This window comes from Martes martes (genome assembly GCF_963455335.1).
Source record: "Martes martes genome assembly, chromosome: 3".
Lineage (NCBI taxonomy): Eukaryota > Metazoa > Chordata > Mammalia > Carnivora > Mustelidae > Martes > Martes martes.
Genome location: NC_137890.1, coordinates 94561393 through 94633297, shown reverse-complemented (window position 1 = coordinate 94633297; position 71905 = coordinate 94561393). Strand labels below are relative to the sequence as shown.

Genomic DNA, 71905 nt, shown 5'->3' with positions numbered 1-71905 from the left:
CCATCACATCCTCTCCCAATAATATCCAGGGGGTCAGAGGAGAGAATCTCTCTTCTTGAGAAAGAACATAACCTCTCTAGAAGTTCCCTTCCTTCCTCCAGTGAAGTTTCCTATGAGCCACCTTAGCCAGAACTGGGACACATGTCTACTGAACTGTCAAGGGGACAGGACTCAACAGTGATCTGTTAGGCTAAGCACACTCTGTCCCTGAGGCTGGACGTGAGGCCCATCCTCCCCTGAAGCAGGAGGCCACCCAGTAAGTAGTGCTAGAAAGGTGATCCTGGAACCCGTGTCTATAGCAGTCTTCCTCTACAGGAGTTAGGAGAAAGGACTGATGGTGCTTAATCCCGACACTTGCTGGATAAGCACACAGAAATTCAGAACTTCCTCTGACCCACCAGGAAATTCCCAGATGGGAAGAGCTGTGCCTTTTGTACACTCCTCCCTGTCAGAAGCAGTGCCATGGAGACAATTCAGCAGCACAGAGGACCCGAGGCCCCTCTCCAGGCAGAGTGGTATTAATCTTGTTCACATGTACAGATGCCGACAGTGAGACCCCTCCTGAGGTCGTCACCTCCCAGGTTCTCAGCCAGTGAGTGGTGCAAAGGCCCCAGACCCAGGACTTCTGCTTCTCGGTGCAATATCCATCTTTCCACAGCTCTCGTTTGCACAGCAGCACTTGCTGATGGATTCATTAAAGTCTTGTTTACTACTCTCACTTTGGGAAATAAACTGACAGCTGAAATTATAACTAGATTTAAGACAAGGATGACAGACCCAGATTGGAACATATTAAGGGGAACTGAATGTTTGGGGACATCAGGAACACTCAGAATCTGATATCAGGAAAAACATCCCTATCATTGCATTAACCATTTCTCGGAGATCTGCAGCAGAGACAGTATTTGGGCCTGTGCCCCTCCCCAAGAGGCCGACCTGGTGTGGCCATTCTGACCTCCTGAATCATCAGCATATAGGCCAGGGAGTTTCTAATCTGAGAATTACTTTCCCTGAAACATTAAATACTTCTAAAGAGAGGGAAAGATGTCTTTTTGTGGGAGTAACCATGTATGTGTGTGTATTGTGTATATGTGTGTGTATGTGTGTATATTGCATGTGTGTGTGTGCATGTGTGAGCCATTTCCTTGCTGGGGTTGGGCATGAGGAGCAAGGGTCATGTGACCTTACCAGTTATCTTTCTAATATTGCAAACTCTACCCCTTATACAAGGTGAGGGTTTCCACTTCCTCCCCCTCGGAATTCCCCAAACATTCTTGATTTCGGGGACACTCTTCTAACTATGTTCCTGTGAAACAAGCCAGCACAGGGAAGACCCAGGCAGACTCCTGGGAGGACTGCTGCTTGGTATTGCCCCAGCGGCTGCCCCTTAGTCGTTGCTGGACTGCCCTGTTGGCTGCAAGGAGGCCAGGCCTTGCTTCCTCCAACCAGTGGTGGGGAAAACCTGGGGAAACAGAACTCACCTGTGGTCGGAAGGTTGAGGCTTGCTCTGGACAGAATTGGGGTGATGGCCAGAAGTGGAGGCATTCCCTCGAGGGTGGGCTGTCTTGTGCTGTCCCCTTTGAACTGAGTTGGAGCATCACTATCTCGTGGCTATGACACTTGTAGTTTGTACGGGGCCATCATGGCATCTCTGGGCCAGAGTCCTGCGGAGGCCTGGCGGTCCAATGTTGTGGCAGAGGTGAACAGAAGCATTCATTTATCTTTTTATTTATTTACTCAGCACAGCTACTGAGCATTATTCCATGCTGGGCATTGAGTAAACCACAAGTGTCATAGCCACGAGGTCAGGCTGTACCACTCCTCAACCAATAATGCCCCAGACATTTCAGAGACCAGATACCCTATTCCTCCCCACTGAGAGCCTGTGCCTAAATCCTCTTAGGATGGCATGATAAAATTTTCTTTGGCTCTCACCCTAATATCTTTGGAAGGGTATATCATCCAAGATGATTTCAGTCACAAATAAAAAAATTCCCCAGTCAACAGGGTCTTAAACTATTAGACTATCATTACTTCAATAACAATCATTCCTCAGGTAGAGTTGTTAAATCAGCGGCTCGGTGATGATGAGGCTATAGGTCTGTTTCTCTGGGATGTTCTTGATTTGTCCTCATGGTCACAAGATGGCTGTTAACGCTTGAAGTACAGCATCCATCCATCCATTCATTCATTCAGTGAATATTTATTAAGTGCTCCTATGTGGGGCACATTTCTGAGGATTGAGGACACAACAATGAATATAAGTGACATAAATTCCTCTTCTCAAGGAGCTTCCATTCTTGTGGGTAAAAGGGAAATGAAGAATAAAATAAATAAGAAAACTACAAAGCAACATAGTATGTGCTATGGAGAGCAATAAAAAAAAGAGAGTAAGGATAAAGAGGAAAGAAGAAAAAGATAAGGGTAATTTTTTAAATGGTGACAAGGAAAGAGCTTACTGAGAAGCTGATATTTGCGAACAGACCTAAAGGAGTTGAAAGAAGGAGCCAGAGTGAGGATCTAGAGGAATAGTATTCTAGATAGAGGGAACAGCCAGTGCAAAGGCCCTGAGGCAGGAGCATGCTGGGCATGTTCTAGGAAAAGCAAGGAGGCCGGTGTAGCTGGAAAGGTGTGATGGAGGAGGAACCTCATAGAACGTGAGGTCAGAACAAGAACGGAGGCCTCAGATGCTTGAAAGGCCACGCCAGCCTGCAAAATCACCATGGAAAGAAAGATTTCTTCGAATGCAACTTTTTTGTTCATCCGAGAGGAAAATAGTTCCCTGCATTCAGCCCCACCCCAAAGACTTTTCCTTGAACTGGGTTGGTCAGAACTAGGTCTCATGGTCACCCCTAAACCCGTCCCTGACATGATTCATTCCCAAGGTCTGGGCCCACCTCCCCCAAACATGGTGCTGAACACAGTGGCCTTCTATCGGCAAGGGCAAAAGGGGGAATGACTGCTAGGGAGGCAGGCAAAATTGTCAGCCACCCAGAAACTTCCCATTCAAGCAGTTTGCCCCGTGACATCAGCAGTCGAGTCTAGGTCCAGACACCTGGCTCTTTCAGCAGGTTAGTGATCCACAAGGCAGAGCATCAGGAAACAGTGGGGTCTGCCTGGATTTTGGGGGCTTCTCTAAGTATGAACTTTCAAGGTCTCACCTCTTCTGCTTCTCTCTCAGGTCTCTGGCCTACAAAATTCTCTTCCGTTAAAACAAAACTCTGACTTTTGGAAATTTCAAGCATATTCTAAGTAAAGAGAATGGTCTAATAGCCCCCCGATATTCATCCCCCAGAGCCCCAACATGATCAATACCCTGATCCAAACAAACTAGTCCCGTTTCATCTAGAGCAGGACCCACTCCCCCTGCCCAGCATCCATCCCATTCAAGAGCACCACCCAATCCCTTGGAAGGTCTGCTGTGTTCGGAAACCCACTGCGGGGCGAGGGTCATGGAGGATGGTGACAGCCACTCAACCCAGGCAGGGCTCTGCCAAGCCTATGGGAGCTATGTGTTCCTCCGGGTCACCTGCCCACCACCAGCTAAAGGACACCGAGCCTTCTCCTGAATCATCTTTGTTTCAGCTCTCAGAAGCTACGGAGTTTCACAGAATCAGCTGTAATTGGAGCACTTGGCCCATTAGGAATTTGGATGGAGCCAAGCATAAGTCCTCAGCACTGCTCAGAAAAAGCAAACACGGGCAAGGCGAGATTTGACTTCTGCGCAGTTAATTTAAACTTCTCTCTGAATATAAATCAGCTGCTTTAGTTCCGATCCACTCAGTCCTACCCAAGCCTTGTGCTGAATGATAAACACTGGGCTGCTGCTGGGAAGGATAAATCATGACAGGCAAAACGAATTGTTTCCTTCAGCTCAAGCGAAGTTCCTAGACAAGGGAAGGACACTGCCGTTTATGAAGAAACTCCTGTTCAGCCGCAACCAGAGGACCTTCCTCTGGGTATCAGGGTCTGCTTATTGGAGAGTGGAAATTTGACTGGCCTGAAGTGTTTGAGGACCTGGAGTGCCTAGAGGTGGAAGGAAAGTCTAACCCTGAAACCCGTATGGAAGTTTCTGGGGAACAGCACCATTCTAAGCCTTGTCTTTCTGAAGGACAGGGCTTTTGGTACAAAGGCTATAATTAGAGCAGGTAGGAGAGGGACCCAGTAGATTGTTCTGGCTCCTGGCTGCCTCATGGAGGGTTTCACCGAAAACCAGGGATGGCCAGCTAAGCTGATGGGACATAGCAGGGAAGGAAGACTGAGTGGAATTGTAGACTGACTCTCCCTCCTAACTTAGGGGAAAACATACATGTCACTGCTGGTTCTGTCTGAGGGGGACCGGGGGAATATGTCTATCCCAGCTTCTGCTGAGCTAGGAGGTGTGGCCCTGAGAGCAAGAGGAAGGAAGTGCCTTGTTTCTGTGTGAAGATGGAGGGAGTGCTTCTGAGGCTGGTCAATGGGAAGAGACAGAGGAGAAAATTTGGGCCTAGGAATCAGGAGGCCTGGTACCAGTCCTATCACCTAGGTGTTGTATGACCTTGGCCAAGTTGCATCACCTCCTAAGCTCTTGATTCCCTCTGTTCAATGAACAGGTTGAACTGGGTAGGCTCTGGGATCCCTTTTGGGCCTGATGTTTCTTGAATCACAGTAGATTATGAAGCAAAGTGGTCAGGTAAGTCTTACCCTTGTCTATAGTGGCAGACCGAGGGGGAAACGCTATGGTAGATCTTAGGATAACTGAGGGGAGTGGGGATGGATGGGGGGAGGACAGGAAGAGGGTGCACAAGAGCATTGAATATAAGGACAGAGCTCTTAAAGACTAAAGGATTTCCAGCCTCTCCCTTCTCCCAGCCTCTACTCCCCATCAGGACTCTGAAATATTTCAGAGTCAAGAGGCCAGGTCATGCTCCAGCAACAAATTGATAATGAAATTTCATTGGCTTAACCCAAGCAAAATTTGTTTCCTGCTCATAGAATACTTGTGCGCAGCTCCCATCCACGTGATGACTGAGCCGTTCAGACTTTTCTATCCTAGAGCTCTACCATCTTCACATGTGGCCTTCCTGAGTCACTGTGGTGGAGAAAGAGAGAACATGAAACACTCGCATTAGCTTTAAACTACATATAACTTGTACTCATAGACTAATGGCTAGTTTGGTGGCTCCAACAAAATCAAAGGGGCTGAGTGCTAAACACCCCACAGACCCAGGAAGAAGACAAGAGTGGATATTAGCGCACCCTGACTTGGAAAAGATCTAGCGCCTATTGAATGTGAGGGCTTTTGAAGCATTCCAAGGTACCCCGCCCACTGTCTCTTCTTCTAAAACATCGGCTGGAATAAGGAAAAGTTTGGCCAGATAGTTGGATACTCTGCCCATCAATAACTCAACATCTGAGGGTTTGTAGAAGCCTCCAAGCCTGGTCTCCAGGTTCAAGGAGAGGAATTTTGATTCACTTGAGTCATTAGATCAGTGTGGATGGGCGCTCTGGGGGTTGGGCAGCGGTCTCCAGGAAGCCAAAGCAGCATCCTCAATCCCCCAGTGGTACCTTGTGTGAGGTTCTGGCTCCACCATTGCCAACTATGTTTGGGAGTAAAGAAAGTTCTTCTCAAAAGATAATAGCTTTTATCTGCTCCTGCGTTGTCCAATATGCTGTGGGAAACAAAGGCAGAAGGAAATGAAGTTAAATTAAATGTCCTTATAAACTGCAGCCCATTGACAAATAACTTGAAGTAGACAGATTATAACCTTCCCCCAGGAAACTCGCAACTCTCTTGAAGTTAATGCTTTGCTAGAGGGAAAAACAACCTTAGCTGGACAATAGGCAGGCCTCCAGGATCCCTCTAGTCTTCTTGAGCATATGAAAGTCCTTTTGGAACTTCCCTTATCTTTACTTCCCCTACTCGCAAAGTATATGATCAGTTGCTCCTCCCAATCCTGGGGACAGCCAACCGCTCTTTCTTCCCACAGGTCCTGTCCCCAGGCTTTAACCAAACCACCTTTTTTGAACCAAAGACATCTCTCAGGAATTCTTTCTTGGCCATTGGCCCTGGACAGCATCACCACCATCAACTGCTCCAAAAAACACATCACCTTATACATCACTTTGACTTTTTCAGAGCCTAGGTTCTTGTCTAACAAGTTGACAGGTGCCTTGGGTTGGGGAATGATGTTAGTTTTTCTGTGCCTAGCATTCTAGATGGAGCAAATGGTTAAGGATGCTGGTGGGTTTGGGCTCATGCATGCAAGACCAGAGCACTGGAGGATACTGATCAGTAATCAGAGCTCTTCCATCATGGATGCCCGTCAGAAGTGTGAGGAGGAGGCTTATGACAAGAGGCAGATCCAAGATGGACCCTTCCCCCAACTACCTGGCTCCCTATCTATTTCTCTTTCTGTGGCTTTCTCAACTTGTTCCAAACATTGAGTCTTCACAGAGATACACAGATAATTTAAAAATTAATAAGACGAGGAAATCTGACCATCATTCTGGAAGGAACCCTGGTCAACAGAACCTCAGGGAAGGAGCCTCATTCCTGGTGCTGCTGACAGTCTCCCTCTGCTCTGGGTGCCAAGCGAGGATGTTTGAGAACTGCTTTGTGGTGCTTCCGTGGACGTAGCAGCCCATGTGGGCAGGACACATGCCGGATAAACTGCCACCAGGTACCCAGGCATGAGAACTGCTGCAGTTCCTGTGTCTTTCTGGATGGAAATAGATTTAAAAGGTAACAGTGGAGGGGCGCCTGGGTGGCTCAGTGGGTTGAAGCCTCTGCCTTCAGCTCAGGTCATGATCCCAGGGTCCTGGGATCGAGCCCCGCATCGGGCTCTCTGCTCAGCGAGGAGCCTGCTTCCTCCTCTCTCTCTGCCTGCCTCTCTGCCTACTTGTGATCTCTATCAAATAAATAAAAATCTTAAAAAAAAAATTAAAGGTAACAGTGGACCCCCTAATTCTGTCGCTGAATCGCATTATCCACTGATGTAGGAAAGACGTTAGGGTTTGAAGCCGTCTTTGAATTCTCAGGACATCTTTGGCGCAAAAGGTGGTTTTATGAAAGCATGGGGACAGGACCCCTGGGCAGAAAGAGCCGTAAGGGGACCAGGAGAAGCGGCCCATTATATACTTTCAAGTTGGGAGGGTGTTAGGGATAGCGGAAGTCCCTAAGGAATTCTGAAAGCAAGGTTTCCAGGAGGGGCTTAGCCATCTTGGGAGAAGGTCATTTATTACCACCTAATAAAACCTTAGTCTGGAGACCCTTCAGATGCATATCAGTGGGCCATATGCCTGGGGGGTGATTGCCAATATGTATCTTGGGGGGTTTAGAGATAAAGGAAGTTTCTAGAGGAACTTTTATATGTTAAAGTAGATTTACATAATCCTGGGGGGAGGGGGCGTCAGGCTAGGATTGCCTTTTGCCCTAAGCAAAGTATTGATATCAAGGTGGTTGAGTCCCTAGAGGAATGTCACTCTGCCAGTTTCAAGGACTTGTCAATGGGCTGTAGGTAGTAAGGAAATTTAAATTTTTCTTCTACTTTTGTTTCCAACATCATCTGGCACATCATCATGAGGTTCGGAATTTGAATACTAGACATGACAGTCCCTGTACAACCTTGCCAAGTTACATCACCTCTCTGAATCTCAGCTTTTTTCGTCTGTAAAATGGGGATAAAGACAGTTACCTTGCAGAGTTTTGTACAGAATTTATGTCAGTCTCTTGGTGATGTGCCTGACTAATTTCTCTCATCAATCTGGGAGCTAGGAAAGAGTGAAGCTCTGCATTTCCCCTCAGACCAGGCTCTTCCAGGGAGGAAAGGCAAAGTCACTTCCCCAACTTGGTCTAGGAACTCCTGAAGGGGGGTGCTTCCCTTTTGAGACTACCACACAATGGATAGCTATTGCTATTTTTTAATTGTTGTTGTAATTACCATGTTTCCATCTGAGGGAAAAGCCTGGAGAACACGGACTAGGATTTCGGGAGCTATGGTAACACTGGATGAGCACAGGACAGAATCCCATTCTGTGGTGTTACTTCTCTGCCTGCCTCCCCACCTCCTCCTGGGCTGGACTAGATGCCCCCTGAGGCCAGGGACCTCGTGGGATAACCCCGCTACCCCTCGTGCCGTAGATGATGGGTGAGTGCTTGTTGAACCAGAGTGGAGGCATCAGGGAGACCAAAGGGAGGACAGCCTTGACTCTCCCTTCCAGAAGTTTCGGGGGATGCTGAGCAAATTATTTGGAAGAGATGACCACATAATTACTCATCGAAACCAGGACACTTTTAAGAGTACAGAAGGATTATACAATAATCCCACTGGAGCAATGGGCATAAACCAGCTCTCCTCTCTACAAGGCTTGTGAGGCTCACCTGTGAACCCACCTCTTCAGCCATCATTCAGTCCTCATCTGGCCATGACTTACCATCACCTTCAGACTAAGTTTGCTAAGGTCTGAGAGGGGGTGACTAGTGGCCAGAGGGGTAGGACTTGGGGACATCATCACAAAGGTCTTGACCGACACAGTTAGGAAGCCCTCAGACCCAGAAGCTGCTGAGGAAGGCATATTTCTTGCCTCCATAGAGCCCCAGCCTGCTAGGGGAGATGATGACCTTGAGCTTAATGAGTCCCTAGTCTAATGGGGAGCAACACTGACCCTTGCCTTGGGGAGTTCACATCTGCCCTGAGTCTGCATAGACCCTGACAGACCTTCAATGCTGTAAGCTCCTCCCCCAGGTATAACTACTGGAATCTTTTTTAGGCCTCTTTCTGTTGGTAGGCATTGCAAGTACAAGGTTACCCAGTTCTGTTGTTGTTGTTGTTGTTGTTCTTCTTCTTCTTCTTCTTTTTGGTAGAATCTCCTGCAGTGTGATCAGCTCCTGGCCCTGAACAACCCCACTGGTGTCCATGGAGACTGGCTGGCCCCACAAAGTGCTATCACCCTCTGTCACCGTGCTCAGGGATTGCCAATGCCTTCAGAATCAAGATCTCACCCTCTGGCTTTTTGTCTTAAGCCCAAGCATTTCTCAGTGTCCAGATCTGGTCCACTGGTGCCCCCATAGCTCCTTGGGGTCTCCTGGGTGCTTTCTCCACATCACACTGGAATCTGGGGGTCTGAGGACTGCTGTCATGCTTAACTACTCTTTCACATTGGGCCCCTACGCACTCCCAAGTCAAGGGGGACATGACATTATGCTAAAGGCTTATCATCTCTGTAGGACTATTCTGGAAAAGAAGATCAAAAGCCCCAAGATGGTCTAATTGCCGTATCTTATCTTCATGCTCCCTAGAAGGGGAGCCAGACTTGCCCCTCTGAATACTCACCCTACCCAGCTGCTCCCCTCCCCTCCCCAGCATCTCCTTGCTGACTACTTCTTGCAAAGGCAGGTGACACCCCACAGTCACTCCTTATATGTCATTTTATTGTCATTTACTCTGTGACCTCTCCCCCAAACTTTGGACCCGGAAATGGAAAAATCTGACTCTGGGAGTTCTGAGAAGTCCCTTTTCTATTTCAGGAGATGGCGAGCCTTCAAGATCATGGCTTCCCTCTGAAACTTATTAAGGTCCCGAAATCAAAGCTGAAAAATGACTTCTGTGCCCTAGGTTGCATCAGCCTTCCCTACCCTGAGGGAGTATGAGCACCTTTCCCAAGCCTGGGCCTCCAGGCCTCACCTTCAGGGCCCCAGCACAGAGGAGGAAAACAGGAAAAGGAAAAAAAAAAAAGTTAGCAAGCAGGAAAATAAATACACTGGGTGCTATTTCAAAATCATTCTTGTGCTACAGCAGGGTCCACTGTATAAATGGATCCTAATTTATTTAACTCGTTCCTTAATGAGGACCGTTCCCATTGTTTTTTGTCTTTTGCTTACACACACTGTTTCTGTGAACACCCTTGTGCAAGAATATCTGTAAAACAAATACTTAGAAGTGGAGTCATTGAGTCAAAACAGAGCTATCTTGACAGATAGTGCCAATTTGCTCCTCAGAAAAGGTGCAATGATTTACACTTCAATTTTGCATGAGAGTGACAATAATGACAATACTTTTGACAGTAATGTTTTGTCAGATTTACTTATATTTTCCCACCTGATATTTAAAAAATGGAACTATGACTTGCATTGTCATTCATGACTTGTTTTGCGCCCTACAAAGTGTTTGTTTGTGTGCTTTGTCCATTCGCCCCTTAGTATTTTTTATTTGTTTTGTAGATTCTTTACATATTCAGGAAATTAGCTCTTTGGGAAATGCGTCTTAAATATTTTTCTTGACTTTCATCCTTTTAAAATGATTTTTTTTTTTTACAGTATTGTCTCCCCCCTAAAGCTAATTGTAACTTATAGCCCCTGTGCTTTGGCTTTGCTTGGAAAGTTCTTCTCTGTTCTGAGAATGATAAAATAGACTAAAACAGACCAGTCTTTCTTCTGGGATTGCAAGTTTTTTAAACATTTTTTATACTTACATCTTTGATTTATCAGTATTTGATTTTTTGGTAAGGAACTGCTAACTGGTTGCCTCAACATAACTTATCAAATAGCCCACCTTTTTTCTGATATGAAATATACCCGTTTTTGTATGCTGAATTTCAAGGTCAATATTTGTGGACTCTCTCTTCTCTTCCACGGCTATTGCTTAGTCATAGGGAGACAAGGACAAACTCAATTATTGCACCTTTATGATACTTTGTGATAAAGATGAGTCTTCCCTTGTAACTCTTAATTTTCCTTTTTCTGGCTACTCTTGCCTATTTATTTTCCATGTAAACTTTAGAAAGAACTCGTCTTAATTTCCCACGCTTAAGAAAAATCCTGTTAGTATGTTTATTGAGCTTCCATTAGATTTATAGATTCATTTAGGGACAAGTGGCATTGCTATAACATTGAATCTTCTTATCCAAGACATTTATTCAAGTCTCTCTAAAATGTACATCAATAGAATTTGAAAGTGTTTCTCACAATGAGCCTTCACATTTAAAAAAAAAATATTAATTCCTAGGCTTTTCATCCCTTCGTTTGCTGTATATATGACATATTTTCTTATATTATGTTTGTTATATTTTCTAATTGATAGTAGCTTATATAAGGAAAGCCATAGTTGCATGTTAATTTTGCCATCAGCCACCTACCAGATTTTCTTGATGTATTTATTATTTTGTTTGACTGTTTTGAGTTTCCCAGGCATATAAACACAAATCTGCAAACAATAGTAATTTCTATGGAAAATTTTAATTTTTTCAGATATAGGGCATCACCCAAACTTCCTTGTCCCCTGCCCCCAAGTCCATCTGTAACAGGCACTGAAGCTGTTTTTTCAACATCCATTCCCTCTTCTTCTGAAAGTTACCTCAATTCATACTTCAACATCCCCACCTTACCCTCCTGGTCCATGTGCTACTAGGGAAGTGGTTGTCCCTTGCCTTTGGTGGTGAAGTACACGGCTCACATCTAGAATAATCATGGTAATCCCATCTTCACTGCTGGCTACCACTCCACACTGAGTTACACATGTGGCCAGATTTGGGATGTGATGGGGGCATCCAGACAGCAGTTCCCCTTTCTCGCTGAGCTCTGTGGAGGTGTAGGCAACCTTCCTGTGAGCCAAGAAGGACTCAAATCAGGAAGCAGCTGATAGCAGAGAAACTGACCTTGGTGGCATCACTGAGTTGCTGAACTAAACCAAACCTGTAACACACCCTCACTTTAAACTTGCAGTTGATGAGCCATTGGCTTAAATTGTTTAAGCCAATTTAAGGTGTTATTCTGATACTTGCAACTGAACACATTGTAGCCTACGGGTGACCATCAGGAATCACTCAAGCTCATTGAGCTTAAAGGTTGTCTTGGCTGTGTGGTCAGGATCACTTGAAAAGGCCTTGGGCTTCTCAGTTTCTCCAAATGAATTGCAGACTTTAATTCAAGATCTTAAAGCTATAAAACTTTTAGAAGAAAACATAGGAGAAAATTTTTGTGACCTTCGGCTTGGCAAAAATTTCTTAGACAAGCACTGTCTATAAAAGAAAAAAAATGTATAAATCGGCCTTCGTCAAAACTAAAATTTGTGCTCATCAAAAGACACTCTCAAGAAAATGAGAAGATTAAGTTGTAGGACTAGAAAAAAAAATTGAACATCAAGTATCTGATAAAGTACTTGCATCCAGAGTATAAAAGAACTCTCAAAACTCAATAATAAAATAAGCAAAAGATTTGAACAAGTATTTTGTTAAATTGCAAACCCAACACTGTCTTGATTGCTGTAACTTTTTTAAAAGATTTTTTTATTTATTCGTTTGAGAGAAAGAGGGACAGAGAGAGCACAAGCAGGGGGAGAGGCAGAGGCAGAGGGAGAAGCAGGCTCCCCACTGAGTAGGGAGCCCCATGTTGTGCTTGATCCCAGGATCCTAAGGTCATGACCTGAGCTGAAGGCACATGCTTAACTAACTGAGCCCCCCAGGTACCCCTGTTATAACTTTAAGATTAAGATGAGTTAGGGGCGCCTGGGTGGCTCAGTGGGTTAAGCCTCTGCCTTTGGCTCAGGTCATGATCTCAGGGTCCTGGGATTGAGCCCCACATCGGGCTCTCTGCTCAGCGGGGAGCCTGCTTCCCCCTCTCTCTCTGAATGCCTCTCAGCCTACTTGTGATCTTTCTGTCTGTCAAATAAATAAATAAAATCTTAAAAAAAAAATTAAGATGAGTTAAAGACAGATAGTGTAAATTCTCCAACTCTGTTTTTCTTCTGAAGTATTTTTGGCTCCCCTCCAGCAACCCTCAGTTTCTTTCCCAGAGTCAAGAGTCTGTCATGGTTTGTCTCCCTCTCTGATTTCTTCTCTTCAGTTTTCCCTCCCTTCCTCTGTGGTTCTCTGCACTATTCCTTATATTCCACATATGAGTGAAACATATGATAATTGTCTTTCTTTGATTGACTTATTTCACTTAGCATAATGCCCTCCAGTTCCATCCATGTTGATGTAAATGGTAGATATTCATCCTTTCTAATGTCAGCCTATCATTTTTGATTGAGAATGCACTGAATCTGTTGATCAAACTTAAGAATGTAAGAAATTTATTCAAATTTAAGAAGATATAATATCTTAACTATGAATTTTCTGATGCATGACCATCCTACATCTCTCTACTTACTTAGGTCTTATTTAATTTCTCTCAACAATAATAATAGGTTTTAATCTATAGGTCTTATACATCTGTCAGATATGATGCTATTACTTTTAATTAAATTAATTAAATTTAATTAAATAATTAAATTTACTAAAATTTAAAAAATTTTAGTTACTGATTGTTTATTTCCAGCATACAGAAATTTAATTGAATATTTATCTTATAATCTACACCCTTCCTAAATTTATTTTTTAGTTCTAATAACATTTATGTAGATACTATTGGGTTTTCTATACACATGATCATGTTGTTTGTGAATAAAAAAGGTATTACTATTTCCACTCCAACTGAGATTCCTTTGAATTTTTTTTCTTGCCTTGTTAAATGACTAGACCCTCCAGTATAGAGTTGGATAGAAGCAGTGAGGACAGACACACTTGCCCTGTTCCTGATGTTAGGAGGAAAGCATTCAGTCTTTTGTCATTAAATATTATATTTAATTTAGGATTTTATATTGTTTCCATCAGGTTAAAGAAGTTCCTTTATATTCCAATTTGGTAGGTGGGGGGTGGTTATCAGTAACTGATGTTGGATTGTTTTAAACACTTTTTTCTTTTTTTTCTTTCTTTTTTTCATCTGTGATAACCATGTGGCTTTTCTTTTATAGTTTTCCTTTTTTAACTCTTAAAAGAATGAAAAACAAGCCAAGTCTGGGAGAAAATCTTTGCAAACCAGGTATCTGATAAAGAACTTGTGGTAGTAAAATATAAAGAACTCTCAAAACTCAACAAAAGATAACAAACCACTCTATTTAAAATGATATAAAAGTTCGAGCAGACTTTTTTTTTTAAGATTTTATTTATTTATTTGAGAGGGAGTGTGTGTGTGCAACTGAGAGTGGGAGTGGGGGAAGGGGCAGAGGAAGAAGCAAACTCCTGGCTGAGCAAGGAGCCTGTTGTGGGGTGGGGATTCCAGGATCATGATCTGAGCCAAGGGCAGACACTTAATGGACTGAGCTACCCAGGCACCTCTAAAGGGACTCTTTACAAAAGAATATCTCTGGATAGCAAATAAGAACTTAAAAAGATACTCAATATTATTAATCATTGGGGAAATGCAAATTTCTTTATTTTTATTTATTTATTTTTAAAGATGTTGTTTATTCATTTGAAACAGAGAGACAGCATGACTGGGCTGGTGGTAGGGGCGGGTAGGGGAGAGGCAGAGGCAGAGGGAGAAGCAGGCTCCCCACTGAGTAGGGAGCCCCATGTTGTGCTTGATCCCAGGATCCTGAGGTCATGACCTGAGCTAAAGGCAAATGCTTAACCATCTGAGCCACCCAGGTGCCCCAAGAAATGCAAATTTAAACTACAATGAAATATTCTTATATACCTACTAAAATGACTAAAATTAATGAGTGACCATAACAAGTATGTTGGTGTGTTAGTTAGGGTGAAATATGTGAAGATATTTATTATAGGAATTGGCTCATGCACTTCCAGAAGCTGAAAAGTTCCACAATCTGCCATCTGCAGCTAGAGAAGGCAGGAAGTCTGTGGTCTAATTCAGTCCAAGTCCAAAGGTCTGAGAACTAGGAGCTCCAGTGTCCAAGGGCTCAAGAAGATGCATGTCCCAGCTCAAGAATAAAAGATAGGGAATTTGCCATTCCTTCAACTTTTTGTACCTCTCCACCCTCAGTGGATTCGACGATGCCTGTCGACTTTAGTGAAGAGAGGGCAGATCTTTACTGGGTCTGGAGTCAGATACTACTGTCCTCTGGAAACACCCTCATATACACACCCAGAACTAATGTTCCACAAGCTGTCTGGGCAACTCTTCAACCTGTCAAGCAGACACATCAAACCCACCATCACAGTTGGCAAGGGCAAGGAGAAACTGAAATTCTCATAGATTGCTGATGGGAATATAAATTAGTATGATTATTTTAGTAAATAGTCTGGTGTGTCTTTTTTAAAAAGATTTTATTTATTTATCTGACAGAGAGAGAGAGAGATCACAAGTAGGCAGAGAGGCAGCCAGAGAGAGGGCGGAGGCAGGCTCCCTGCTGAACAGAGAGCCGGATGCGGGGCTCGATTCCAGGACCCTGAGATCATGACCAAAGCTGAAGGCAGAGGCTTTAATCCACTGAGCCATCCAGGCACCCCTAGTCTGGTGTTTTTAAAAAAAAGTTAAATATGCACCTACCCTATGATCCAGACACTCCACTCCTAGATATTTATCCAGAGAAAAGGAAATTGTGTTCATACGAAAACTTGCTTGCAAATGTTTATAACAGCTTTGTTTGTAATAACCCCAAGCTGAAGACAACTTGAATAATGGTCAAAAGGTAAACAGATAAATGAATTGTGGTATATCTGTACAATGGAAAACTACAAAGTAAAAAAAAAAAAAAAAAAGAATAAATTACTGATATATGCAATAACGTGAATGAGTTTCAAAGTAGTTATGCTAAATGAAAGAAGTCAAATAAATAGAGGACATGCTCTATGATTCCATTTATAGAAACTCTAGAAAATACAAACTAATCTATAGTGATAGAAAGTAGATGAGTGGTTGCTTGGGGATGTGGTCTGTGAAGACAGGCAGGATGTCTGCCAAAGGGGCCCAGCGAGACATTCTGGGCTAATGGACATCTTGACTCTGGTAATCATTTCACAAATATATACATATGCCAAATGTCTCAAATTGCACACTTTATATATTACACCTCAATAAAATTAGTTTAAACCCTCACTTAGTATTTTTAATGCAGTAGAAGCACATGATAAAAAAAATTCAAACAGAGAAAATTATTTGATTAAGAACTTTAGGAGAGAGTTCTCTCAGAAAAATGGAATTCATAGAATAGCAAATATATTTGATTGCTTGAGAACTAATAATTATTGTTTTTAAACAAATCTGATAGAACATTTGGAAAATTTAAGAATGGATTCATAGGAAACTTAACCAATGAAAAAAGTAAGCCAACTGTTAAGAAACACCAAAAAAAAAAAAAAAAAAAAAAAAAGACAGGTATAGCTGATTACTTGCCTAACCCATGAACATATGTACGTGGTCATGGAGATTTAAGCGCTGACTGTAGATTTGCTTAAATCTGAGGAAAGCAGGAATGGGGGAAGTAAGGAGTAGCAATAGAAGAGAGCTAAGTCTTTATCTTCCATAACATGAAGTCAATAGATTATTCTAGAATTGGTAAATGAAAAATAGCAGCATGCACTTATAAAAATAGGGAGATAATCAGAAGAAATAGCTAGAAAAATTTGAAAGTTTTGGGCACCCCGGGGGCTCAGTTGATTAAGCGGCTGTCTTCGGCTCAGGTCATGATCCCAGGGTCCTGGGACTGAGTCTTGCTCGATCCCTGCTTCTCCCTCTGCCTCTGCCTCTCCCTCTCTGTGTCTGTCAAAAATAAACAAACAAAATCTTAAAAAAAAAAAAAAAAAGAAAGAAAAGAAAAGAAAAATTTGTAAGTTTTGCCCCTGAAGAGGTCATGTGGGTCAGCGGACCGATCCTTCTTAGATATTAGCCTTTTAGCAATATTTCCTTTGTAATATATGTGCCTGTATTACACTATTCTGGAAGGGGGTGTAGCGCAGTGATTATAAGCCTAAACTCCAGAGCCTGAGGGTCTGAGCTCAAACCCCTACTCTATCAGTTAGCAGCAAGGAGGTTTTGGGCATGTTACTTAACTTCTCTCAACTAGATTTCCCTATGTACAAAGTGGGCCTAATGATACCAATTTCATTGCAATATTATCATGTAGCTCAAGCATATTAAGAGACACGAAAAATGTAGGACAGTGCAAGGATGATATAAACATAACATATATATTAAGAATTTTTATTGTGAAATGATGGTTAACAATGACTTAAAAATCATAGCCCTCCCACTTCCGGTCCCTTATCACAAAGATAGCCACTGCTGAAAGGTCTCTGTGCACTATTCTCCTTCTAAAATCTTTTATAAGTGACCTATCATGTTGGGTACCTATGCGTATGCTTTTTAATTTGTATCCCTGGAATCAAACTGTTCATTTGTTCTGCCCCTCTTTTTTTTCCTCCTTAATAACAACTTTTATACTAAACCGCACAATCAGATCTATCTTGTTCTTGTTGACAGCTGCATAATATTCTCAGTGTCCCCTACTAAAGACCATTCAGATGACTTTGGTTCTTTGCTATGACATTCTGTGAGCGTGTCCTTAGAATAAGTTTCAGCTGAGGACACAGCCTCTTTCACAGGGACAGGCAGGGCCTCAAGCAGGAGTAAGGGCATCCTGCCCTATCTTTCTGTGGGCTCACCCGCTTTCGATTCTTTGTATTGTTTGCAGCGAATGACATCAGCTTCACTGCCTCAGACGAAAGTCCTCTAAAGTATGCCTCATTTAAATAACTCTGTCCCCCTTCAGTGCCCAGGGAGTCCAGGATTCAGGGGATTTGTAGCGGCCACTTTGGGCTTGGGAGTCAGACAGACCTGGTTCTGTGACCTCCGGTACACGCTTTTTCTTGGTCCTGGGCCTCAGTTTCCTCATCGGCAGAAAAAGAAAAATGACATTTCCACTTAAAAAGGATTGTTGTGAAGAATGAGCCTATGTAAACGCCTAGCTGTGCCCAGCCTGGAGTGGGAACTCGAATGTAAACATGATGGGTACATCTTGGGGAAGTGATTCTAAGAAATTGACCACTCTGGAAGTAAATTTACGGAAATGCAATCAGTTCAGCTCCTCTCCACGCAGACCTTGAAACCTCTGCCTCAGGACTTTGCTTCCCTTTCTATTTATATCCAGTTTGTACAATCACCACGAGTTAACTCCTTTCGGTAAAATCAGAAATGACACGAGAGAAATAATAATGGCCTGGGAATTTTGTAGACTAACAGTTTTAGATGGCTTCACCGCACCTAGTATAGCACCTAGGCTCGAAAGTAGCCAGATGGCAGCTTCTTCAAGGGGAAAGGGCAGAGTCAGACCAAATGATGAAGGTGTTAGCATTATGTTGCTTACTACAAATCTTTCCACTGAAAAATGGTTAAAAGAAGGGAGGGGCAGAGTTTGGCTTAAAATGCCCTTATGTGTCCACTTCATTTCCCCGCAAGGACAGGGCAGAGGGGAGGGATGGCCTCAGCCAAAGCCCTCCACTCCCCCCAACCCTCCTCTCTGCAGAAATTTAGCCCATTGATAGTGTAGGATCCTCGTTAAGGCGTCCCATGCTGGGGAAGGCAAATAGCCTGGGTCAGTAGTTAACATCTAGGGGCTGAGATTAAGGACCCTGAAGAGTAAGTCTCAGGTGGGATTGGCCATAAAATTTCTTACAGTCTTTGCCAGATAAACCAAGATAACTTCAGTTCCCCGCCTTTCTCGATCACTGTTCTTTGAAATCTGATCTAACAGAGTCCATGAGAAAAGAAAAGGGACTTTGGCCTGCTCTTTTCTGCTCTTCTCCCACAAAGGCTGCGTGGGGGTTGCCCTTCAGCATCTGGATACTTCTTGATCATCCTTTCACTCCTTTATTCCTGCTTGAACTAAGGTTCAAGCAGTGTGATGTGTGGTTCCTGCTCTTGGGGAACTCGTGGGAAGAAGGATACCAGTGGAAACAACCAGCAGCAGAGCTATGGGTCTTTTGAGGAATCTCTGTGCAGAATATACATTGAAAATGTGGGTTGGGAGTGTGAGGGGTCAGTTCTACTGGGCAGTAGGATTCATAGAAAAGGTGTCCTTAGGATGACTGGTCATCATTCAACAGAAGGGATTTGGGAGTGGGAACGTCCCTTTAAACTGAAGGCACAGCCTTGGTAAACTAGTAATTCAAGATGACCAGAGAAAATGGGTGGGTGGTGGAGAGGGCAGTAAGAGCTTCGAGGGGAGACTCTGGCACAATCACAGTTGTTCTTATTTGCTCAGCAATAAGGTCCTTGGACTTGATTACTCTCCAAAAATCTTCACATTTGCACTTCCTGAAGTTCTGGATTGGCGATGCCAACTTTTATTCCCTGTACTGGTCTGCAATATCCATGGCAAGCAACCAGGGTGAAAATCTAATGGATTTAAGCTGAGAAGGAAATCACTGGAAAGCTATTGGGAGCTCACAGAATACCAGTAAGGAACCGCACCATTGGCTTAGCTCTGTTTGCTTGCCCCCCAAACCCTGAGTTGCTGCAGGTTCCTGCTTATGACTGCAGTGGACTGAATGACAATAGGAAAGAGGTAGTATTGATAAAGGACGTTGAGGTGCCCTAGGAAATTTGCTTGTGTTTTTCCTATGGCTGATTAGTACCCCACTGAATGGTTGTGCCGCCATTTATTTATCTATTTACCCAATGACAGCCACTGGCGTTGGTAAGGCTTTCTTCTTTTTTTTTTTTTTTTAAAGATTTTATTTATTTATCTGACAGAGAGAGAGAGATCACAAGTAGGCAGAGAGTCAGGCAGAGAGAGGGGGAAGCAGACTCCCCGCTGAGCAGAACACCCGATGCAGGGCTCGATCCCAGGACCCTGAGATCATGACCTGAGCCGAAGGCAGAGGCTTTAACCCACTGAACAGAAGTTCTTTATAGATCTTGGATACCACCCCTTTATCTGTAGTGTCATTTGCAAATATCTTCTCCCATTCTGTGGGTTGCCTCTTAGTTTTGTTGACCCTTTCCTTTGCTGTGCAGAAGCTTTTTATCCTGAAGTCCCAAAAGTTTATTTTCGGTTTTGTTTCCCTTCCCTTTGAAAGAAGTTGCTGTGGCCGATGTCAAAGAGGTTACTGCCTATGTTCTCCTCTAGGATTTTGATAGAATCCTGCCTCACGTTGATGTCTTTCATCCATTTAGAGTTTAGCTTTGTGTATGGTGTAAGAGAATGGGTCAAGTTTCATTCTTCTATACATAGCTGTCCAATTTTCCCAGCACCATTTATTGAAGAGACTGTCTTTCTTCCATTGGATATTTTTTCCTGCTTCGTCAAAGATTTGTTGTTATTAAGCTCCTGGGGCTTGCCTGCTTGCTGTGGATTCTGATTGTTTTGAACACTTGGGTTTGTGCTGGTGATTTTTAAATCATGTGTTACCACAGTTGCCCTAGCATTCAGCTAGAATGGCGTTGCTCAAGAATTCCTGATCTGCCCAGTGGCCCATTGACTAAACTAGTTTGGGGTCAACTGATTCATAGAAAGCCCAGCTCTGCTGAGACCATCAGGCTCGGGGTTGCCTCTGCTTGGGACTCTAGCCCCAATCCCCCTGTCTTAAAGAGCACTGTGAGCCACTTGGTTGTCACTCTGGAGAACAATGGAATTTGATGTAACTACATCAGAGCCACTCTGAACACACATTTAAACTCTCCAACCCAATAATATGCACTTCGCTAGAAAAACAAAGCAAAACCCTGCATTTCTTGAACAGCATGGTCCCAAAGGCAAGTCGACCATTTCATCTGGTGCTCAAGAGAAGAAACTGCTAGAACCTTATTCCCCGGAGATAACAGTGTCTGAGTGGAAGGCACTTAGGAAAAGACTGTACAATATTCCCCCAAATTGTGTGTCTTACACTTTATGGGAGATTTAAGGGATTTTTAAGGGTGACATTGACAATGCAGGGGTTTCACGTTATACGCTGTCTTGATGGAAGATGCTATTCTGCTGGTAGTCCTTTCATTTATAAACATGCTTTTTATAGCATAAAACAAAATAAAACATGGTTTTATTTTGTTTGACCCTCATGCCCACCCTACAGGCCAAGTCAACTACTGGTATTCCATTTTGCAAATGGAGACGCTGAAACACAAAATAAAGAGCAGGGCCGAGATGAGGGAGAGCAAGTGACGGGTCATTCCAAGTGCGTTGTGAGATCGCATCTTTTTAAGATTTTGTTCATCACGAGCTTTTGGCATTAACTTTGATTTTTAAAATACTCCATTAAAATGCTACCTACCTTGATACCAAATCTTTTGCACCCCAATCTAGTGCCCTAATTACCTTAATCTAGTCCCAGCCCTGTAGGCTAGATGGATTAGCCTGCATCCTATGAAGTATCCATTTACTGCATGTCAAGAAAGGATAAATATCAGTAATTGCGTATATTTCAACCTCATGGATTATTCCAGAAGGGAGTCCTGAGGGCTCCCATGGGTCCCTGCGCTACATGTGACTACTTCATTTTTCTGTGCAGAGGTCCTCAGCCGGGTTGCACATTTTAACCAGCCTTAGGGTTTTTATGAAAACCAGAATCTCAGGCCAGGGATGGAGAAATGGTAGGTGTGTTTTCAAAAAACTCCTCCAGTGTGAACCTCTGCATTACAGCCTCTGGATCAAACTAGGCTTAAACCAGACTATAGAGGCAGAGTGTCCTGGATTCAAATTCTGGCGGCATCACTTTCTAACCACAAGATCTGAGGCTATTATAGGTTGTTGTGAGTGGTGAGTAATGTATATAAGTGCCCATCACAGTGCTTGATTACCTAATAAATCCTCGATACCGGCTAATGGTTCTAGGAGCTATTACTTTGTGCTGAGGCCCAGAGAAGTGAAGTAAGACACCACAGTTACCCAGCAAGTTCCTAAAAGAGTTGGATTTGTCCCCCAGGTCTGTCTGGGCTGATTAGTTATCAGCCCAGATGTGGAGCCAACGCCACCAAATTTGATGTCCACTAAAAGTTCCGTCCAAGGCCAGCGGCCCTCCATCACTAGCCCACTGCACTTCCAACGAGCCCCGTCCCCACTGTCCTGGATGCGGACTACCTGTGGCCAGAGCCAAGCTGCCCAGGCAGGGAGAGGAGGCGCTGCGGGGAGATTCCCCTCCCACGGGGGTATCCCCCTGCAGCCTCTATTACCTCCAATGGTCCGCACTTCAGTCAAGAACGGCCAGCTGTTTCCATTTCCTCACCTCCAATTCCTTTAACCTTTTCTGTGCTGGTTTCTGCTCCTAGGACCTCAGGCCACGCAAGGACTTCCTGAATGTTGAAACCTCAGGTGCCACGGGGGACCTCTGCCTTGGGGGCACCGCCAATCACTCTTCTTCTTGAGTTTCTTGCCCTTTCTGTTTTCTGCCACACCACAGGCCAAGCAAAGTGAGTGAGTGGGACCCAGCCTCTTCCCTGACCACCTCTCTTCCTCACCTCTCAGGTTCCAAACAGCCCCAAAGTCTTGGGGCTCCCACACCCCAAAGCCGCCCCACCTGGGAGACTGTCCTTGCCTACCTTTCCTGCCTTGAAGGTCCTACAGCCCCATGTTTCTCTCTCACCCTCGGTCCTCCCTTGAACTCAGAGCTGACAAAAAGCTTTCTCGGGGCATTCCCACCCTGGCCCCACTGCCTCCAGGTCACTTCCAGCCTCCAACATGACAGCAAGTTTCTAGAATTCAGCTGTATCCACATCCAGCCTGCATACCACACTGTGAGCTCCTTTAAGGCAAAAGCCATTGCCTTCATCTCGCCAGAAACCAGGAGGCTCACGGCATCTCTAGCAACCACAGGACCTCAGTGCCCTCAGCCCGCCAGGAGCCATCTTAACCACCACCGGATGTGATTTAATTCATTCAACCAACGCAACAAATAATAACCCCTGTCTCCCTTATTTGACGAACGAGGAAATCGAGGCCCCCAGAACTCACGTGATGTTTCTAGGGTGGTACAGCAGCTGTAGGGAGCAGGTAGAATTTGAACCCAAGCCTCTGAGCTTGTAGGGTCTGCGTGTCCACTACCACTCTATGCGTCCCTTCTGGCAGGGAACGCCTGATAAGAAGGAGCTAGGGTGGGGGTTTGTCCCCTCAAGGAGCTCAGGTCTCACTGGGGCCGGAGAGAGCACACATGTGCCACTCCCAGTAGATGGAACATGGGAAGATACACACGGAAGTGTAAGCAGATGCTACAATGTGTGGTCTAGAGCAGTGTTTCTCCATCTCCTACATTCATCACCTGGAAAGTTACTTCAGCTACAGATCCGGATTCACTGGGATGGGACCCGAGACTCTGCATTTCTAACAGGATCCCAGCGAACGCTGCTGTCTAAGGTCCACACTTTGAGGAGAAAAGATGAACTCTAAGGCTGAAGTAGGTCAGAGGAGGGAGATTTCAGTGTGAACTGCAGAGGTCCTGGGACACTGCCCTGGGTCTGGCATGATGGCGGCCCTTGGATGGGCAGAGGGGAGGGAGAGAAACATCCCCCCTGGGGTCACCCAACTCCCTCTTCTCAGGGGCCTGGGAGTGAGGGGTGTTTCCAAGGACCATTGACTTATGCCCCAAAGCATAAGTCACTGCCCTTAACAAGCAGCTGCAGTGAACAGGAATTCCACACGTGAATAGCCTGTTTTTGCGACATGCCCAATTCTGATTGTGTCAGGAAACATTTTGCAAATTCAGAAGTCCCAGCCAAAGGGAAGTGCTGTGTGGTCTCCAGTGAGCTGCAGTAGTTAAATGAGAACAATCTTTCCCCAAATGGTTCCTCTTGAGGACAGCCTTTCTGTTGGCTCCAGAACTTTGGGCCATCTATAAAGCTTCACGATGGAAAATAAGGAAATTCTCAAGGAGGAAGAGTTCCTGGCGAGCACTGGAGAAAGAGCAGCCATCAACCAAACCATGTTCCCTGCAATGGAGGTCTTTGAAATCAATGGTAAAGTACTGCTTCCCAGTAATGACATTGCCTGGTGATGTACTTTTTTTTATTGGCAACATAAGAATAGACAAGGTGATAGGAAGCCTTGGTTTGTACCATAGACTCTCACTAATACATTTCTGGAATGCTTCAATATGGAATTCATGTAATGTTAGGAAGAGACACTATATCTTCAGCATATAGTTGGGGTTTTTTTAGCTTCACAATAAATTGTATTACATTATGTGTCCTTTGGGCCACCTGGGTGGCTCACTGGGTTAAGCCTCTGCCTTCGGCTCGGGTCATAATCTCAGGGTCCTGGGATCAAGCCCTGCATCGGGCTCTCTGCTCAGCAGGGAGCCTGCTTCCCCCTCTCTCTCTCTGCCTGCCTCTCTGCCTACTTGTGATCTCTGTCCGTCAAATAAATAAATAAATCTTTTTTAAAAATATGTGCCCTTCGATTAACACTAATACTTATCCCACGCCCTTCCCTTTTATTAGTGTCTTATTTTGACACACAGGTTGTACGACAAAATGGCAAAGCAGCCCAAGAGGGATGAAAAAGTTCCACAAAACGAAAGCCAAGTGCCACATATTTATTTAACGTAATTCCTTTAAAATTCTTTAAGGTGACTTCCGTCGTAACTGCTGTGTTGATCAGGGAGTGCTTTCTTCATTTCGTGCTGGCTAGGATATGTTCGTAGCTTCATAATTAGTTTGTCTTAGATTCAATTCAGGTTTTAAAAATTCAGGCAACTCTGTCATCTTTATTTTTTTTCCCTCATCCTTCTACAGGTGATGCATTTTTTAAATTTTCTAGAACTTAAAGTCACCGGGGAGTATTTTCCATGGGGGATCTCTGATTTCCCGTGCCAGAATATCCTCTAGGAATTGTCTTCCAAGTTGATGAGTCATTCCCACTTCCATTCTTTTCTGGAAATCATATGTTCAGATCAATTGCAGTTCTGTCCCTCAGCCTGAACAGTCCCTCTCACCCAGTATTTGAGTGGGTCACTGGCTGGAATTTAAGGGGGTACAAAGATACAAGGTTGAGTATTCTGCCCTTAGGGATTTACCGTGTAGTAACAGAGAATGTGTGACTTAAATAATTGTTAGCTATTCGGGGGCTCCAGGGTGGCTCAGTCAGTTGAGCGTCTGCCTTCAGCTCGGGTCTTGATCCCAGGATCTTGGGATCGAGTCCCATGTCGGGTTCCCTGCTCAAAGGAGCCTGCTTCTCCCTCTGCCTGCCGCTCCCCCTGCTTGTGCTCTCTCTCTCTCTCTCTCTGATAAATAAATAAACAAAATCTTTAAAAAGTATATAATAATTGTTAGCTGTTCAGAACTTTGGGGAATGCAGCCTGCTGGATAGGTGATTTTTTAAGTTACTGAAAATGTGCAAGCAAAGTCAGTTGATCAAACATATTCAGCTCCTGCTGGGCATTGCTCTTGGCACCGAGGAAACACACAAGAATACACAGGGAGTCATCAGTCATGTCGGCGGTGGCAGGAGATTGGCAGGATCAGGCCACCTGTAAACTATCCCTATGTAAGCACAGGACAGATAGATCTATGGACAGATGCACCCCGGTCTGACCTGGAGGTAAGAAGTGAGACCTCTTCTAAAGTTTAAAGGATAAAGGGAATTAGTGAAATAAGATGCTGGCTGGGGCAGGAATAGAAGACCATGGGTTTATGATATATTCCTAGGGAATCTTTAGAGAAGTACAAATAGTTCCATGCAGTGGGGCCAACCAACATTGAGTGGGGGAAGTTCAGTGGGGACTGAGACTAGGACCAATTTAATTTAGACTTTGTCCTGAAGACAATGGGAATCTTTGGAAGTTGGATGTTGGGCTAAGAGGCATTGCTTTGCATTTGAGATTACTCACTATTGTAGATGTGGAATGAGCTAGACAGAGTAACTCTGGGGACAGAGAGAAATGTGGCAGCAAGAGGCAGTGGTTATAAGGATGGAAAAGAGAGAATGTTCTGGAAAGATATTAGAAGTCAAGTCAATAGGACTATAATGGTGGGATAAGGCAAGTGAGGGGGAGGCCAGCCTTAAGGGGGAATTCCAGATTTCTGACTTGGGTTATGGATACCATTAACTAAAACACTAACCAAAAAAACAAAACAGCTTGGTTAGAAAGAATATTCTTCTTTCTTTCTTTCTTTCTTTCTTTTTTTTAAGGTTTCATTTATTTATTTGAGAGAGAGAAGGAGAGAGCACGAGCTGGGGGTTGGGGGAAGGGCAGAGGGAGAGGGAGAAGCAGACTCCAGGCTGAGCAGGGATCCTGACATGGGGCTTAATCCCAGGACCCTGAGATCACGACTTGAGCCAAAGGCAGACACTTAACTGACTGAACCACCCAGGTATCCTGGAAGGAACATTTTGCTAAATACATTCACAACTTCTGGTCATCTTATACAAAGATCTTGGAACATATGGAACTTTCTAGAAGAATTCCATTATGGACAGTACTTACTGTGAGGCTCTGTAACATAGTGACCCCCTCAGGGCTTAACTGAAATAAGTAAAACTACTTGCTTCAGCACTAAATGGCTTCAAGCATCTTCCTTTCTTTCTCCCACCCTCCCTCCTTTCTCTTATTTCTGCTGAAGATTGCTTTCATTTTCTGAAGAGGCTGGACATACTGCTCCTTTCGCTGCCCTGAAGGTCCAACTAAACTCCAACTCTTTCCTCATGGGCCAGTATCTGCAACATCTTACTCCCTCCAGTGGAGCATTTGGGCTTGAGTGAGAGGGTCTCCATTTGTCCCCGATGACAGTACCCTTCATCTGTCTGGACCTCTCCCCCTGAGCCTCAACTATTTCAGGCTTCACATCTCGCTTCTTGATATGTCTTCCCACCAATTTTGATCTGAAGAACACGCTTCTTGACACAGAGAACCCCCCAAAATACAGATAGAGAAGTTGTTGCTTGTTAACATTTGAAGTTAACATTAAGCCCTGGTTCCCAGCTGTGGGTCTAGCTGTCTCTTCTTCCAGCTCAAAAGATAATTTTAAACATTCTCCCAACAGACCTTGACCCTGGAATCAATTCATGGTCACCCTTGTTGACGCGCTCAGTGTCACTTCAGGTCCTTGTTCTGACTTTGTTTTTTGTCATGTCACTATTTCTCAGCACCTTTTAGACGTCCTGCTTTACCCTAGCATTATTTTTCCCCCTAACCTTTTGTTACGAAATAATTATAGATTTCCAGAAACTTGCAAAAGAAAAAAAAAATTTAGGGAAGTCTCTGTGACCCCCACCCAGTTTCTCCCAGTGAGAACATCTTGTGTAGCTACAGTTCACTATCACACCAGGATATGGATATTACTACACTTTATGGAGCTTATTTCGATTTCATTCGTTTTATAGGCACTCGTTTGTGTGTGGGAATACAGTTGTCTACAATTTTACCATATGCATATATTTGTGTCACCATCCCCAATATCAGAATACCAAACTGTTCCTTCACCATGCCAGGGTCTCATGCTGCCTTTCTAGCCACACACGTCCCCTCACTCCTCCACCAGCAATCACTGTCCCCGGCCAATCGCCAATCAGTGCCCCATTTCTATAATTTTGTTGTGTAAAGAATGTTATCTAAATGGAAAAAGTACGTAACTTTGTAAAGATTGGCTGGTTTTCACATAACATGATTCCCTTGAGATCCACCCAAGTTGTTGTATGTATCACTACTTATTTTTATTAATGAGTATTTTTCGCGAGTATTATCCCACAATATGAATGTTTCACAGTTTGTTTAAGCAGGCATCCACAGAAAGACGTTTGGGTTGTTGCCTGTTTGGGGCCATTACAAATAAAGCCGCTGTGATCGTTGATGTAAAAGTTTTTTTTGTACAAGCCTAAGTTTTCATTTCTCTAGGATAAATGCCCCAAAGTGCAATTGCTGGATTCTAAGTATATGTTTGGTTTTAGAAGAAGCCCCTGATCTATTTTTTTTCCAGTATGGCTGTGTCATTTACGTTCCTACCAGCGATATACCATAGATTCAGTTTCTCTGACTTCCTGGGAGCAGTTGGTATCATTACTATTTTTATTTTAGCCATTCTGATATGTGTACGATTGTGAGATCTTATTGTAATTTTGATTTGCATTTTCCTAAAGGCTAACAATGTTGGATAACTTCTCACATGCTTTTTTTTCCCATTTGTATATGAAATGCCTCTTCGTGTCTTTTGCCAATGTTTAATGGGATCGTTTGTTTTCCTGACTATTTCGTTTTGAGAGCACTTTATTCAAAATACAAGTCCTCTGCTGGATGGGTGGCTTGCAAATATTCTCTCCCAGTCTGTAATGGGACTTTTCATCCTCTTAACAGAGTTTTTTCAAAGCAAAAGCATTTAATCCTGTGGAGGCCCTACCTAGCAATTTTCCCTTTTATGGATTGTGTTTTTGGTGTCACATCTAAGAACTTCACCTGGCCCTGAGTCTCCCAATTTTTCTCTTATGTTTAATTCTAAAATTTTTATAATTTCTCACTTTATAATTAAGTCCATGGTTCCTATAATATATGTATTATATACATATACTTGTGTGTATATATATACACAACATATGTAATGTATATATAAGTAATATACATATGTAGTTTATAGGTAATGTGTACACGTAATATATGTATATACTTGTATATACAATGTATCATATGTTTATAGTATGTATTATATGAATGTAATACATGTAATGTATATATTTGTATTGTATATGTGTATATAATAGGTATATGATATGTATATGTATTTGTAATATGTATATATAAATATGTATATTTATATTTACATATACAAATAAACAAACAAATCTTGACCTGAATTTCACTTAGGTTAAGATATGTTTGTTTATTTATTGATTTTTTTGCCTATGGGTGTCCAGTTGCTCCAACACCATTTGCTGAAAACGCTATGTTTCCTCCATTAAATTACTTCTGTAACTTGTCAAAAAAAACCCAGTTGGTTATAGTTGTGTAAGGACCATTTCTGTGTCCTTTATTCTGTTGCATAACTCTGTATGTCTATCCCTCCTCCCATCCCACACTGTCTTGATCACTGTGGCTCTATTGTGAGCTTCAGCAAGTCGTTATTCGTCACATTTTATTCATCTTTTTCAGGATGATTTTAGCCATTCTGTGGCTTGTCCCTTTCCAGGTAAATTTTAGCATGAGCTTATCAATACCTACAGAAAACCTTGCTGGGATTTTGGCAGAGCTGTGTTATACCTCCAGATCAGTTTCGGAGAACTGACAGTTTTTAATCAGTATTTTAATCAGTATTTTATAACTTTCAGCACACAGATCCTGTACATATGTTATTACCTTTATACTGAAATATTTCATTTCCTTTGGAGTAACTGTGAATGCCATTATGTTTTAATGGTGATTTCCACTTATTTGCCAGTAGTACATAACATGGGGCTGAATGAGAGAGTGAGAACAGACATCCTTGCCTCGTTCCCAATCTTCAGATGAAATGATTCTGTGTCACCATTATGGATAATGTTAGCTTTAGATATTTCTTAGATGCTCCTTTTTAAAAAAAAATTTATTCATTTATTTATTCAAGAGTAAGAGAGTGAGCAAGTAGGAAGAGGAGCAAAGGAAGAGGAACAAGAAGACTCCGCACTGAGCATGGTGCCCAACACGGGGCTAGATCCCATGACCCTAGCCAAAATTGAAAGAGTCGGGCACTCAACCGACTGAGCCACCCAGGCACCCCCGATGCTCCTTTTTTTTTAAGTTAAGGAAATTCTCTTTTATTTCTAGTGTGCTGAGAGTTTTTATTATGAATTTATTATTTTTTATGAGAGTTAGAATTATGAATTTTAATTATGAGAGCTTTATTATGAATTTGATTTTGTCAAGTGTTTTTCTGCATCAGTTATATGGTTATGTGATTTTTTTCTTCCTTAGCTCATTGATATGGTTGATCATATTGATCAATTTCTGGGTATTGAACCAGCTTGTATACCTAGAAATTCCACTTAGTAATGGTATATAGATTCTTTATATACATTGCTTGATAAGGTTTACCAATATTTTGTTAAGGGTTTTTGTGTCAAATTCCATAAAAGACACTGATCTTCAGTTTTTTTTCTTTTGCACTGTCTTTGGTTTTCATTTCAAGGTAATCCTGACCTCCTAAAATGAGTTAGAAAGTGTTCTCTACTCTTCCATTATCCATAAGAGAGTGGGTAAAATGGCGTTACTTCTCCTGAAGGCTTGATAAAAGACTACATTAAAATTATCTGGGCCTGGATATTTCTTTTTCAGGAGCTTTTTAAGTACACATTCAGTTTATTTAATAGATGTAAGTATTCATATTATTTAATATTGGTTGAGTCTTGGTAGTTTGTAATTTTGGAGAAGTCAATTCATTTCATCTATGTTGTGAGCATAAAGTCAGTGATAGGATTTTATTTTCTTGGAAGGGCAGCAGGATCTGTGGAAATAGCACCCATTTCATTCCTGATATTGGTGATTTGTGTCTTTTTCTCTTCATCAGTCTTGCCAGAACTTTATCAATTTTATTGATTTTATTCAAAGAATCAGCATTTTCCTCTACTAAGCTTCTCTTTTGTTTTCCTATTTTAAATCTCATTGATTTCTGCTCTGACCTCTATTTTTTTTTTTTTAATTTTCATTTATTTTTTCTTGTTGCTAAGGGTTTATTTTGCTCTTCTCTTTCTGTTCCTTGAGCTAGGAACCTAGTTTATCAGCTTGACATCATTTCTGATTTGTAATGTGAGCCTCTAGGGCTGCTATAAATTTCCCTCCCAATACTACTTTAGCTGAATCCAATAATTGGTATGTTCTATTCTCACTTACAATCAGTCCTATTTTTAAAAAATTTTCTTTAAGACTTTATAGCCCATGTATTATTTAATTTTTGAAAAAAAAATTCCAAGTGTTTAGAGGTTTTCCTGCTGTCTGTCTGTTATTGTTTTCTATTTTGATCCCATTGTCTGGAAACATATTCTGTGCAACTTCAATTCATTTCCATTTTGTTGGGGTTTGTTTCATGACCCATGATATGGTCTGTCTTGGTGACTATCCTAAGTGCATAGAAAGAATGTGTATTCCACTGTTGTTGCATAGAGTAGTCTATAATCATTCATTAGATCCTTTTGGTTTATGGTGTTGTTTATTTCTTCTATAGCTTTGCTGATTTCTGAGAATGGGGTGTTAAAGATCCCAATACAATTGTGGATATATTGATTTCTCCTTTCAGTTACATCAGTTTTTGCTGCATATAAATAGAAACTCTGTTGTTGATTTCTTGGATATAGCAGAAAGTGGAGTCATGCTTTTTAATCTACTTTTGCCACACTCTCTGCCTTCTAATTGGTATGTTTAAACCATTTACATTAAAGTAATTATTGATGTGTTAGGGCTTAAATCTTGCCACATTATTATGCATTTTCTCTTTGTCCCTCTGTTTCCCATTACTAGCTTTTCTTTTCTTACTTTCCTATGGGTTACTTGAGCTTGTTTTAGAATTCGATTTTGATTTATTTATAGTTTTTTGTTTGTTTGTTTGTTTAGTTCATCATTTGAAATAGTTTTCTTACTTTTTTCCTGGGCATTACAATATACATGTATAATTTATTACAGTCTATCAACATCAACATTCTACCACTTTGAGTCAAGTTTTGAAAACTAATTTCCACTTATGTCTTTTGAGCCTTTCTATTTTTGAAATGTAATTGTCTTAAACATTTCCTCTACATGCACTAGGCATCACTTAATTATTTTTGTTTCAACCATCAGATGTGATTTTAGGGTCACCATGGTGGCTCAGTCAGTTAAACGTGTCTGCCTTTGGCTCAGGTCATGATCCCAGGGTCCTGGGATGGAGCTCCATGTAGGGCTCCCTGTTCGTGGGGAGTCTGCTTCTCCTTCTGCCCCTCCCCCTGCTCTTTCTTTCTCTCTCACACACACACTCAAATAAATAAATAAAATATTTTTAAAAATGTGGTTTAAAAAAATCATGAGAGGGATGTTCTAGACATATCTCCATATTTACCCATTCTTCATTCTTGTTCTTCTTTCCCTTTGGAAGTGCCATGCCTTCTGCTATTATCTTTTCCCTTCTGTTTGAAGAACTTCCTTTAGCTATTCTTTTTTTTTTTTTTGAAGATTTTATTTTTTTAAAGGTTTTATTTATTTATTTGATGGTGGGGGGTAGAGCACAAACAAGAGGAGCTGCAGGCAGAGGGAGAGGGAGAAGCAGGGAGCCTGATGCAGAGATCGATCCCAGGACCCTGGAAACATGACCTGAGCCAAAAGCAGATGCTTAACTGACTGAGCCTTGAACTCATGACCCTGAGATCAAGAGTTTCATATCTATTGGCTGAGCCAGCCTGGTGCCCCTCTTCAGCCATTCTTTCAAGGTAGACCTACTAGCAATAACTTTTGCTTAGTTTTCCTTCATCTGAGAATCTCTTTACTTCCCATTCATTCTTAAGGGATATTTTCACTAGATACAGTTGATAATTCATTTCTTTGAGCACATGAAAAATGTCATGTCACTTCCAATTTCAGATGAGAAATCTGCTGCAATTCAAAGTAGTATCTCTATAGATAATGGGTTATTTTTCTATTGGCTGCTTTCAAGATCTTTTCTTTTTCTTTTGATTTTTAATTTTCTTGGTATGTAGGGTTTTTTTTTTTTTTCAGATTTTTAACTCGTATGTGTCTTGTTATTGATTGCTTGAATTTATCATGTTTGGGGTTTGCTCGAGTTCTTAAATTTGCAGGTTTGTGACTTTCACCAAATTTGAGAAGTTTTCAGCCACCATTCTTTCTTTGAATATTTTTTTTCAGCTCCATGCTCTTTCTGGGACTTTAAGGATACGAATATTATGTGTTTTGTTATTGAAACATAGATCTCTGAGTCTCTCTTCTTTTTTTTTTTTTTTTTTTTTTTTTTTTAGTCGATTTTCTCTGTTTTCCAGACAGGGTCCTTTCTATTGTTCTATCCTTTATTTCATTGATTCTCTCCCTTATCACTTTTATTGCACTATTGAGTCCATTTAGTGAGGTTTTTTTTTTAATTGGAACTTTTAAGTCCTATGATTTCCCTTTTGTTCTTCTTTATATTCTCTATATCTTGGTAGATTAAAAAAATTTTGTTTCAAGAGTATTTGTAATTGCTTATTTGAGCATTTTTGTTATGCCTGCTTTAAAATCCTTATTGAATAATTCTTATATATGTGTCATCTCCATACTGACACTTGTTGATTATCTTTTCTTTTCACTCTCTCTCTTTTTTTTTTTTTTTAAGTTTATGTATTTATTTGAGAGAGACAGGGAATGCAGGGAGGGGCAGAGGGAGAGGGAGAGAGAATCCTCAAGCAGACTCCCTGCTGAGCACAGAGCCTGATGCAGGATTGAATCCCAGGACACTGAAATCATGACCTGAACCAAAATTAAGAGCCAGCCGCTTAATTGACTGAGCCACCCAGGTGCCCTGTTCATTGTATTTTGTCATTCAAGTTGTAATTTTCTCTGTCCTTGGTAGGATGAGTACTTTTCCATTGTATTGTGGACATTGTGCATGGTCTGTTAGGACACTCTAGATCCTGTTCAGATTTTCTATTTTAAATCATACTGTTTAGGTTTATCACATAAATTCTGGCCCACTTTTGTGGGCTGTGGTTCCAATAACAACTTAGTTTTCAGAGGGCTGACTATTCTATCCTGGTCTGCTTTGTTAACCGATACTACTGGTGTTCTTCCTTGCTCCCTGCTGGTGCTGCCTGCCAGGACAGAAGGTAGTTTTCCAGACTGCCCAGGGATCCTGGGTCAGAGGTGGGAGACATTGAGCCAACAGGGCAGCAACCACTTTGCCCAGTGCCAGGGGCAAGGAGAGGGGACTTCTGCCTGCACAAAACCATCTTCTGCCAGTGGGCAAGGGGCTGGGAGATGGCAGACCTGGAGACCCTAGAGTTTGTATACAGACTGTTTTTCTTCATTGAGATCATTTATGGAATCAAAATTTTATTTCCCTCTGGAGCCACATTTTCACTGTTTCTCAGACAATAGAGCTGTCATATTTTTGAAAACTGCTTTCCTAAAATCTTCACCTGGACTAACCCTAGTTTACTCCAGGGATGCTCATTCTCGTTTACTGGAGGCTTTATTCATTCTCTCATCTTGGATGACCCTTCCTCGTTGGTGAAATCCACTTTGGAGAGTAGATGTTCCTTTGCAGTTTTTCTACCCTTTTAAAAATCATCATAGATGACAAAAGCGTTTATCAGATTTTCTGCTTTGTAAGCAAGTTAGATAAATGCCCACAGATCCAAAAGTCCCAGTTTCTAAGGTACCTTGCCTCTATGTTATATGAGAGCTCTGACTGAATAAAGTGTTCTGGGCTTTAGTGCACACCTCTGAACGATTCCCATCCGTACTACCATGTTTGTTTGTCCTCTCACTGTCTTCACTCAGATGCCTTCCATTTTTGCTACCATCTGGTTTGAAAATATCTATATTTTCCATGCTGGCCCTCATTGCCACCTCCGACTGCTGTAACACTTGTGCCTCTGGAAAGATAACACTATCTATCTATTCCCATCACTTCACGTTTAGTGCTGCCTACGAGATCGTATTCCTCTTCCTCTGCCCATCTTCTGTGAAATACAAGCTTCCCTTGTTCATTACCCATCCTCGCCATGATTGTATGCTTGCCTAAGGTCTGACGTCGCCTTCCCGATGCTTTTCCAACCCTTCCAAGCTGACACTGTCGCACTTTGCACGTGTTCAGGACCCAAACCCCTGCAGCCACTCATTCATCCTTTCGTTTGTCATCTTCCCAGCCCACGTTGTGTGGTAGATACCGTGTTGGTACTGGAAGGCCACCCTAGAAGCTTCCGGAATACTGGGGGTGAGGGAGGGAAACTGAGACATAAAGAGACACAGTGCAGGATGATTGATGCCGTATCAAGTGGAAACACAGAGCGATGTGGGGCAGCAGAGCAGCATCCCACCTGACCTGGGAGAGTCAGAGACTGTATCTTGGAGAAACTCTGCTCTGCTCAGTCATGCAGTGGGGAGGCAGGAGAGTCATGTAGTCAGAGAAGATACACGGCCTTGAGAGAGACGGGTGTAACAACGAGTGGTCTGGCCTGCCTGAGGGTCAGGATCCATGAGGGGTGTGGTGTGGAGGTCCTGCCACAGGAGAATTGGCGGGCAGCAAGTCTTCCTGTTTGTCCCAAGGACAGCAAACAGCCACGGGAGTCACTGAAGGCAGGGAAGTGGCTTGGCCAGTTTGGGTATTAGAGAGTTTACTCGGGCTGCTGTGTGGCCCCCAAATTGGGAGGCACGGTGTGACACTGAGTGTACCCAAGTGCCACTAACTAAAAAACCACCCAACCGAGAAGTCATTCCTCTCACTGCTGCCAAAGCCATCTCGAGACCACCATGCATCAGGCGATGCTAAAGCAGGGGTTTCTGTTCTGCACGTGACTGGAAGCTGTATCAGCAGAACGATGAAGGTTCCACAGACTCAAGGTTCATATGGATCTAGGATAAGAGTCAACTGAAAACCCACCGTCACCTACCACAAAGGAAAAAATGTGTTCATGAGCCCCAACTCCCTCCCCTGGGTTGTCCACAGATGATCTCTTTGACCTTCACACCTGTCCTTGGAGCTCATTTCAACTGCATTTTTCCAAGGGCAACGGTTCGTATAGGCGAGTAGGGTGAACTCAGGCCTTGGGGTTAGATGGGCCCAAGGGCACATGCCTGTTGTGTTGCCCTAACTTCTCTGGACCCCAAGTCTGTAGAAGAGGATGCTCACACCTACCTGCCAGGATTGTCAGAAGCGTTATAGACCATATCAGACAACGCCTGGCACAGAGGAGGTGCTCTGTCAGTAAGAGTGCTGGGAAACACAGGACCTTCTACAGTCTGGCTCCCTGCCTTTGGACGCCCTGAAATGGGGAGACAGCTGGTGTTGGAGAGGGTTGGTGTTGGAAACATGGTGGCCTCTTTTGCAATGCCCCACACTGGAAACAGCTTGCCCATGGGGAAATGCCCACATGAATTGTGGCTCTTGTCTTGAAGGGCTATTAGGTAGCTATTAAAAGAAGAGTTAAATCTTTCTCTACAAAACAAAACAACAACAAACAAACAAGAGGAATGTCCATGGGAAATCATGCATTGCAGAAAAAAATGCGCTGTATTATATGTCATATGATATCATTTGCGTAAAATCAAAAGAAAAATAATGTCTGTCCAGCAGTGTACGTACAGGTTTGTCAGTTTCCATGAGCAAGCAGGCTGAGAGCAAGGCCACACCCCAGCAAGCCAGCAAAACTTATGTCAGCAGGTTAGGACGCCAGGGAATTGAGGTCCCCCAAAATCCCCAATTATAAGATTATTAATCCTTGTAATGCTGTGTTGTCTGATAAATTATACTAAGTATGTTTCATTTGTATAATTAAATGATCTAAGGAAAAAAGAAAACAAAAGCCCGAATCTGGGTTCCAGATCAGGGTCTCATCACCTAATAGGTATTTCAATTTCTCCAAATCTCACTTGGAGTTGATAAACTGGCGACAATCTTTGTCCTCCCAAAGTCGTCAAACTTAAGTCCGTTCATTCATTCATTCACTTGATAAACATCTCTTGAGAGCCCTCTGTCGCCAGGTGCTGTGCTGGGGGCATCGAGAGTGCACCTGGTTTCAGGACTGTACCTCCCACATAATGGTGGGGGGCGCAGGTGTTTGTCCAGCCCCATCGGCGAGGGACCAACAGTGGCTCTTCTTGGTTTGTGGGAGGAGGAGAGGACCAGGGGGAGGATTTCAGGGTAGTGGGACTTTGTGTCTTTACCATCGACCTCCTGGGGAGCCATCTGCTCACACAGAGAAGGGATCCGCACACAAGTTGGAACCTCCCGGTCTCTGCCTCCTATAGCAGCCACCTTTTGCCGATGTTTTGTTTCAGATCCAAATGCCAGGAAGAGAAGGAGGGTGAACTGCTTCATGGTCATGGTGGCCATCTACCTGATTCTGCTCACCGCGGGTACTGGGCTGTTGGTGGTGAAAGGTAAAGAGGTCTGGTCCTGTCTGGTGCCTCCTGGGGTGATACAGGGCTCAGGTTGAGTGGAGAGCCCTGGGGTCACTGCTGCCCACCTGCTGAGAGGTGGTTCTTAGTCCATGGGTAGCTGGGTAGTCACATGGATGGGGGTTGGTGGGGGGAAGTGGACAGCAGAGTATGTGTGAGAGAGACATGGAGACAGATTGAAAGAGAGACAGAGAGAGAGAGAGAGAGAGAGAGAGAGAGAGAGAGGGAGAGAGCCCATGCGAGCCTGTGTATGTCAGAGAAGTGAACAATGCAATAATTTCACATGGGTCTGCTGTGTGTGTCTTTCATCAAGACTTCCCAGTGTCTGAGCAGGAAGGGATGTTATTGATCAAAATGTTCATATTAACATGATTTTACTTGCAAAGTGCTCCCGGTCCAAATGTTAAGGTCACAAAACAATCCCATCTGCAGACTCTGAGGTCACCCAAGAACATTGCATGCCCAGCTGTGGTAAACATCCCTCACACATATATTCAGGCCACGTGTGATCACATCAAACCAGCATGTTGGTTGTCATACATTCATGCCCAGAGCATGCAGGAAGGTTGAAGGTTGATCATGATGCTGTGGGTACATCCCTAGGCCATTCGAGAATATTCTATGAACATGTAACGTCATGCCTAAGTGTGTAGTGCCCACATGCAGGATACAGAAAGAACTCTGTGCTCACACTAGGTCCTCACAGAACATGAAATGCACGTTCGGTACCCAGGACCCTCAGAAGTCATGCATATATAACACAAGAACGTCAGGGATGTGCTCAGATGCCTGGAGCTTTAATGAGGTCCCCCTAAAAGAAGGCTCTGGGATGGGTGGGTTGTCCAGTTTTGAATCTGCAGGAGCGGCTCCGGGCGCTGGAGACTCACTTCAATGGAACGCTGGCTGCCGAGGACCATGGGTCCTTCTCTTTGTTCCAGTCAATGCCCCTCCCGCCCCTCCCTGGGGGCACGCTGGGGCTGCAGGCCCTACAGGTCCAGATCACCCAGGTCCGCACTAGGCAAGAGCACCTGCTACGGAAGGTGGACAACTTCACTCGGAGCCCAGGTTCGGCCCCTTCCCCTCCGCATTGGGACTCCTCAGGGGATGGAAAGGAGGGGCTGTGGGTTCATGGGCAAGCGGATCCTTGGGTCCAAATCACCTTCCCTGGCAAGGAGAGCATTCCAGAACCCTGGGGCCCAAGGAAAGGAGTGAGAGCCATATGGAGTAGGCATGAGGTGGATCTAGAATGTTTGGGAGGATGGGTAAAACACAGAGCCTGGGGCAAGTCCCAGGATCACTCCTATGCAATCGACTAATACTGGCCCCATGTCTAGAGAGAGATTAACAGCGGGCAACAAGAAGTCCGGGCCACATAGGAACCTCAGAGAGACAGGACGGTGGGCTTGCTGGGGAAGTGTGGCGGCTTGGAAGACAGGGCCCTGGGCAGGAGAAAATGGAGACCAAGGTGGAGATACCGGGGATCCCCCTCCCCTCGGTTTTCTTGGGGTCCAAGACTGGCTGTGCCAGAACAGGGAGGACTGATTTGGGCCAAAGTAGCTCCTATGTGTGACCTCACTATTGCGTGGCACTCCGGCCCCGATGTCTGGAGCGAGCTAGGGTTTAAAGGGTGATCCCATGACAGCTGTTCTGTGCCCACAGGAACATGTACTCAATTGGCACAGGATCCCGGTGGGTGAATTCCCCAGACGCTGTGGTTTTCCCAGTGAGCACAGATGAAGGCCAAGCCAGGATGCAGGGACGGGGACAGCTGTGACTGATGGGCAGCACCCAGACTCAAATGTTCAGATACTCAGACGAAGGGACCATCACCCCCTCCCTTGAGATACAGCGGAGCTGGTTGTGATCAGCCTGAGGGGCCCCGCCTTTAACCTGAGGCTCTTCCTGAAGGGGTTGGGCTCCCAAGTCTTCTGATGATATAGGGTAAACTCTGGAGGTCTCAACCTTCTTTCCCCACTTCCGCAGCTCCCGGGGATCTCTGGCTCCCTGGAGCAGACCACTAGCTGCAACGAAACATCTGGCTTTTTCCAAAGCTCAGTCCTGGAAAATACCCAGGTGTTTGGCTCCTGTTGGCCAAATCCCCCATCCACCTGGAAAACCTTGCTGCTCAGCTGGAGGGCAGAGCTCCCAACTTAGAGCTGGGTGCCCTGGGTGCATGCCCTCCCAGCCCAGCCTACAGTCCTCTCTCCTTCCCTTGCAGAGCTGTTCCGGGTCAAAGGGGAACGAGGTGCTCCAGGTATGTTCATTTCCCCTCTGACCCCACCCGCTCCCCAAGGCCTTCCCCCAGGGGCTCCTGGGCTTATGCCTTTCCGGGGCTCTACCCCAGCTTACCTTCCACGGGCCCCCAAAGCTCGCCACAAACTCACTGGTCCTCCATTGGGTCGGCTATCTGTTCCCTGACCGTGCTGGGACTCCTGTCTTCTGGGCCTTTACCCTCTCCTCGCCTGAAGTAGGAAATGGTTTCCCCATCCTCCTCACCCCACCAAATCTAAGCCGCCTTCCGAGGCCAGCCCAAGCGTGTCCCCCTCAGGTGTCCTCTCCCCCAGCACTCCAGCTGCAAGTACAGGGCTCCCCCTCTGTCTCCAGTAATCACTGTTTCCAGATACCTCTTATCCAACACCAAGCTTGTCCCCCCATCTGTCTGTGATCCTTTCCAGGGGTGCATGGCTCATGCCTCCTAGAGCACATAACAGGAGGGGCAGCCTCTGGTACCTGAGTTCTAATCCCAGCCCCGCTGCTTCCTGGCTGTGTGACTTTGGACCAGGGATGTCACTTTTCTGGAACCTCAGCCACTCAGCTGTGTAAAAACTAATGGAGATAATTTTGCTCACTTCCCAGGGTGGCTATAAGATGCACGTGAAGAGATGTGCAAAAAAATGTCCGATGATAGCAGGTGCTCTCTGGGAAAACACCTGTGCCTTCACTGCTTTTTCTTTCTACCTGAACACACACAGCTTTGGCTACACTCATGCACATACGTGTACACACACTCACCCCTACCGCGTTCTGTCAGCGGAGTGGTTGGAATTTTACCTTGAAAATAATTCTGCACAGTGTTCTTGGGATAGAACTCTTTGGCTTCATAATTATTCATGGATGGCCCAGACATGCCACTGGCGAGGGAGAGTTTCAAGGCAGCCTTGCATGGTGACATGAGGGTCCCTTTGCATCAATGGCTCTCCTGGGGACAGACCTTGGCTCTCTCTGGAACCAGGTGCCTTGAGCAAGTCACTTAACACTTCTGAGCTCTGTGTCCCCCCGCTATAAGATGAGGATACTGATAGGACCTCCTGGAATTGAAGTGAGGATAAAATGATGAATGTAAAAATGTGTAGTCCAGTGCGCAGCTCAGAGTGAGTGTTCAATCGTGTCCTTGTTGTTCTGTGTTGTTGTTATTTGCTTTGTTATTTTGTGGGGAAGGTGAAAGGAGCTAATGCTTGGGGAGCTCCAGCCAGATAGATGTTGGCTCCTTCCCTCCAAGGAGAGGCTGACACCTCTTCTCAACCCAGTGTTTCGTCTGATGTTGTTTGTGCTTGCTAATTTCAGTTACCATACAGAGCAATATTGGTTTCAGGAGTGGAAGTCAGTGATTCATCACTTACCTACAACACCCAGGGCTCATCACAGCGAGTGCCCTCTTTAGTATCCATCACCCACCGAGCTGACGTTGAAAGTCTGCTCTAGCCCCTGCCCCAGGCCCAGTGCTCCAGGACGAGACACAGAGCCCAGCTCACCTCCAGGCGGGGAGCAGCCTCCCTTTGGTCCCTCTGTCTCTGTCTCTCTGGCTCTTTCTCTGTGTGAACGTACACATGGTCCCTGATGGAGAGCGGCTCCAGTTACGACTTTTTTGACTTCACAATGGTGCGAAAGTGATGCGCATTCAGCAGGTACTGTACTTCAAATTTTGAATTTGTTTTTATTTTTTTAAGGATTTTATTTATTTATTGGTCAGAGAGAGAGAGCACAAGCAGGGAGAGCGGCAGGGAGAGGGAGAGGGAGAAGCAGGCTCCACTGAGCAGGGAACCCGATGTGGAACTCGATCCCAGAACCCTGGGATCATGACCTGAGCTGAAGGCAGATGCTTAACCCACTGAGCCACCCAGGTGTCCTCAAATTTTGAATTTCGATCTTCTCCCAGGCTAGGAACATGGTGGGGGGGGTGGTGGGCATGCTCTCTTATTATCCTGAGCGGGACAGCTCCCCTTCAGCCAGGCACTCCCCAAGAACAAACAGCCAATCCACTGACAACCACTCTGTCCCCAGACAGCCACACTTCTCTCACTGTCAGTACAGGAGTCAATAAGTTACAGGACAGAGGCAATTCCATATTATAAAACAGGCTTTGCATTAGATGATTTTGCAGAACTGTGGGCTGATATCGGTGTTCTGAGCATCTTTAAGGGAGGCGAAGCTGAGCTGTGATGGGTGGTTGATTAGGTGTACTAAATGCATTTTTAACTTAAAATATTTTCAATTTCTGTTCTGTTTATTGAGATGTAGCCCCACTGTAAGTTGAAGAAGACCTGCATATGTGTGTGTGTGTGTGTGTGTGTGTGTGTGTGTGTGTGTATTTATAATCTCCAGCTTTGTCTCCCTGTCTCTCTCAGACACGGTAGTCTCTGACTACCTCTTTGTCTCTGTCTCTGTCTGTCTCTCTTCTGAAGCCCAGAAAACAGAGGCAGGAAACTGATTCCAGCAGCTGGGGCTCAGCCACACCCCCGACTCCTTCCCAGCTTCCCCCACCACCCTGGGCCACCCAGGGGAGGCCCGCTGTCTCTCTCCCCTCCCCCAAGGCCTGCCTTGCCTGGTCAGGCCCCCGCAAAGGCATGTTTTCCTGCACCAGCCCCTGGAGACCAATAGGTGTTCCCAGAGGATGGCTGGGTGCAGGGCCCAGAGGTGATGGGTTTGGCCCCAAAGCAGCCTGCCTTGAAACTGCCCTCTGGCCCAGGCTTCCAAAATAGCGCTGATAGGGGCGGGGTTCCTGCACCTAAGTCAACTTTGGGAAATGGTGATGTGGAACCCACCCACACCTCTCTGCCCCTCCCCACTGTGTTCTGGACTTCTCAACAGACATTTGCAGAAAGCCTGTCAAGGCTGATACCTCCCCAGGCACTGGGAATGCAGACAGAAAAAGACAGAATCCCTGCCCTCAGGGAAGCATGATTCGGGTTACAGCCCTGGCTTTTGCTCTGAGAGACTGGGGCAGCTCCCTAGGTAAGGAGAGCATGAGGGGACTTAACCCCTTCAGGGGCCACAGAAGGTTCCCAGAGAGAACTTTCAGCCTTGACCTAAGTGTGAGTGGAAGGTGCCAGGAAATACGGATCCCAGGCAGAGACCCATACATGCAAAGGCCCTGGGGTATGTGGTAGGAAGGGGGATTTGGTGAGCCTAGGAAGGTAAAGAAAGAAGACCCTTGTGCTGGAGTGCAAGAATGAGAGGAGTGGAGGTGGGAGACAGGCTGGGAGCTGCAGGGACTAGGCAGGCCTGGGTCGGGAGGTGGGGTGAAGGCAGTGGTCCTAGATTCATGCAAGGCACGTTCACCTATGTTTTGTGGACCCCTCACACTAACCTCATGTGGCCGCTGCTATTATCCCCATTTCACAGATGAGGAAACAGGCCCCAAGGGATGTTGACTTGCTCAAGCTAACTCAGGCGAGGCTGAGGAGCAGAGTCAGACCCTGGAGGGAGCTGAAGTCTCCTTCCTGTCAGTGGGGCCCGCTGTCAAACCCTGAACTGATTTTCAACTGCCCTTTCCTAGGGCTTGTCTGAGAGGGACTCTAGTCCCCCATCCTGCTTCCATCCCTTGGGACCCCAGGCTCGTGCACACAGGATGGATATAGCCTGATGGATTCTACAAATTGGACTGAGGTCTTACTCCGAAATAGAAAGCATGTCGTGGGCTTTGTCATCACGGTGCCCTGACATGGGTAAAAGGCTTTGCCCCTGGGAGACCTGGAACCTGCTGGCCTCTCTCAGGCAAAGCCATGCTTATCAGAAAGTTGTTCTCCTCTATGGGGATGTGGAGACACGCTATGGTCTGAGTGTATCTCCTCCAAATGCCTGTGTTGGAAACCTGACCCCTGAGGTGACTGTATTAGGAGGTGGGACCTTGGGGAGGTGATTTGGCGCTAAGAGCAGGGCCCTCTTGAATGGGATTAGTACCCTTATAAAAGACACCCCAATGCTCCCTCACCAACCCCCTCCACCAAATGAGGACACAGCAAGAAGTCAGAAGAAGTTGACCACACTAGCAACTGAATCTTGGACCTCCAGCCTCTAGAACTGTGACCAAGGCATTTTTGTTGTTTATAAGCCTCCTGCCCTGAGGCTTATAGCAGCCAGAACGGATTAAGACAAGACGAGAAACCCTGTCCTGCCCTCCTGGGTTATTGTGAGTCTCGAACCTGCAAAGCAGCCCTTGGAAAGGGAGAAAACCGTATGTGAGTGACAGTAAAATTAAGTGGCCTGAGTCCAGAGCCTGCCACCAGGACCACCCTGCAGAGCTAGTATATTAAGCCCATACCGATGAGGAAACTGAGACTCAAAAGGAAAAAGTAACTTGAACCACGTCACCCAGCTGAAGGGGCAGTGCTGCTCCTTGAACCCGCACCACTGTGGTTCACCTGTTAGGCCCTGAGCTTCTTGGAGGAAGGAGCTCTGCCTTCTCATCCTTTCCATCTTCCGCACAGTTTGGCTCGTTCTTGGGGCTCAGTGGCAGTGCATTGGATAAATAGTGGTGTGATAAGTGGCTTTGTCACCCCACCTTGTGGGCTGGCTCCTGGGTCTCTGCTCCTGTGCTTCAAGTCTCCCAGGTCAAAGGGGGCCCCGGGCAGGCTTGGCATCGCATCCCATGTCTGCCAAGACCACTGGCTGAGAAGGGCGCCAAGGGGCCAAGGCGAGCCACGGACACTGGCCTCTGGCTACTGGCCCCATAATCCTTTTCCTCCTCTTTGTCCAGGCTTTGTTCTGAATCCCTTTTCCTTTCCAGGTCCTCCAGGACTCCAAGGCCCGCCTGGAATCAAGGGAGAGGCAGGTGGGTAGGGATGGGTGTGTGCACGAGCCGAGGGTTGGGAAGCAGGAGGGTCGGCTCATTCATACCTCTATGCCTAAGAAACTCGAGCCTCTTATTTCCTCTCTCTCTCTCTCTCTCTCTCTCTCTTTCTTCTTGTTCTGAAGAGTGAAATGGTGTCACTGATATGTGTGTGGCGGGGTTGGGGGGGAGCGGATGAGACAGAGAAAGGCCCTTCACCTTGAGCTGGGCATCTTGTCCTTCTGAGGGGTTCTAGAACATCAGCTGACTGAGGAGCCGAGAGCCCTGTGACTAGTTCTTTCCTTCCTCGCAGGCCTCCAAGGACCCAATGGTGCTCCAGGGAAACAAGGAACCCCTGGTAATGTGTGCTTCCTCTGCTTGGGCTCAGCGATGCCTTGGCCGAGAGGCTGAGCCAGCCCCCCCCAGCCTTCTCCCAACAGCTACCCCCCAACCCGCCATCCCCCACCCCCGCTGCCTCAGAAGGGCATTGCCTTCCCCCAGTCCTCTGCTCTGGAGTCTTACTGTGCCTCATCGATACACCCAAGAGACGACCTCACCTCCCCCAGACTTCCTCTTCTCCTGGAAGGCCCCCGCCCCCTTGCCTAGGAGTCTCTCCCAGGAGGATGGTGGGAGCCCACCTCATTGGCCATTCTCTGCCCACCCCAGGACAGCAGGGAGAGAAGGGCAGCAAAGGCGATGGGGGTCTCGTTGGTGCAAAAGGGGAACCTGGAGCTAAGGGAGACAAAGGAGACCTGGGTCTTTCAGGTAAGGGTCCAGTGGGAGTGTCGGTGCTTGTGTGTGTGGGGGAGGGTGGGTGGCTAAGGGCTGGGCCCCGATCTGTGGAAGTGTGTCTGTTCTGTCCCACTGAGGACAAAACAGACAAAACTGGGCTCTGCCTACCAGTCTCAGGGGAGCACACATGAGGTCCCTTCTGTCCAGGTGAGCAGAAGCCAGGAATGTGAAAGCTGAGAGCAGGGGGATGGGGAGTAAGGAGACACAGTCTCATGCCAGGCACAACCTGTGATGAGTGGGGACACAGGCCATGCTAGGAGCTCGGAGGAGAGGAAGACGAGGGACAGCAGTGGGACCTGAGGAGGGCACAAGGGAGAGGGGAGACTGGCTGGCAAGGAGGGAAAGGGGATTGATTCCAGAAGGAGGTGCTACCTCAGAATTTTTTAGGGCACTTGTTCCAAGTCCAATAGTCTGTGTTTCAAAGGCCCAGATGATTCTGACACTGACAGTCTAGCAGGTACGCTTTGAGAAGCACGACCCCAGGGCCTCTGGCCATGACCGAGCATCTCCATGTCCCTTGCCCCTTGGCCTCTTGAGGCCCCCTTGGGGGGTTCTGGAGTATCGTATCATAGGGAGAATGAGAGCTATGCAGCTAGTGAGCTTGTTATTATTAGTTTTTTTTGAAGATTTATTTTAGAGAGTGAGTGAGCACGGCAGGGGTAGGGGCAGAGGGAAACGGAGAGAGAGAACCCCAAACAGACTCCATACTGAGCACAGAGCAGGATGCGGGGCTTGATCCCACAACCCTAAGATCCTGACCTGAGCAGAAACCAAAAGTTGGACGCTCCACCAGCTGTGGCACACGGGCGCCCCACCTAGTGGGCTGGGACCGCAACCATGCTCTGCACCTGTTCACATGCCTCGCTAGGCACATTTTTAACCAGCTGAGATTTAGTTTCTTCATTTCAGAAAAGAATGGCCATTAAAATCATCATAATTAAATTATGCATATCTTGTAGGACAGTTAGGAGGGCTAGAGATCATGTTTTCGAGCCATCTGCCACATGGTTCAACACTAAACGAATGATAGCCGTTAGCCTTTGTGATCCTTTAAGGTAGAAAAGGGAAGGACTTCAGTTCTAAGATCAGACACATCGGGGTCCTAATACAGCTCACAAGCTGGGCCACCTGGGGTAAATGACTCGACCTCTCTGACCCTCAGTTTACTCACCCATAAAAGGGGGATAATAAGAGCAACTTCTAATAAGGATTAGTTACAACAAGAGTATAAGGCATAAGATGTGTGGCACTATACCTGCAAATAGGAATATTTACATTGTAAGAGACTGGGGTGCTTGTCTTCAGGAAGGGGGCCCTTACCGGGATGTATCAGCCATGCTCAAACATTAGAAAGGCCCTTGTGGAAGAGAAAACAGACTCACTCTGGGTGCCTATCAATAGAATGAGGAGCGATGATCAAGGGTTTCAAGAAAGCCAATCGTGCTGAAGTAAGGAAGGAGGAAGGCATGAGAACTTAGGGCACCCCAGGGATGAACCGGGCACGCATGCGCGGATCTCAGGGGCGGCAGCCACGGAGGCGGGGCAGGGGCAGGGGCGGGACTGCAGAATTCTCCTGGGCAGGACTGAGCCAAACCTTTGCACCGAGCAATTGGTTAGACCGTTGACCACTGAGGGTGCTTCCAAAGGCGGCCCTCTGCAGTTCTCTCTGCAACAGGAAGGGAGGCCCCCGACTTCCTCAAGCTGGCCCTCCCCTCCCACCCCAGGAGGGGAGGCAAAGCCGGCGCTTTGCCTGTAGAGTCTACGCCCTCCTGTTTCCCATCCCACATCACCCACCACCACAGGCCCACCGCGACTCCGCAGCAGGGCACGAAGCCCGCACTCGGAGGTGGACTCGGGACTGGAAACGCTGTGGCCAGGCCTGAGAGGAGAATTGCGTAGTTTTTACCCCTCCTCTTCCCAAATTTCGTCTCCCAAGATCACAAGATCTCTTTCATCCACTGGTCCCCAATCTCCATTCCGCAGAGGGGACGCGCAAACCAAGAGGGCCCTGCTTTGGTGGCACTGAGTCTTGGTGCTCTTTGTCACAGTGGATGGGTAATGCCCCTAGTGGAGATCCAGGGGACACTGTGTTTGCCTCACTTCACCTTTAGCTGTGATGGGAAGGTTCAGACATCAGGCGCAGCTGGGGTTCCTCCGTGGGTGGGTGCCAGGCTCTGGTCGTTTCACCAGAACGCCGGGATTCCCAGGACTATCCCCTTTGATGAAGACATGGCAGTCCCAGTCACACACAGCCACATACAGACTCCAGCCCAGACCATGCTCCAAAATCCTTGTACAGCAGAGCCATTTCTATAATGTGATGGTTCTGGCCTGCCGGAGGAATCGGGCACCAACAAACTCCTCCAGGGAAGTAATTACCTAGTCCCTTCTAACAAATCCCATTGGTGCCTTCTGCCAAAGAGGACACCCTCAATGCCCGAGAACTGCCTTCCTTGGGGCTTGCCCCTGAGGCTATAAGAGATCTCAGCTGTAACCAATTTCTCTCTGGTTCTTTTGTTTCCCATGAAGAAATAATCATCCTTCAAGTATCTAAACCAGAAAGAATCTACTTCCTAAGCCTTGCCCCTAAGATCACCCCCAGCTTTGATCCAGAAATCTTTGCATGACCCATGATTCTTTCCCTCTGCTTCAGGACTTTCTGTCTCCTTTCCTGATTCACTGGAGAGAAGGCTGGTGTCCCTTTGAGTCCTCCCCTTCCCTATCAAGAAAGTAAGGGAATGGAAACTTTTAACCAAATTGCACAGTGCTAAGCCCGTCCGGGGTAGGGCTTCAACTGGCTCCCGCAACAGCAGGTTACTGCTGGGTTACTGCTGAGCAGACCCAGCCTGGCATGGTTAGGAGGGGCATACAGCTGGCTCCAAAACAAAACTCATGGACTGGGAAGGGGTTGCCAGGCTCTGCTCTGCCAGGAACCTCCTCGATTGATATGCGCCGAGCAGTTTCAGAAATGAGGAGGGAACAGTGGACGACCGAGGAGAGGACAGGCTGGGACAAGCCTTGAATGCAGATGACAAGTGGAAAATTTGAAACCTCAGGTACCAAGAGAGGCTGTGACTGAAGCCCTGGCAGGAATTCGAGCTGCTGCAATGTTCTCCCCACCCGTACCTTCTAGTCTCTATTCTCAGCATTTGGGATCGACTTTCTGGAATATTCAGATTTCGGTTTAGGAGGCTTGAAAAATAATTCCCCAAATGCAGATACAAAAATGAGCGCTGTCTAAGCCCGGACTGTGGTCCCTCCCAAGGGGACCAGCGTGCTGACCAGGGTCCTGAGAGCCTGGCTTCCCTGGCCCACCCATCACTCAAGCCAGTTGACCTTGGCCATTTTTCACAAGTTCATGTCTTGTCTCTGGGGCAAGGTGGTGTGCTCCTAGAGGGCAGCTATTGTATCTTTTACTTCTGGGCACCGGGTAGCAGGAGCTCAAAGAGTCTGAGTTTGTAATTTGGGTGGGACAAGTGTCAGTGGGATCTGGTGGCTGGGTTTGCCCTCCTCCTGTGCCTGACCACGACTCCTTGATTTTTCAGGAAGCAAGGGGGACATGGGCATGAAAGGAGACACAGGGGTCATGGGTCCCCCTGGAGCCCAGGGGACTAAAGGTGACTCGGGGAAGCCAGGTGCCCCAGGTAAGAGGCTGTCCATCAGACTGTAGCTATTCCTTTTCCCTCTAGTGGAGTGAGCTATAAGGGCACAAAATCCCTAAAAGTCCCTCGTCCTTTCAGGTGCAGCTGGATTTCCTGGAATAAAAGGAGATCAAGGTAAGAACTCTGGGAATCCAGGTATCATTCGAGCTGCCACTGTCCCTGGGCAAAGCCAAGTCCAGGACATGACTCCACTGTCTTTATCTCATTGTTATGTTAACCCAGAGCACACGGGGTCTCTTAAAACTCAGCTCTGCCTGAGAGGAAAGGGCTCGATTGGTGGGTCCCTAACCCCAGACCTTGCAGAGTGATGGCCGGGATGAACAAATTGCTCAGGCTCTAACTTTTCTCCTGCCGATTAGGCCTGTTCGAAGCCTCTAAAGGGGGCTGATTAAAGCTGCCCAGGGAATATACAAGGTGGTAGGACGTACACGTGTCACTGCTGAGAAGAGAGGTGTGTTGAGGGGTGGCAGCCAGGCTCTCTGGTGACCACACCCAACCTTGCCCTTGTCGCTTGCAGGACAACCTGGAGCGAAGGGTCCTCCCGGCTCTCCGGGCGTGGCAGGATCCCCAGGGGCCAAGGGGGAGCCTGGCACTGCTGGCTCCCCTGGACTAGCAGGTGAGGTCCTTGGCACTGCGGTGGGTACAGGGAGTGATGTCTGAAGACCCATGGAGCTCAGCCCTCATGCCATCTGGGCATCTGTTGTACAGGACCACCAGGGACACCCGGGAATCCTGGAGCCGATGGCATGAAAGGAAGCAAGGGAGACCCAGGTAACAGAGGGTGTGGTTGGGGGTGGGTGGGGTGCTGGGTTTCAGGGGTGGACAGGGAGGAGGACTCCCTCCCAGTGGGCCCACCAGAAGGAGGCAGATGGTCTTCTGTACTCAGACCCCAGAGGCACCCGGATTAAGGGGACACATTCCTCTCCCAGGGCCTTTTGAGCTCAAAGCCCTAGGGCTGTCCTCTCTCTGCCCAGGGTCCCTGAAAGGTCCCAATGTCATGACCGAACCTCCACCATTAAAGAGAAGGGCAGCTGACCCACATTGTCTCCTGGACTGCCTTCCAGCCCTGGACATAGTTTCCATTCTCTCCAGCTAACCTATAACGGGGCCCCCAGGGTCAGGGCTCTGGATTTGGGGGGGGGTCAAGGTCAAGAAACCCCTTCTTGCATATTCTCCCAAAGGGCCTCAGGCTGGGAGGAGTGACCCACAGTAACCAAACTCACAGTGACTACTATATAAAACTTCATGTCAACTTAGTCTACATTATAAACCATTGTGCCAACTTAGTATAGGTTATAAACCAGCCAACCAATGTGGCCTACTTTATAAACCTCTACACCAATTTTGTCTAGTCACTAAGTCAGTCTGGGCAATGGTCTAGAAAGTCTGGGCCACTTTTGGGGGGCACTGGGGCACCATGATGCGTAACACCTGCTTTCTGACCTCACATATACAGGTTGGTGCCTAAGACAGCAGACAGACTGTTGCCAGACTGTGCCAGGTGCATTCTGTCATGGACTTTTGCCTGGAGAAGTGCTAAATGCCCCTTAGAAAGCCAAGTGCAGCCTGGAGGTATTGTAACAGTGCAAGGTCAAGAAAGCAGGCTGGGCAGTGGCTTCGGGTGGCCGTGGACAGTCTGCCGCAGGCCGTTCTCCATTAGAGCAGAAGGTCATGCTGTGTTAGCCTGACGCCCTCACCCAGAGCCATGTGCAGACCCACATGAGGGGCAGGTGTTCTTAGGGCTCACTGATCAAGTAGTTGACTAGTAGATGGATTGATTCCTTAAACAAATGTGACTTAACTCAGCTAAATGCTTCAGTTTCACCATGTCCCTTCTCTGGTAGGGGTGGTGAAAGTCAGAGCAGCACATGAGTGATGTAAGAGCTTGAGCTGAGTCTTGTGGAATGAGTGGAGTCTGGCCATGGGGAGGAAGGGAAAGGAAATCTAGAGAGAAGGAAGAGAGCCGGCGAAGTCTTGAAAGAATGAGGGAGGGCTCTGTAGGCTTCTGTACCTGGCATCTAGGGTTGGGATGTGAGAGAGGGTCAGGAGCTCTGGCCAGAGGGGTGGGTGGGGGTCACCTCCTGGCTGGACTCTGAGCCTTCTACCATTGGGGTTTTCCTCAAGATCATCGAGAGCTATGGCACAGGCTTTTGTAGTACATGCTATCCTGGGGTGCCCGGGTGGCTCAGTCATTAAGCATCTGCCTTTGGTTCTGGTCATGATCCCAGGGTCCTGGGATCAGGCCCCGCATTGGGCTCCCTCCTCAGCAGGAAGCCTGCTTCTCCATTTCCCATTCCCCCTGCTTGTGTTCCCTCTCTCACTATGTGTCTCTCTGTCAATTAAATAAATAAAATCCTCGGGAAAAGAAAAAAGTACCCACTGTCCTTCCAGCCCATCCAGCCTCTGAGCTGATTTCTTTTTCTCGACTGTGTTAGCCGGGGCCAGGGATCTGCTGCCTGAGGCCATATAGATGCTACCTGAAGGCCCCCCAGCAAGGTCTCACCTTCTGGTGTGGTGGTCAGCTCTCCCTGCCTTGTTGACTGCCTCCTCCCGATCTTAAATATTTTCACCTTCCTTGGTCCCAGACCCCAGGAGGTCTGACTTCTGGGCACGAGGCTGCCCTACGCCTGAGTTTTCTGCTTGGCTTCATAGTGATGACAGATTTCAACCCTTAGTTATAAACAAGTCTCTCTCCCAACCCTTCCCCACCCTCCCCCGATCGCCAGACTAACGGTTCTTAACTAAGTAAGAGTATCAGGGGTAAAACACGATTTTACCCACAAGGGACACTGTGCCCCCTTCCCAGGCCCCCAGCCTGTGTCTCCCACTCTCTGGAGGTAGGAGATTTTGCCCTGCACTCCATATCCTGGAACGGTTTACCTCAGAAGAGCCGCTCCAATAACAAGCATTTTCATGATAACCCAGTGGGATAAGCACTCTCGTTAGTGCAACTTGTCCACTCTTGAGGAGCCAGAAGGGGGCACAGTGAGGGTTGGAATCGTAGCCTGGCTGGCTCAAAGCCTGGGGCCTTATCCATTACACTCTGTCATGCTCCTTTCCTTCCTAGGCAGCCTGAGAATACCCTTACCCCTCATCAGGCATTCTGATGAGCGACACCTTCCCTCTCCATCCCAGGTCAGGAAGGATTAGAGCTGAGGCTACAGCAGGTTCTTCTTCAATTCCAAGAAGGAAACATCATGTTCTCAGGCCCTGTTATGACTCTTCATTATTTACTCCAAAACCCACCTCCCTGAGAGCCCAGAGAACTTTGGCTCACAGCCTGGGGATGGTTTTAACCCCATTATCAAGTTGCCATATATTTGTTGAGCACTTTTTTGGGGATCTCCATCAATCAGGCCCAGTGGTGAATACCAACCAGGCAAATTCTAAAGGCTATTCCTTAATTCCAGCTACCCAAGTAAACATGATGATTACATCTTCAATTTGAAGCATGTGATGATTACAACTTTCATAAAATTGTGTCAGTTTCCCATGCAAATCCAAATGCTTGTCTCAATCTAGTAGCTAATGGTTCCATCTCAAGAGGGAATTCCCACAGGTCCATTATCTGGCCTATTCCCACAGGTCCATTATCAGTCTACCTATCATCCCGAAGTCGGAGGTTAAGGAACTCTTGGAGAGGTTAGATTTTTCAAGCGGGAAAAGGAAGGATGGGTAGTGATCATGGAAGATAATGCTTACTTTTCAATGTCAGGACACTGGTATTCCCCAAACTAGAGGTAGCATGGTGTCTGTCCCGTGTGGGTATATCAAGCCAGTTTTCAACCCAATGTATTTCCTATTTTGTAAATAAAATCATTAATCTCTCAAGAGAACATCAAGCCTCCCTGGATGAAAACAGAGAAATTATAATGCCTTGGCTTGACCTAGGCTAACAGCCAGATCCCATGATCGTGCATTAATTTAAAAAAAATGAAATCTGTTTATGATTAACGATACTTCTGGGCCAGCCACCGTGCTTGGGATTTACTCCTAAGATCTTAGCTCGTCTGCCTGTGTCCCTGAGTTTCATCACCGCTACCTTACAGCGGAGGGAGCAAACATTCCCCGAGGGTGAACCCTTTCCTCGGGGTCTCACAGGTAATATACTCTGAATCTTAATCCCAGAGCCAGATCCCAAAGTTGTGCTTTTCCAGACCGTGTTACATAGAATAGCATAGAGTAAACAATCCTAAGAAAGTCGGACTCTCCTGCCCTTGCCACTCCCCCGCAGATGGGTGAATCCTGGCTCAGTAACAAAATCCTCCTGCTGTCGTGAACGGTCGCTTACCGTACTCCAACCCACTCAGGTGGAATGTGTCCCTGTGTTGACACCTCTTGAGAGAAAGCAGCCATCTTAGATTAAAGATGGTGACGAGGAAACATTTTTCATTCTGTCGGGAGGACAAACCACACGTTACAGACGGCATGATCACTCGGCAGAACTTTCTCCCAAGGCCATTTCCTTCACCATTCACAAAACAACATTTTACCAACCCCCCCCCCCAAATGGAGTTATTTCTAACCTTTGATCTTTCAAAGGATTACGGAGTTATTTGACTTGGGGGGAAAAGATCGCAAAATAAAAAACAAAAAATCCCACAAAAATTCATTTTAGGTCGAAATCCCTTAGCCATTTTCAAGTTTGTTGGGAAATGATGTGGGCATTTTGCTTTCTAGCATCCCACCTCATGAAATGGCATTAGAAGCAGCCAAGACATTTAAGCTCTGAAACACCCATCTGACCAGAAGGTCTGCATCTCAGCAGCCTTCGTGTCTAAAATATAACAAGAATCTGAATTTTCTATGTCCTTTTATTTTCCTCTTGAGGCAAAGCCAAAATGCAAATAACCTGAAATCCATTTTCTCATCTGTATTTGAAGACATTTTATTTTGAAGGTAAGCAACAAAAAGTAATTCATAATAGCAATTAAGCCCTATATTGTGAATATAATTTCTCAATTCATTCCAGTCCCCATATCAAAGTACTGAGTTGGTCCCAGAATTTATTAAATTCTACCAACTCACATTTCTAAGTTGCCACTCATAAAACCTGTCCTCGTTTTCCTCTAAATCTCTCAGAGATATCTGCAAAACTCTACACCCGTCCCAGTATCAGTCCCCAACCCGCCATCTTACTTCCGCCACATAGTGCCGTCTGTCAGTTGTCAAACTCATCCTCACTTTGTCAGGCTGCACTTAGCCTGTATGTCAAGATGCTACTTAAGGAGTTTCCTAATGTACTGGAAATTTCTACATTAAATCAGAGCTGGAAGACCTGCCCCGGGCCCATTTCCTTCTGTGTGGAATGTGAAGAATATTCTAGAATAATAGCCAGATCCCTGTTAGCTTGACAGCACTCTGGGTTTGAAACTGGCAATTTCCCCCTCAGAGCAGGAACATTCTAAGATTTTAGGCAAAACACCAGCTGAACACTGAACAATCCAGAGACATGTGCTTTCTAACAAAACGATTTTCTTGGGAGAAAATTATTTCTCTAAGTAAATACCTTGCAAATAAATATTTTGGGTCCTCTCAGCTTGATATATGTGTGATACCCAGAAAAACCCAGTTAGATGTGGTTTAGAAGAGAAACCAGCATTTGTTTTCCCCAGAGACAGGAAGGCTGCTCGAAGGTGGTGAGCTGAGAGTTGGTCTTTAAAGAGCCAGTGAGATTCGTTTAAGGCAGTGTTACTCAAAATGTGGTCCCCGGACCAGCAGCATCACCGTCAGCTGGGAACCTGCTAGAAAGGCAGCTTCTCAGATCCACTGAATCAGCAACTCCAGGGTCGAGCCTGACAAGTCAGTTTGGTTCGCCAGCCCCGTGCAGGTGACTCTGAAGCACCCCTAGCTCAACTACTCATTTAGGGGACAGGATGGCCTAGGGTGGGCTGGGACTATCTTTGGAACCAGGTGGACAGGCCAAGTGGAAACTCCAGGAAGGTGTGAGGGGCCATGCTAATGGGGCATGGGGAGCTACAGCACTCAGTGCGAGACCCACCTGGGTTACAACCCAGTTTCACCACTCTGTCACTGTGTGGCCTTGGATAAGTCACCTAGCATCCATGACTGTGTCCTTCCTCCTCTTCTGTATAAAGGAAAAGGACACGACCTTGCAGGGCAACTGAAAGGTGGAATGAGGATATGTATAAAGCTCTTAGCAGCGTGCACGGGTCAGCAAATAAGGGAGTCCCTGTAATTTCTGTCTGTACAGGGTGTGCTTATCATGTGGTGCTTTGGGGACAGCTGGAGATGGGCATTTCTTTGGGAGGGGACCATAAAGGGAGGTCATGGGGCCTAGCGTCCCTGAACCTTGGTTCCAGGGACAGACTCTTCAGGTGGAGGTTTCTGCAATATTGCGCCCTCTAGGCTGCAGACAGAGGGCCAAGGGTCAAGGTATGGACCATTTTGGACCGTTTTTCTATTTACTAACAGCCAAAGACAGATGTCTGAGTGTGGCTTCTCCTCTCTAATCTTGACACACACAGTTCAGATGCCGATGAGCAGAGGAAATTTGTGCTGCCTCTTCTGGCTCAGGTCACCAGTGAACAATTAGGGGGCTTGTTGGGCCAGGAGCCGGGAGCTCCTGTGGGCCAGGGTCTGAGGTGCTTCCTCCGGAGGGGAGACAGATGCGCGCAAACAGGGTCCGTGGGGTCTCTGGGGCAGCACCTACTGAGTGCAGGCCAAACACGAGGCCCAGCCCATGACACAGATGACATTTCAGTCTCAGGACCACCCCCGAGGCAGCCAGGAGACTCAGAGCAGGAAAGTGAGGCTCCAAGAGGGCAAGTACCTTGCTCAAGGTCACAGAGACAGATGCCAGCCCAGGCCGTCTGGCTCTGGCCCTTCTGCTGCCTCGGGAGGATCATGCCATCCATAGGCGAGGCCAGAGAAGTTTTCGCAGTCAAGTGACATCTGACATCTTAGCAGGTCTTACAGGCTTGATCTGAGTTCTCCAGGGAACAGAACGGGTGAGGCATTCTAAAAAGAGGGACGAGAGCAGGTGCAAATGGCTCACGGTGGGCTCAGGCCTGCCTGCCAAGGTCTGGCCTCTGAGGTTCCTCCAGGTCTTACAAGAAGCTCTCTAAACTTCAGTTCTGTCCCATCCTTCCCATGAGGGGCTGAACTAGTTCCCCTCTCAGATCCTTCCAGCATGTCCTGCTTTTCTACAGCAGCAGCTCTGAACTCCTGTGGCTTCTGACCTGGCCACATGAATCCTTAGCTACCTTAGGGCCACGACGAAAAGAACCAACAAATTCTATGGAGCATTTGCTGTGGGTGAGGGCTCCCCCCACCCACTGCTTGAGCCCAGGGAGTCTCCTCCACAGTCTACTGGAAATAAAGGTGCCTTTATTATCAAAATATGTCTCACTTCTTTTCCAATAAAGTGCAGGCAGGAAGGAATGGGGTTGGATTTATATTCCAAGTCAGGCTATCATCGGACCAAGAAGGCCAGCCAGTAAATCCAGAGTCTGTCTGTCTGTCTAACTCTGACTTTCATCCACTACCTTTCTACTTCACCCCAACACGTGTCCCCATTTATCTGCGGTCTGTCTCCTTTTATGCTCGGCTAAGGAGGCTTTAAACAATCGTGGAGAACCAATGTGTCTTTCCGTCTGCATTAATCAGACAAAAGGTAGAGGTTGTCTAAGATTAAAAGTGTCTAATATCTAAGTTTTATTATCTTCCCCCCCTTTTTTGTATTTCGATCTTAGGACTTCAAGGACAGAAAGGAACAAAAGGAGAATCAGGAGTGCCAGGTAAAGGGCCGGCTTCATTTTAATTTCTCAGGATGATGTCTGGAAAGGCTCGTGCTCAGAGGGCAGGTCTTGTTGACTTTGAACATTCTGCTTTAACCTTCCCCTAGAGCGGCCAGGGCCCAAGCCTGTTTGAGGCTAAGACTCCAAGGCTCTGTCTCTCAAGCCTCAGATTCTTCCCCTGGAAAACTTGGAGAGGAACAGAACTCAGGGACCTGAGGCAATAGAGAGGGGGGCCGAGCTGAGGGTGGAGAAGGGGTAGGAAGGGGCTGAAGAGCTTGGGGTCAGCAGGTGGCTTCAGGGCATGCGGCCTCTGTGGAGCTGGGCAGCCTTCTTCTCCAGGTCCCAGGCTGCAAGGCCTCTGCTTCCCCGTGCCTGTGCTGGTCCCTCTCCATCTTCGGTTTGTCCCCTGAAGCTCCTCCTGTCCTCCTCCTGCTGCTTGCCACTGGCCTGTTATGGTCACCTTGGCTTTCCAAGCCCCTGCCCGTGGTCCGTCACCGAGCACAGGTCTTCACACAGAGCACTTCTAGTCTTCTCCACAGCCCTGCCCTGATGAGGGCCAATGTGAAACTTCTCACACACATTTCTTGAACTGGCTTTCTTCCTCTGAGCTGGATATTTGGTTCACATTCAAACGTACTAAAGCCGATCTCGAGGCCTAGAAACATTCTAGCAAGTTCTCCCTGAATGGCCAGAACTTCCACACAATTGTGTGGTCGGAGGAAGACCAAAAACCTCTGGAATCCTGTCAGCTCTTGTGACCTGTGTGTTATCTACCAGCATTCATGTGAGAGTCAGTGGGGGGAGATCACAGCAGTACCCAGACCCTGCCCGCCCTCACCACCTCTCCCAGGTGGACCGAAGGCGCAGGCTGAACATCCAAACAGTCCATTCACGGGGGTGGGGAGTGCGCTTGTCAAGGACAACCCAGTCTTTAAAGACCAAGGCCCTCGGTCCCCCTTGGAAAGCAGGGCAGAACATCTGATGGAAGTGGTCTCTCTCCTCTCCAGGCCCTGAGGGCATGAAGGGACAAAAGGGAAACCCGGGCCAGGGAGGCCTCACAGGTGCACCTGGACTGAAAGGCCAAAAGGGAGAGCCGGGAGCAAAAGGTAAGCCCTGGGTCTGTGATTTGTGGGCTCTAAGGAGAGGCCTTGTTGTAAGAAGCCTGGGAGTTTTCAGAACCAAAGGTGTAGAGGTTTATTGGCTCCCTGGACGGTTTCTGTGCTGGGATTGCCCTCAGCCCTGAGGACACAGAAGTGAATGAGGCACAGCCTGGGCATCCCGGGGGCCAGACAAGCAAACGAGTGCTTGCACGACGCCCAGCCGAGCCCTAGCCACCAGAGCTTTCCACAAAGGAGATGCCTCCCCTCCCTGTCTCCTACCTGTTCAGTACTCCTCAGGAATCTAGTTTAAATCCTCCCACCATAGGACAGACCAGTTTCGTCTTCTTCAAGCAGTGGTGCTCAGTCCCCATGATGCCAGGTCACTGGCAAAGCTGGAGGAGAGAATCTGACCTCCCCACCCCCACTCTCCTCCCCACTGCCGGCAACGAAGGGTGAAGGGATCCTGGCTTGGTTTCCTTTAAATTGTGTGGGTTCTTTTTTTTTTTTTTTTTTTTTTTTTGTCGTTTTTTTTTCCCCTTGCAACAGGATCTTCTGGAGCACAGGGAACTCAGGGAGAAAAAGGTCAAAAAGGTAATTATTATTTCTATTCTCTTTAATGTGTGCCTTTGAGGGAACTCAGTGCTTGAAAACTGTGGATGTGGTAGGGAACAGACCCTGGTTCTCAGAGAAATGCCTCATTTTGGGAAAAGCTAACAGACTCAGCCTTTGGCGAAGCCCATCCATGACGATTTAGAGCCACAGCACAACTGTTTTTTTAGCTCCCATCTCCTCTCCCCTCCCGCCTCCCCCGTTCCTTCTCTTTCTTCTTCCCTCCTTCTCCAAGTCCCGCTCCTTCCCTTTCTCCCATCTTCCCTTCTTTCCCTTCTTCTATTTTCCCCTCAACTGCTCCTTTTCTTCTCCCCACAAGACAAGGTGCAATGCAGCCAGCTGGGTATGCAGGACTGGCTGCAAGTGGACAGAGAATGCTGAGCCACATGCAGGATGTTCCCGGCTCTAGTGACAGTCCAGCAGGGGGATTTCCCCCCGACCCTGCATAACAGAACTGCCAACCAGAAAAAGGCTGAGCCTGCAGCCATACAAAGCCCTAGGCTGCTCTCTTCCCCTCTCTCACGTGTGTCTTTACCCAGGTGAACCATTACAGACTGTCAGGATTATCGGCAGTAGGAACAGAGGCCGGGCTGAAATTTTCTATAACGGCATCTGGGGGACAATCTGTGATGATGGCTGGGACAATTCCGACGCCACCGTCTTCTGCCGCATGCTGGGCTACTCCAGGGGAACGGCCCTTACCAACATGTCACCTGGTGAGTGGGTCCTTGGCCAGGAGCCTCTCTCCTGGAGTCTTTCCCTTTGGTTTCAAGGGACTCCATGAATTTAGGTTAAAAGAAAAAGATTGGTTTAAGCAACTGAAAAGTCCTGCTGGTCAGTGCCTTCTAGGCTGGCCGCCCCAGGACAAAGAGGACCTGGACAGCAAAGGCTTGGGTGGGGCTCTGGCTCACCTGGCTGGGTCACTGTCTGTGCAGCATAGAAAGCCAGAGTGTTCCATGGCCAAGGGTGTCTGTGAGTCATGGCTCTCTGAAGGACAGCCAGGCGCCAGTCCTAGAAGAACAGAAAAGTTGCAGGGTGGACAAACACAGGTGCTCATCTCAACTTCTGGAAACTGGAAGCCAGGACATGCCTTGCTGTGATCATCTTCAGGGAAAAGGTGCAAAGGGAAAAATAAACAAATCAGAGAAGGAACTTCCTTAAATCAGTTTTGGAAAGATGTCCTGGGGTGCTAGAGACTCGGGCTATCTCTTTCAGCAAAAACTTCAAACTTTCAATAAAGTAGCAAAGTCCCAGACTAAGACCGTTTCTTTGGCCACAAGAGCTGACCTGGCAGGAAGATTAGGCTGCCTTCTCCCGCCCCAAACGCTCTCTGCCTTTACTCCACTGTAGAGTGGAGTAACCAGTGCCTACCTGGTTTTTAATCTAGGTACCAGCTGGCTTGTAAAACTCCTTTAAAGTTTATATTTTCCTCATATAGATTACACTTACATAGATCGCTACCCTGTAAACTGTGTGTAAAAGTAAATTACTGTAACCAAATACAGATCATCCTGGGTTTACAATGGGGTTACATCTCAATAAACACATAGTAATTTGAAAACATTGTGTCAAAGATGCATCTAATACAATACAGGTCACCTGCCAAGTCACAGCTTAGCCTCGTCTGCCGTAAGGGTGCTCAGAACACCTACACTAGAACAAAGTCAGGCAAAAATCATGTAACACAAAGCCTACTTATGATGAAGTGTCAACTAGACGATGCCATTGACTGGATACCGTACTGAAGGTTACAAACAGCACGGCAGTCTGGATACGGAATGGTTGCCCCGGTATCATGTGTCGGTTGTTTGCTCTCATGAGCACCTGGCTGCCTGGGAGCTTCTGCTGCCCAGCATCTGAAGAGTGCCTCATCCCACATCCCCCTAGCCTGGGAAAAGATCACAATTCAAAATTCCAAGTATGATCGCACCATCATAAAGTTGGAAAGTCATAAATCAAACCATGGTAAGTCGGAACTGTCCACCATCCTGCTGTTTTCCTCTGTGCTGTTGATCTGAAATCGATTATATCAGGAGGAAGGGATTTGGAGGAACATGTGAATGTTTTCGAGCCAGAGAACAGCCTGGTTCAAAGGGCATTTGAGAAAGGTGGGTACAGCAGCAGGGACTAAGCAGGAAAGATACAAACACTGGAAAGTCCCCAGGAGGAGATTTCAAACAGTGCACAGACTAAGTATCAGTAATTATAAATAGATGATATACCTCAATCTATCTTAATCAATCTCATCTAATCTTTGGATGAGACTTTTGTTAAAGAGCAGAAAGCAGAAGGGAGGCAGACTCATAGCAGGAGAGGAGACCGGCCATCAGCACCTGGGGCCCGAGTGGCTGTGAGGGAAATTGGCAGTCTACCCCAAATGTAAGTTTGGCGCTAATCCTGCTCCCCTCTTTCTCCCTGCTTTCCCTATATCCAGGCAGTGGGGAGATATGGCTGGATGACGTTGCCTGTCGGGGAACAGAGACGACCCTCTGGAATTGCAGAAAGAGCAACTGGGGGGCCCACAACTGCAACCACAATGAGGATGCTGGAGTGGAATGCAGATGACCCCCTACAGTCCCTCCATCATGCTATGGCCGGAAGTGTCTGCAGACAGGGACACTCAGCTCCCCTGGGGGAGGGCCAGCATTCTCTGAGGGGTTGCTCTGAGGTGGGGTCACTAATAAAACTCAAAGCATGACCTGGTAATGTCTTTGACTGTGGCTGAACTCATGAGTTCATACCTCCTGTCCCTTATTGATGGGCCCACTCAAAGGACACATTTCACTGAGTTCTCAAAAGGGGATAGTGGAATCTCAACTTATAGCCAGGGAGAGGTGGGACTAAAGGGGTCCTAAATTTGATGTGGAAAGTGAAGAGTGCCAGTAATCAGAATGAGACGTGACCATCCTTGTCCCTTCCGCTTGAGCTCCAGGCCTGGAGCCCTTCACCAGCAAATGGGGAGGTGGGCGTGTAGTTGACACCATGTTGCATGCCTTTAAGCATGAAAATGAGTTTTCTTGGGATGTGAGCTCCATTAATGAAAGGACTGTTGTCTATTTTATTCACCCCCATCTAGGGGCTCAGTAAACATGTATTTAATGAATGACCAAATTAAAACAAGAAGGTAGAGCAGTTCATGTTCTGAGCAACTCAACTCCCCGCTCCCTTTCCAGGCTTCCCCCGGGTTCTATACTTTCTGAGTGCAGTCTCATGTGCACGCGCTCTCTCTCTCTCCCAACATCTTCTAATTAGTCTTCCCTGCACTGCACTTCACCAACCACCTCTTTGTTCTCCAGGCAGCCACCTGAGAGATCTTTTGAAATGACAAAGAAACCACCATAGGGATCCCTGCCTAAAGCCTTCAATGGCTCCCCATTCCCCAAGGCAGGGTGCCACACTCTTTGCCAGGCTTGCAAGGGAGCACCCCTGACAATCAACCCCACACATCCCTCCGGAAACCTTGATGCTTCGTTTCCTATGTTACGACCAGTATCTCCCACACATCAGACAACAGGCTCTTGCTGTCTGTTTTCTGATTGATTCCCTGAATAAATGAAGGAAGGAAGGGAGGAATGCTGTACAGAGCACTCCACTTTTCTGCACTAGGATGGCTTCATAGTCTCCTGCAGCTGGAGGGCAGATCCTGGTGCCTCATACTCTAATTATTGTGGCTAAGGACCCCCCGCCCCCAAACAGTTTCCAAGGTGCAAAGGAATGGTGAATCTACTACTTGGTCTTTTGTAATTTATAAGGTTAGCTTTCAAAATAAACTCATGGAGCCCCTGGCGTACTAGGTATATTATAAATTTCAAAAGTTCATCTCTTCCTGCTGCCTCAACATCCCCACAAACATGTTGTGAGCACCCAATCTGGGAAACCAAGTGTACCAGGATGATAAGATGGGCCCCTGCCACCAGCTCCCCTTCTTACCGCCCATGACTGTGACCCAGTGCTGGTCAAACACCAAAAAGCCCCAAGGACAGCCCCTCATGCCCTTTGCCTGTGTACCCACCCTGCCCTACAGTAAACGCCCTGACCCACAGGTTCCTCGTTGTCTCTCGGCTCCCCGAATGCATGGCCGGGCCTGGTCCCTTGGGGCTTTTCCCACATGGTCCCCCCTCTCAGCCTGCAGTGACTCTGTCTCTCTAAGACCCCTGAGTTTAATAAGCTTTGTTTTCCTGCACCTCTCCTGAGCACCTCTTGTGGCTGCCCCTGCGTGACCGCCCCCTAAAAAGACTGGGAACGCTAGAGCATCACATGATATATGATATTATTCCCATCCTAGAAATAAGTCAACAGAGTTGCAGCGAGGTTAAGTGTTGCGGCATATGGCTCCAATCCACCATCCTTCTCTCTGTGGAGTTTGCAATGTGACTTCGCCGCTCATCATCGGAAGCCAAGCCTGTCCCTGGTTCACTCTCTGGGCATCCCTGGCACATTAGGAACACTAGTCCGTGCTAGCCCACTGGGGGACAAGTGGGCATGTGAAGCAGGGTCCAGTTACCCCAGCTGAGGTCATCCGTCATCAGCCAGCCTCTAGCTGGCCGCAGTCCCAGTAGGGAGTTCAGCCAAGGCTGGTCAAGCCTGGCCCACATCCAAGGAACTAACTGTCCAACCAACCCATGATCTCGTGAACAACCACAGTTGGTTGTAGCTTAAAGCCACTAAGTCTGGGGTGTGGTTTGTAATATAGCAATAACTGCCTAATGAAATTAATTTGACTAAGGACACACAGCCCGGAAGGGGCAGAGAGGGATTCGAAGCCAGGTCTGTCCGACACTGGTAAGATTAAGAGACGATGGAGAGTTGCTGTCCCCTGCACCTCTGCCAGGCAACTCCTCTCATAAGCTCTCAAGCCAAGCTAAGCTGAGAAAACACCCCTTCCAGAACCATGGGTGGAAGTGGGGTGTGGGGCACAGCACATGGTTCTATGAACACACTGGTTCTGTCGCTGACGGGTAGCCGATTGTGGGCGCCAATGAGGAACTGGGTAAAATTAGCATGACAGCATCTTCAAGGGCCAGAGAGCAGACTGGGGTGGGGTCGACGCCCAGGGATGTTCGGCCTGACCTCCTAACCTCTGCCAGACACTGCTGTTCACTTGGAAGTAGTTCTCCTTCCTCCTGCTTCCAGTTCCCCTGGCCGAGGCCCATGGGACGACACCAGCACAGGGCAAGCTGTGCTGAGCAAGACAGAGATGGCGGATGCTCCAAGACACCCCTTGTCACTTCCTGCCCAGCAGGGCAAGCCCGGAGAGCTTCCTGGCATCCAGGGGGAGAGACACAGCTACGAGCATGGTTTCTGGAACCACATTGCCCCATAACAGACTTCTACCTGGACAGTCGAGGTGTTCAAACTCTCTGGGTTCCTCGTTTATAAAATATAGTAACAATTGCTCTCTCTCAGAGTTCTTGTGAGGTTTAATTGAAATGATAAGTAAAAGGGCGCCTGGGTGGCTCAGTCCTTAAGCCTCTGCCTTCTGCTCAGGTCATGATCCCAGGGTCCTGGGATCCAGCCCCATATCGGGCTCCCGGCTGCTTCTCCCTCTCGCACTCCGCCTGCTCTGTTCCTTCTCTCCCTGTGTCTCTCTCTGTCAGAGAAATGAAATCTTTAAAAAAAGAAGGAGAAGGAAATCATAAGTAAAAAGAAAGCATTTAACACGGTGCCTGGCACCTGGCGAATGCTCAGTGTCGGTTAGTACTATCGCCACCGTCCACCCCTTGCATGGGCACTGCCCTGCTGGGCCCTGTGTTCCAGCAAGCAGGCTTTCTCAGGGATCTGCCAGCCGCACCTGGCCCGGGGGGGCAGGGCACAGGAGGACGGGATGCCCAGGGCCCCACGCAGAGAGAGCTGGCTGCGGGAGGGGCTCACGGGGATCAGGCCTGTGAAAGACAAAAGGAAGGAGGAGCTGGATGGGGCAGGAGAGCCTCAGCCCCACTTGCCTAGGGCACTCCACAGGGAGATGTGGAGCGAAGACTGCCCCCAGAGGCTGCGTCTCATGTTGGGTGGGAATAGCCAGGCCCCTAGACTCTCCCTCTGCCCCATTGGGTCCCTGACCGGGCTGCTCCGGAAGTTCACGGCCTTGACCCGGAAGCGGAGGTGGATGAGGAACCCCCACCTTAAGGCTGGAGCCTTCGTGGTCCCGCAGGTCAAGCAAGGGGAGGTGCTCCCTTGAAGCTGGAGAGCTAGGAGCCCCTCCGTGCCTGCTGGAGATGGTTTTTGGGGGGAAAACTATGGGATTTGGGATCAGATTCAAATTCCAGCACCAATGACAATTGTGTGGCTTTGGGGAAGTCACATAAGTTCTCTGAGTTTCTGTTTCCTCACCTGTAAAGGGGGAAATGATGATGATGATGATTAAAAATAGAAATAATATACGGCTTTGTGTGGAGTAACTGCTGCGCTCTTGGAACATACTGGAAACTAAATAACGGCAGCATTGACTAGGACAGCTTGACTCCAAGCTTCCTTTCTAACCATGTCTCCACACCCAGAACATCTTCCCTTCCTCCACCCACCACCTCAGAATCCTTTCCACCCTTTCTGGCCCAGTTCACATTGTACTTTCTTTAAGAAACATTTTCTGACAGCTCTCACTCCAGAGAAAGCCTTCCTTTCACTCACTCCTGATAGATAGATAGATAGATAACCCATCCATGTAAGGAAGGAAAAATCAGCACAAAATCCAACATCTTCTGAGGTGAGGTCTATTTTTGCGGTGGTTACCCTGATCTTATTTATTTTTCACAGCAACACTGAGTTGGAATGTTTCCTTATTATCTCCATTTTATAGATGGAAAAACTGAAGCTAGCTGAAGAAAATGAATTTTTTTGGTCATTAAAATTCATCTCCAGGTCTTCTGGCTCTGAATATTTTTTTCCTTTGCACCATGCTGGACTCAAGAAGCATTCAGAAAATGTGCATTGTTGCAACACAGGAGTCTGCATTAAAATCATGTGCAAATGACACCCCCCTGATAGGGATGTTCTAAGTTCTTGGGGTTGAGGAGAGGATCAGAACTCAAGGAATTTGTTCATTTAAACGTTCTTCAGTTCCCCTTTGTGGTAGAGTATCAGAGGTGAGTGATTCCAGGAATATAAACCATCAATTCACAAAAGAGAGACCATAGGCCAATAAACATTTTTTTAAGTTCATTCTTACCTTCAATAAAAGAAATGCAAAAAAAAAAAAAAAGTGAGATCATTTATTTGCATGTCATATTGGCAATTAAAAAAAATCCTTGGTGTTGGTCAGAATGGCTATGGCCATTCACCCTTCCTTCCCCTCTGCCTTTCCTCCCACTTCCTTTCCTCTGAGCCCCACACACTTGGATCCAGCCAGCAAGATGGCGCCCAGCAGAGTTTAGAACTATTCGTTGCTTCTCTCTGCTCTGTGAGCAGAACTGTGATTGTCCTGGACTCCCATTTTTCAGCATAGCACATATATATCATGTGTGTGTATGTATGTAAGATGTATATATGTAATATACGATTTTTAAAATGTATACGCTTAGGGGAAAAATTGGCAAGAAACACACCAAAATGTCTCTCTTTGGCAGGATTATGATTGATTATATTTTATATTTTTAATTTATTTTATCATTGGCCTTTATTTTATTTTGTTTTTTTTATATTTTTCCATGAGTTGGGGTTGTCTATCATGAGTATATATTTATAAGCAGAAAAGAAATTGTTGTTTAAAGGAAACAACAAAGTACAATATGCATCAACAAAGAATCCAGAATCTTCCCCATCCTGGGCTTAGACTTTCAGTTCTGGTCCCCCTGTGTGCTACCCTGTGTCCCTTTGTGTCCTGGAGCACAGGCCCCTGGGAGGACAAGAGGCATGGGGCCCAGAAAACATCTGTGCTGCGTGGACTGTGAAGAGAAATGGGGCCGTAGCTGGAGGGAGATGGGGGGTACAGGGGAGGGATTCATGTTTTATAACAGTCAGTCCTGTTTGTATGTTCAGGGGAATGGCCCAGTAGGGAGGGAGAAATTAATAAGTCAGGAGAGAGGGCATAATAGCAGCAGCTAAGTCCTTATGAGGGCTAGAGGTCAGAGGGGTTCTGAACAACTGGTGGGAGGAGGAGAGCTCCTGGATGGCAGCAGGAAGAAAGGTGAAAACATGAATATGTGGAAGCCGGTGCATTTGGTGGTAGGAAGATGAAGGACAGGTGGAGTTCTCATTTGATTACTTCTGTGCTCTCCAAGGGCAGGAATCAACATCAGTACCTGAGTGACATGGGAACAAAAGGGTGCTGGGGGATCCAAGGGAGAAGGATTTGACTCTGGGCTGGGGAGGGAAGGAGGGCCTTGGTGCCTCTACTTAGAAATGTTTAGGGTAGTCAAGCTTCCATCCACGGAGGGCTTACCCTGTGCCAGGCACCCTTTCTCTCATTTGATCTTCTAAAACAACCTGCAGGAGGCAGACCATAAATCCACAAAACAAGCTGATGGTTGTCAGGGTAGGGAAGGGATGGGCAAAATGGATGCAGGGTGGTAGGAGGTACAGGCTCCCACTTACAGGATGATGAAGTCACGGAGATGAAGGGAATACAGTCCAGAGCACTGTGATGGACTTGCAGGGTGACAGATGGTAGCTACACTTGGGAACATAGCACAGCATTAGAGACTCGTCCAATCGTTACATAGTACACCTGAAACTAATGGGACATTTGTGCCTCCACCATACTTCAGTTAAAAAAACAACAACACCAAAAAAAAAAACCTGCAAGGTAAAGATTCCTGAAACCAGCGACTGATGGAGGAATGTGTTCAAGGTCACCCAGCCAGTAGAGGCAGAGGGCAGATTTGACCCCAGGTGTGTCTGATGACACAGATAAATTGTCCTCCACCTACTCTTGCCGAAGATGCCTTTGCGGAGCCTCAGGCCGCGCCTCCGCTTCTGCCCGCTGGGCCCGACCTCAGGCTGCCGCTCAACCTCCCAGTCAAGTTCTGTTTCCTGAGAAACCAGCACATTCTGGGGGGCTCTCCTATATTGATCGCTGCCAAAGATTCCATGTCCTACTGGGAGAGTTCGGGGATGTTTTTGACGAGGGCCCCTCTGTACTTAATACTGAGCTGTACCTCTGCTTGCCTTTCCACTCACCACCACCCTGGTCCCAACCTCACCATCTCACATTTGCATTTTCCCCTGCGATTTGCCAGACCTTCACCTGTGCCTTCTATGAGTGAGTCACCCCCACAAAGATTAAAGACCCAGTTCCTGTCCCCTGTGGTGAGGGTCCACGGAGGCAGGGGCGGGGGGCGGGGGGGAAGGCACAAGTGAATATATTCTCGGTAGAGAGTGATGGGCTGGGCTGGCCCAGGAGTGTGGGGGGGAGGCTGGGGGGGTGGGTCTTGGCTCTGAACCCCAATCAGGCCCGGGGTCCAACTGGTATTCTTTCCTTCAGTCCCACTCCCCAAATCTATACAGTAAAACTTTAATGAACACTCGTGAAACAGATGTATGGTGTCTCTCCAGTAATTGCACTCAAAATCACACAAAAGGGAACACAAGAAATTTGCAAGTTTGTTAAGAGACACATTAAAATGGCATTTTTAAAAATCTGGATCTTCATACTGCGGTGCTTTGATAAGTCGATGAAAGCTCTTCTCTGGCCCTCCAGCCCTTTCGGTTTGGACTGGGAAGAACAGAGCAGGAGCTCTGCAGGGGCTGAATGAGCACTGGTCTCAGGCGAGAATTTGGTAGATGCTGGGCGGTGACTGACCATTGCCGGTGGTGGCAGGACTGCTGTTGAGGAACAGTCTGAAAAGGGGTGGGTTTCAGGCCTCACACTTCCCTCAAACAGAACCTGGCTGCCTCTGGCCCAGGGCCTGCTGGCTGGACCCTGCTTTCCCTTCAGGGCACAAGGCCTGGGGGCCGGTGCCTGCAGACGGGTTGTGGTTGGGGAGGTTGCCTTCTTGCTGTGGGCACACGGGGGCGCTGCAGGCCATGAACAGCCTGCCAGGCGCCTGTCTCAGTCTCTGTCTGGCTCTGCCAGTGTCCTGAACTCCAGAGGCCGTGGGTCCTGCCAAGGTTCCCTGGCTGGCTGTGCCACCTGGTCTGGGCCCTCCTGCCTCGAGAGAAATACACGCCTTTTATCTGTGCCCAGCCTGGGTCCTCCACTCAACTCCTTCCTCCTTCCTTCTTCCTCATCCCCAGGAATAAACAATCTACAGCTGCGTTGGACAGAATGCTTTCAAAAGGGTGTCAACCTAAGGTCAGAACCTAAGCATCAGCACCTTAGGATGTGGGGAAACTTCCATTCAGCAAGCATGGACTTTGAGCTGGCATCGTATGAAGTTCTTTACACGCATTGATTCCTCGGAACAATCCCACCAGAGTCTCTAACTCACATTTTACTGAGAAGAGAACTGAAGATCAGAGAGATTAGGGTTATCTGCCCAGGGCCACACAGCAAGTTAGTTGCAGTGGAGCTTTTGGTCTGCACACAAGCAGACCCAGAAATTCATGTTTTCCTCCTATACCTGCCACCCCCTTCCCACACCTGCACCGCAGGGTAAAGAATGTGGGCAGGAGGAAGTGGGTACTCCAGCAGGTGTGATGAGGGGACTTCTGAAGAATTTGGAGTAAAACGGATGGTTCTATAGCAGAAAAAGCACCAAATAGTCAGGCAACCTGAGGTCTAGTCTCTACTCAGTTAGCTTCTGGATTGATTGTGACCTCCAGCTATGTCCTCCTCCAGTGCTCGATTCCTTGTCTGGACAAGGAAGGGTGAGACCGGGCCATTGTCAAGTCCCCTGCCATGTCCGAAAGTGTGTGCCTGCAGGACTCCCCAACTAGGGGCTTCATCCGAGGACTGGCCAGCGAGGACAGAGAGAGCCAGGAGGGGCTCATGCAACCTATGTCATGGCTGTGCCATCTGGGAAGTGGGTTCTGAGTCCCAGGGAGTCAGATCCCCTGAAAAGTGCCCCCACCCAAGTCCTGCATGTTGGTGGACAGTTGGTGTAAGAAAGCAGGGGAGCATGGAAGCAAATGTCCTCGCAAGCAGGTGCTCACCCATGGTCTTAGTGGGCCTGTAGCCACTGGTTTTGTCTCGTGCTCTTCGGCAACAGGAGATTCCCCCAATATTTGGCCGTCCCCCTTTCCTTTATAGGAAGCTCTCTCTCTCTTCAGGCTCTTTCTCGGTGAGTGTGCTGGATTTAACTCCATTCCAGCAAACCCTGCCTAGGCACTTTGTAAGTGTCAGGCCCTGTAGCAGGTGCTGGGCAGGGAGAGGGAGATGTCCCATAGTAGCTAGGCCCTCAAAAAGCTCTCAGTCCAGCTGGGGAGAGAGAACCATCAGCACACAACTAGATGATCTAATATGGGGTCCAAGGACCCAGAGTGGGACGGTGAACCCGAAGGGGATGATGACGTTCATGGAAGGCTTCCTGCGGAAGTCCCACTAAGCTGGGAGGGTGATTGAAATTGGCCAGAGGACCAAGGCCTGGGAACAGGTGCCCTGGGAAGTGAGAGCTGGACATGTGGGTTGTAGGGGCTGCACATTTAACAGACAAGGCCATAGCAGCCTAGGTAAGAGAGAACAAGGTATGGAGCAGGGGCCGGGGCACAGGATGGACATTGATGCCCAGACTGGGGGGTGGACTCCAGGCTCATTCCAGTCTGGAGTGCCCAGGAGGGTAGCTCTGCTACTTACCAAAATAGACGATTCAGGAACAGGGCCAGTTGTGGGAAAGCTTGAATTTGACCTAGGGGACCCCCGGAGGATCTAATTGGCGTGGACAGAAGGGAGTTATCAGGGCTGCCCGGGCCTGCTGAGGAGGCCCTCCCAGGACCTCTGAAGTGTGGGGAGTTCTCAGAGGCAATTAGAGCAATTCTGTGATGGTGACTGTGGCCCCTGCTGTCATTGATAAAAGAAGCTTCAATGAATTAGAAATGAGCCTCCTTCCTGGTGCTTCTATCCATTCGCCCAGAGAGCCTTCCTCGTCCCCATCTGTACGGGACCCCCCACCCCCCACCCCCTACCCCGGGTTAGCTCAATCAGAGCTAGGACAGGTGAGCCACACAAAAGCTTGGGCCAGAGGCAAAACTACCCTCCAAAGACTGCAGTGCTCACAGGCTTACACGTGGGGACACTCATTGACAAAGGTATAGAGAGCCATCCTCAGGCACTGTGCCAAGTACTGGGGATCAGGGGGTCAAAGTCATGATCCAAGACCCCAAGAAGTTCACAGCCCAGTGAAGGAGCTAGGGATATCAATGTACAATTTCAACAGAGAATGACTCATACAGTTAAGAGTGTGGCAACATAGGTGCCTGCAGGAAGGACGTTTGAGAAGACTTGAAGGAGGCTGAGGGAGGTCTATGCCTTCTGTGCATTCCTATCACTGCTTTCTGGTGCAATGATAAACATTTCCCTTTTTATTGGGCACCTATTATGTGCCAGGCCCCTGAGATGAAGCATCTTTCAGCTATATTACCACCTTGAAAGGATTCTGTATAGGGAGAAACCAAGGCTCAGAAAAGATCATTGGCTTATTCCAGGCCACACAGCAGATAAGAGGCAGAAATAGTGTTCAAATCCAAGGATATGTGACTGCCTCTGAACCCAAACTCTCCATCCCAGGGTCCATCCACTCCAGGCACCTGTTAGCTCAGTCCTACAGAGGCTCTGTGGTAAAGTAGGGAAATGGAAGAATATATAAGCAAGGCTGGCATCAGGGTCTAGAAAGACTTGTAGAAAAAGCAGAATATCTAGCTTGCAAGGATCTTTGGAGGGTATGATTTGAGCTGGAGTCCTTCATGTTAGAGGCAAGTGAGGGAGATCCAGAGAGGCCGTGAGATCGGCACTGAGACACAGCTGGGATGACTGCTGCGCTGGTTAGAGCCTAAGTGTCCTTGTCCCAGTTCAGGGCTCCTTCTGTTCATGAAGCTGTGCCACTGGGACACATACACACACACACTCACACACATACACCCCAGTTGTGCAAATTCGTGATGAATTTTGTTCTTAGCCAAGACAATACTTTGATGTTCGAGGAACCCCTGAAATGCAGGTTGCTCAGAACAGACTCCAGTCACAGCTCTATCTTCGGGCAAGATGGCAGGGGCAGCTAGCAGGGGTTGGGGAGGAACATGGGCACCTTGCAGGGGATTTTCCTAAGGGTATTCATGAACAATATGCAGTGGCATAAGGAGTTCACAAAACAGAGAAACAATGTGACCAGAGAGACCTCCAAGTCTAGCCCTTGTGGGCTGAGCAATTCAATGGTTCTCATGTGTGGCTTTGGGCCAGATACTTAATTATTGCCTTAATGTAATTTTATTTAGAATATATTATAACACAAAAGTAATACAGGCACATAATAAAAAGTTCAAATAGTACTTGAAAACATAAAATCGATAATAGCTGTGCCTTTCTGTCTACACAGAGCCCCTCTCGGTCTTCCTCCTAAATGTGCTTTAAACCCAAAGGTCAAAAGCCAGATTCATGATTTCCATCAAAAACCTGCTCCTGCATTTCTTATCTGGCTCGATGGAGTAACCATTCAGATCCTGTTTTAAGACAGACATGGTTACTAGTTTCACATGTATCTTTCAAAAAAAAAATCTAGAATCATCCATATACAGCATACTGTATATGATTTTTATCAACACAACGGCATAATTCTGGACACACTGTTTTCTACTGAGTCGCTTTCCCTTATACCTCATCCTTCCTAATGGCTGCATGATATTCTACACCACAGATACGGCCTAACTCATCTGTTCCATCCCCAGTTGATGGATATCAGGTAGTTTGTAATCTTTAAACAAAGGTTGTATTGTTCTGAGCATTGCTACTGGTACACCTTGAGTATTTAGCGATGGCCATTGCTGCGTCAAATGGGATATGTGTTTTAAATGCTGACATGGCCCTAAATAAGCTTCCGAAAAGGTTTACCAGCTGACCACCACCAAGAGGAGGAGGGTGCCGATTTCCCCAAGCCCTGGATGGCGCTTGACAGTAATGGGCATTTTAATATTTGCCACTCAGAGATGTGATTATTGAAGTCTCTTTGCTTGTTTAAATTACATTCTTTTAATTGTGATTTGAGAATACTTTCGTCTTGACTTTCATTTTTAAGAACTTCCTGTTGACATCTGGGGTCTTTCGATGATTCTTTCAATGCACATTAGGGAAAAGGG

The 71905-nt window shown here is 46.8% G+C and overlaps 1 protein-coding gene across 1 annotated transcript; it reads left to right on the top strand.

Moving 5' to 3' along the window:
- Positions 1-23592: 23592 nt before the first annotated feature.
- Positions 23593-60360, top strand: MARCO (macrophage receptor with collagenous structure; the record flags this gene model as incomplete). The annotated part of the gene is made up of 15 exons (XM_080799013.1): positions 23593-23701; positions 36658-36759; positions 37624-37842; positions 38996-39031; positions 43784-43828; positions 44139-44188; positions 44497-44590; positions 48163-48261; positions 48358-48393; positions 48797-48895; positions 48988-49050; positions 55995-56039; positions 57047-57145; positions 58288-58468; positions 60187-60360. The coding sequence occupies 15 exons, from the start codon at positions 23593-23595 to the stop codon at positions 60311-60313; spliced, it is 1404 nt and encodes a 467-aa protein (XP_080655139.1). The 3' UTR covers positions 60314-60360.
- Positions 60361-71905: the final 11545 nt, after the last annotated feature.